At 45.8% G+C, this 67,197-nt stretch overlaps 1 long non-coding RNA gene across 1 annotated transcript; it reads right to left on the bottom strand.

Annotated features, from left to right (window-relative positions):
* Positions 1–22,539: 22,539 nt before the first annotated feature.
* LOC140494373 (uncharacterized) lies at positions 22,540–44,456 on the bottom strand. The gene is made up of 5 exons (XR_011963938.1): positions 44,388–44,456; positions 43,644–43,750; positions 33,796–33,902; positions 27,681–27,870; positions 22,540–23,989 (listed from the first exon to the last, which is right to left on the bottom strand). It is a non-coding gene; the product is annotated as an uncharacterized lncRNA (long non-coding RNA).
* Between the last annotated feature and the right edge of the window lie 22,741 nt (positions 44,457–67,197).

Below are 67,197 nucleotides of genomic sequence, written 5' to 3'. Positions count from 1 at the left end.
AGAATTGTTTTTGGGTCAAACATGCAGGATTACAAGAATGACATGTTACCATCCATTGGTTTGCTTCATGAGACGTACTTTTAATTTATATACTTTTGATCATGACCAATGTTTCAACATTCCTGTCAGAAGTAGGAAGTTAATAAGTAGATAGTGAAAGTGCGTATGACAGTGAACGTAAGATACAGGGAACTTCCATAATTTTGTGATGATTGTACATTGATAAATAACTTTGGAGTAAAAAAAGCAAATCAACATGTCCAAAGCAGTTTTTTTGCTCATAACAAATTGAAAATTAAAAAATCCTTCTGCAGTGCACATGATTTGAAAACGCATCAGTCACCAGTCACAAAAAACACCAGCGCAAGACAATAAGACCCTTATGAAGGGTATTCTACTCAACAGGAATTCGAGGACCTTGAACATCTTCATGTCGTTCTTGCAAAGATTTTTAAGGTGCAAGCTCAAAATGTTTTCACCTACAGTTGTACTAAGCCAAAATACATCATTTTATTTTGCGATACTTCAACTGGATTGGAAATCTGCTATGTATGCTGACGTTAGCATCCTCGCTTATTTGTAATAAAGCATTGTTATTGGTTTTAGCGAAATATTTTGTGTGCAATTACTGAGGTGAAATGTAAGAAATCAAGTGCATTTATTGGATGGAACTGCTCACCAAATGTTTATTGTGGTTCTTGTTCTCAGAAACAATAAAATACTTACTCAGGTTTTTCTCTTGAGCAGTAATTAGATGACCAGGAAGATATTTGTGTAGCTCTGTGTCCTGTGTTCAGTGAGCATTTCTTTTCAATTATAACTATATTTTAAGAATATAGGAAGGGATTAATAATCGTGTGTTAAAGATCTTAATTAAATTCATATTTTCTTTGAAAAATTACGAGAATTCCTTTGTGCAACAATAATTTGGAGATCTCGGTATTTGACTAGGGTGGACAAAGTTAAAAATCACATGACACCAGGTTATAGTCCAACAGGTTTATTTATAAGCACTAGCTTTCAAGGCTATGGCTCTGCATCAGGTGATCTGGTCTCTTAGGAGAGACACTACTTGAGATACACAAGTGCCTTTCATTATCGTCCCAACAAGGAAGGGTGGGATTATAATAAATTGGGATTACTCAAATGAAAACTAACCAGTGTTCATTCCAATAATTGGGCTGGGAATTAATTCGACTGTTTCTGTGTAATGGACTGAGAATGAAATAGTAATTCACTATAATAATGGTACTAAGCACATATGTTCTTACTTACAAATTAATATCAGAATAATTGGAAGAAAGATAAATCGACATATCATGAGTTTATTGTAAATTCATAAAAATACAACTGCTATATACGTTTAAAGCAGTTTTTCTTATAAAGAAAAAGATAATGAGAATGTTTAGCAGTCGGACCGAATCAGAAGAAAAGGTCATTCACTGTAACTATTCAGCTGCAGACATCTTCTCTTCCTTCCACAAATATATAACTTGCAACAATTCCAAACGTATTCTGATTGATAAAGGAAAGAGCTAACACCTGTAAATTCTATTTTTTTGTTTACAAAAAGTCACAAATTTAAATAATCTTACTGTGATCAGAATTACAATAAATCTTTGTGTTGAAGAAAAATATAATCAAATCAAATCAAAATATACATCGATATTCACAATAATTGGCAGAGTGAACACTGCAATATCTTTCCATCAGTTGATGTACTGAGCCATATTTCCACTTTTCTATCCCTGACTGGAGTGATCAATGGTTAGTTATTAGCAATAACTAAATTATTAATATGCTGTCAGTGAACTGAATATTAATGAGAAACTTCACATTGCCGTTTGAACGAGCAATGTGTCGAAATAAACAGTAATTATTGGTGAAATGTCATTAGATATCTCTTAATAGATGAGGCTGTGATTACTTTGATTGTTGAAATGAGTAGTATTCCAATATTTCCAATGAGCATTGGATGGAAAATTGATGCTTTTTGGTGTAGAAATGAAATTTGTTTTAATTGTAGTATTGGCAGTAATAATCAATGGATTAAATTATGATGTGCATCACACCTTACTGAATATTTTCAAGTTTTCTAACAGGTTTCTAGTCCAATCTTCAATTTAAAAAGGGTAATTTTGGCTCAGCACATCAGTAACTGCAAACATTTTCAACACATCTCCAAAGTTATTAATCTTTTCATTTAAAAAAAATCCAAAAATTACCTCTGTAAATGTCATTGACTCTATCTTTAGATTATAGTCAAGTTTGTTCTCTACTTATTTTCTTCCTATTTCTGACACCAGTGGCTAAATATTGATTAGATTAAATGTCATATGAGTGAGGTATTAGATTTCTCTGAAAGATCTGTGCAGCACAGGAATGGGTCCTTTGGCCCGTAACGTTGTGCTGAATATAATGCAAATGAAACTCATCCCTTCTGCCTATCCTTCGTCCATATCCGTCCAAATTATCTAACTGAACATTGAATTGCCTTAATGTATCTGCCTCCACCACCAACCCTTGAAGTTCATTCCAGACACCTACCACTCCCTGTGTAAAAAGTAATTGCCCCTCACATGCCCCTTGAACTTCCCCCCACAACCTTAAATGCATGCCTCACAGTTTTGACGTTTCAACTCTGGGAAGAAACTTCCTGACTGACAACCCTACCTATGTATCTCATGATTGTATAGACGTCAATCAATTATTCCCCTCAGCCACCGCCACACCACAAAAAAGCATCCTCTCCAAATCCAGGCAGCATCCTGGTAAATGCCCTCCAAAGCCTCCATACCCTTCCTGAAATGTGGCGAACAGAAGTGAATACAATACTTTAAGTATGCCTTAACCAAAGTCTTACAAAGTTGCAAAATGATATCCTGACTCTTGTAACCAGTTCCCTGACCAATAAAGGCAAGCATGCCATTTGCCTTCCATAGAACATAGAACATAGAACAATACAGCTCAGAACAGGCCCTTCGGCCCACGATGTTGTGCCGAACTTCTAACCTAGATAAAGCACCCATCCATGTACCCATCCAAATGCCGCTTAAAGGTCGCCAATGATTCTGACTCTACCACTCCCACGGGCAGCGCATTCCATGCCCCCACCACGCTCTGGGTAAAGAACCCACCCCTGACATCTCCCCTATACCTTCCACCCTACACCTTAAATTTATGTCCCCTTGTCACACTCTGTTGTACCCGGGGAAAAAGTACTCCAGTACTCCAAATGTGGCCTATCCAATGTCCTGTACAGCTGCAACATCACTTCACGACTCTTGAATTCAATCCCTCTGCTAATGAACGATAATACTCCATAGGCCTTCTTACAAACTCTATCCACCTGAGTGGCAACTTTCAAAGATCTATGTACATAGACCCCAAGATCCCTCTGTTCCTCCACCTGACTAAGAACCCTACCATTAACCCTGTATTCCGCATTCTTATTTGTTCTTCCAAAATGGACAACCTCACACTTGGCAGGGTTGAACTCCATCTGCCACTCCTCAGCCCAGCTCTGCAACATATCTAAGTCCCTTTGCAAACGACAACAGCCCTCCTCACTGTCCACAACTCCACCTATCTTCGTATCATCTGCAAATTTACTGACCCACCCTTCGACTCCCTCATCTAAGTCATTAATAAAAATTACAAACAGCAGAGGACCCAGAACTGATCCCTGCGGAACTCCACTTGTAACTGGGCTCCAGGCTGAATATTTACCATCTACCACCACACTCTGACTTCGACCGGTTAGCCAGTTTTCTATCCAATTGGCCAAATTTCCCTCTATCCCATGCCTCCTGACTTTCTGCATAAGCCTACTATGGGGAACCTTATCAAATGCCTTACTAAAATCCATGTACACTACATCCACTGCTCTACCCTCATCCACATGCTTGGTCACCTCCTCAAAGAATTCAATAAGACTTGTAAGGCAAGACCGACCCTTCACAAATCCATGCTGGCTGTCCCTAATCAAGCAGTGTCTTTCCAGATACTCATAAATCCTATCCCTCAGTACCCTTTCCATTACTTTGCCGACCACAGAAATTAGACTAACTGGCCTGTAATTCCCGGGGTTATCCCTATTCCCTTTTTTGAACAGGGGCACAACATTCGCTACTCTCCAGTCCCCTGGTACCACCCCCGTTGCCAGTGAAGACGAGAAGATCATTGCCAACGGTACTGCAATTTCCTCTCTTGCTTCCCACATAATCCTAGGATATATCCCGTCAGGCCCGGGGGACTTGTCTATCCTCAAGTTGTTCAAAATGTCCAACACATCTTCCTTCCTAACAGATATCTCTTCTAGCTTATCAGTCCGTTTCACACTCTCCTCTTCAACAATACAGTCCCTCTCGTTCGTAAATACTGAAGAGAAGTACTTGTTCAAGACCTCTCCTATCTCTTCCGACTCAATACACAGTCTCCCACCACTGTCCTTGATCGGACCTACCCTCGTTCTCGTCATTATCAGGTTTCTCACATACGCATAGAATGCCTTGGGGTTATCCTTGATCCTATCCGCCAGGGATTTTTCATGCCCTCTCTTAGCTCTCCTAATCCCTTTCTTCAGGTCCCTTCTGGCTATCCTGTATCCCTCCACTGCTCTGTCTGAACCTTGTTTCCTCAACCTTATGTAAGCCTCCTTCTTCCTCTTTACTAGACATTCAACCTCCCTCATCAACCAAGGCTCCCTCACACGACCATTTCTTTCCTGCCTGATCGGTACATACATATCAAGGACACGTCGTATCTGCTCCTTGAAAAAGTCCCACATTTCCACCACATCCTTCCCTGACAGCCTATGCTCCCAACGTATGCTCCTCAAATCCTGTCTTACAGCATCGTAATTGTGATTACGATGTGATTATCGTCCTGCCCTTCCTGCATGGGCACATTATGGAGGGCTCTGGTAATGTCTGTACTAATAGACCATGAGGCAGGCATTCAATTCCTACCTTAAACAGAGATGTGTCAAAGCACCTCAGAGTTGATTCGAAAATATCTAAGTGTCAATTGAATTACTTTTCAATCCAACATTTTCTCAACATGTCTCTGTTGTTGATTATAATGATCACAATATCTTGAATTTATTTGTTTCAGGTCACTGATTAAAGTGTGAATGTTATTAAGGTGAGGGAGAAAGTTTTAAAAGGGATCTGAGGGGCAACTCTTTTCACAACGCGTGTTTGGCATATTGAGATGAGATGTGAGAGGAAAGGCAGTGGCTGGTACAATTACAACATCTAAAAGACTTTCGGACAGTTACATGGATAGAAAACATCCAGAGGGATATGGGACAAACACAGGAAAATGGGACTAGTTTAGTTTCGGAAACCTGGCCGGAATGCCAAATTGGGCTGAATGGCCTGTTTCCGTGCTGTATCAGTCTAACTTTCTACAATTCAAACTTGACTGTGATAGGTAAAGGAAAGCAAAAACGGGTATTAATTCTAGTTTGTGTCCATAAAAAAGTGACATGAATTTTAAATAATTGTGTCACATGAAATAGTTCACTCTTATTGTGATTAGAAATACAATGAATGCGAGCACTAAAGTGAAATATAATTGAATTAATTCAACTGTGTTTCCATGGTTAAAATAAAAATTGATTTTCACAATGATTGTGAGTTTGTACACTGCAATATATTCACATCAGTTCACGTACTGAACTATTATTGCACATTTATACCCCTTACAGAACTGAACAATAGTTACATATTAGCAACACATAGATTTTTGAAAATATATCAGTGCACTTCAAAGAAGGAGATATTTAATGTTGCTATGTGACTGTGCAATGTGTAGACATGAACAGAAATCATTGCAGTGAAAAGTAATTACAGTTCTCTGAACTTATAAGGCTGAGATTACTGTGATTATTCAAAGAGCAAAAGTCAGTTTTTGAAGCATGTTGGATGCAAAATCATTGATTCCATTGTGGGATACTTGACCTGAAAACAATAGTATTGTTACAATGGATTAAATGAAACAATGGATTAAATTAAAATATGGATCTGACTATACATGTTAGAAAGACAAACAAATTATTCTGTAATTATTATAAGGATAATGAATTCATAATAAATGTTGTAATCAGAACAAATAAGTTGACTCAACATTTTAAAAGCCCTTTGCTCTGATGTTGATTCGACATCATTAAGATCGGTAAACTGAAGACTAAAATCTAACAGCTGGATTGATGGATTGAGGACAATAAATGAGCCATTCAGTAATGATTGAAAAGAAATGACTTTTGCTCAAAATGCAGACAATACAGAAGGAATGGATTTCATTCAATTAGTTTACATGTAGAAATGTATGTTTTTAAATTATTTAATTTTATTCTGATCAATGTTCAAACATTTGTGTCTGAATTAGGAAGAAAATAAGGAGATAACGAAAGTGAATATCAAAGTGACCACAAGATACAGTCCATGACATTTGATAGAAAAAGGAATTTGCATAACTTTGTAATTATTGAACGTTGATAAACAATTAACTCCTCAGGTACTGAAGCAGTCCAACCTCAAGAACAACAGGATCTGGACAATATCCAGGTTTGGGCTGACAAGGGGCAAGTAACATGCATGCCACACAAATGCAGGCTGTGACCATCACGTATAAGAAATGACCTAACTACCATCACTTGACATTCAATGCTGTTACCATCACTGAACACCCACTATCAACATTATCCTGGGGATAATCATTGTTCAGAAACTGAATTGGTCTCACCAAACAAACACAGTGGCTACAAGAGTAATTCAACTCCTGGCTCCTGAAAGCCTGCCCAACAGCTACCAGGCACAAGTCCGGAGTGTGATGGAATACTCCCCACTTGCCTGGATTGGTGCCGCCCTAACAACACTCAAGGAACTGATGGCCACTTCCATCTCGAAGGACAAAGGCAGCAGCTAGATGGAAATACAACTACCTTCAAGTTTCCATCCAAGGTACTAACCCACCCTGACTTTGGAATATATTGCCATTCCTTCACTGTCGGTAGGTGAATGTCCAGGAAATCCCCACCCCAATGGTATTGTGGGTCAACCCACAGCAGGTTGACTGCAGCGGTTCAAGAAGACAGCTCAGTACCAATTTCTGAAGGGTAACTAGGGACGGGCAATAAATGCTGGGCCCAGACAGTGACAACCAAATCACATCAAATAAATATAAAAATAATGTCTGCAAGATCAAAACAGCTTCAACGCTGTCCTAGCTGCAATCTCTGCCTCTTCTTATTGACAATGATAAAAGGTTACCTTGCTCAACTTTCTCCTCAGTACAGTATTCCCCCCAGCCCTCTCTTATACCAACCAGCAGCATTTCCATCACCAGCAGCAACTCCGCTTCAAATATTTTGTCAGTAACTTTTCATTAACTGGTTACTTCAATTACAATGCAATCTCTACAAACAGAACAAGTACCTTTTCGGCAACAACAAATTTTCTAACAACTTTTCTTGATCTCTCTCTGCCATTCTCTTTGGTTATATGAGGTAGGGAGGGATGGGATCACCACAGTAATGTAAGATATTTGTAACACAGTGAGACAGGAAAGCTAGTATGGCTCACGTTGACTCTTAGACCCCACACAGTGGAACAACACATTCACTGCGTAATAAACACAGCACAACATTTCAACCCGGTGTGACAGGAATAAAATGTGGATCGGTTGGACAGGCTGGATTTGTAACAGCTGGAGTTTGGGAGAGTGAGGGGTGACATGACTGAAGTGTCTAAGATCTTGAATGGTTTGTTAAGGAGGATGTGGAAAGGAAGTTTCCTCTTGTGGGTCATACGTGAACTCGAGAGAACTGCTTTAAAATTAGATTCACCCTTTCAGGGCAGAGATGAGGAGATTTAATTCCTCTCAGAGGGCTGTGCAACTTTGGAACTCTCTGCCCCAGAAGGTGGGATCACTGAGTATTTTAAGATACAGGTTGATAGGTTCTTGTCAAGGGACGTTGGGGGATGATGGAACACAAATCACTAACAGATCAGGCCTGGCCTTATTGAATGATGGATGGACTTGAGGGGCTGAAACTTCACCTTCTGCTTCTTTCTCACATGACACAGGACTAAGAGCTTTGTTGAAAATTCATTCACTGGATGTGGGTGCCACTGGATATGGGCAGCATTTATTACCCAGAGGGCAGGTAAGAGTCAACCACATTGTCTGTGGGTCAGGGGTCACATGTAGACTAGATCAGTTAAGGATGGCAGCTTCATTCCCTAAAGGACATCAGTGAGCGAGTTGGATGTTTCCTGACAATCGAGAATTATTTCATCAATAGACTCATAATTCTAGATGATTATTGAATTCAAACTGCTGAAACTGACTGACCATGTGGCTGGCAGTGAATCCAACACAAGTGAATGGAAACATTGCTCAGAGTCTGGTTCTGGAACATTCAATACAACCAGGAAATGGAAAGTGAATACTTAGCTGAAAACAAGGCCACTGCTTTGTTAGAGACAAAATCAATCAATGTTCAGTTCCTGAACATTATTGACTCACAGAATATGCGAACCTGCAGAATCACAGTAAAAGGGAAGAGTAAACAACATTCTTGGCAAAGCCAGAATGAACCAACTGCTTGTATAAAAACAGCTCAGAACAAAGGGGCTGAATCCTCCACAAACTGACAAATCAGATTTGTAGATAGAGATTGGAAATCTTTAGAAAGAACCCTTCTCTGCTGATGGTGTGTGCTAGAAACCATTCTCAGAGTGAACTGCCACTTATTTCCCCTCACAAAAGGAGGTGTGTTGCTCACTTACAGACTGACTTACAGACAAAGGAAACCTGATTAGGAACTCGCAGGTTAATTAAGCTATTAGTGACAGACCATTGCACACAACAAGAGCTTAGACACAACAGATTCTAGTGAAACCAACACTGCAATGAAAATGGCAAATTAGTCTTTATAATCATGTAGCCTTTCTCAATTAAAATAATCCCAGTCAACTTCTCAACATTTTAAAACTATTAATATCAATGAATATATATTTATTTCCATTCCTAATTTCCTCCAAAAAATGTATCTGATTATTCTCTTCAAAATATATTTTAAATGGTGTATTCCAAATCACAATTCATTTCCAATTATTCTTAGAGCAAAACAACTTTCAAACTAAAATAGTTTTCATGTCAATTATGACACTGGAAACTTTGTTATGTAGTTCAACCATATTTCCAAATATTGTTTTGGTTCATTATTGCAGTGAAGCTAAAATTAAAGTCTATTTATTTTCTCTGATATCCTTCTATTACTTTATTCCCTAATAAGAATGCCTTTGGTGTAATGGGTGACAAACATTAAATAAAATTGAATTTTCATTGCAAGAACTTGTACAAAATATCACATATTATTCAGGTCATTCATTGTCGTTGATTATCTGTTATTTTCATTGTATGATCACGTTAAATTCACTTAAATAACCAAAGTAGAATTTTCACCTCTATAGATATGTAAAGTGAATGTCAAATTATTAATATTTCAAGTAAAACCAAATTTACATTTTGCTCTGTTTTATTCCAGGAATGACAGGATGTGTTACATTATTATGGGAAACAGGAACAAGTGAAGGTGGTGGCTCTCAGACGTGAGGCCTTAAAGCCAAAGGGGCAGGTGGTAGTTACAGTGGGGGAGGTACCTAATGACTCGCTCTCCTCAGAAGGCAGTGAGGATGGTGACACTGACTGGAACGGGTTAGATGACAAAGCGCCCACGTATGGACAGAGGGACGACAATGGGTGAGATGACCCAACGCCCTATAAGGCCGTGTCTATGGCATCGCTGGGCATTCAAGCTCAACTTAGACAGTAGGGAGCAACAAAGGGAACTGAAAGAAACCAAACCTGAACCGTTTACCCGCTGAATAACAGATGTTGGTGAATGAACACCCAGCCTGATAGAGAAATGGTAATAATAGGCCTTATTGTGACAATATGGATGAATTAGTAGAGGTACACAGTCTCACCGAAGGTGACGTACGGACCCTCCCTCGGCCCAAGATGCCCTGAAATGTACAGCAGAAACTGTACGTGCAATGAGAGGATGGGGTGCGAGCCGGTTCCCCCGAGAGTACAGCTGATCCATGGCACCAGGCATTTACAGATATTGCAGGGACACACTGGGGAGGGGACAGACTGAATGGGCTAAAATAACCTTGGTGACTCAGGGAACCAAGGGTAATATCGAGGATCACACAGAGAGGAAGCCTGAGGTGTGTAAGGACCATGGGGGATTACCAAACCCCAACCTGTGATGATGAAACCGGTTTGATGTATTTAAAAGATGACATGGGACACTATTTAACTGTAATTATAAACATGGGACTCTCAGTGGGAGATAATTCTAACCACATTCTGAATTGGGCCATGAGAGCTGAGGCAAACACAGAAACACAGGGGAATAGCTGCAGTACAGGGAGGGTAATCAGACCCACATGTTACAAGGGAAGCAGGAAAGGGCACATAGACAAGGAATGTAGGCACAGAGTGGGAGATAGGTGTTCATATTGTGAGTGGCCTGTGTTCATGTAGGTATATGCATAGCCCATGAATATTCATTGACGTGCTGTTAAGGGGCCAACACTTGCATGATTCTAACACCGGAGCATCTTTGTCAGTTACCGATAAGGATTTACCCCTCACCCCCTCAATTACTAAAATGAGAGCAGTCGGAGAGGGAACCTAGGAAGCTGGATGAAGCAAACCTGCCCCGATGTAGACCGGGAGTACAACAAAACGTATTCAGATATGGAGGTGTGACACTCAAGAGGGACCATTCTGGGAGTTGCTCCTATTTATTCTAAAATGGCAACTATTGACATCAACACCCGAATTTAAACATGGGGATGCTCCGGCCAGGACTGGGACAGAAAGAAAAGGAGAGGCAACCTCATCGGAGTAACTACATTGTAGGGAGAATGGGACAGTCAGAGAATCTGGTTGGTTATAGCTCAGACCATCTCAGCGGTGTGCGTAACTCAAACAGGAAAGTGGGTTGTTATCTATCGACCCTGTAGAGATCGAGGGCCCTCTCACTCCCCACACAAACGGGATCTCATCAAAGCTGGGGCTGAGGAGGCAGTACTTGTGACAGTGATAGATTGACAGAAGCTGGAAATAGTCCGGGTCCATACCTGTGGACATTGAATGGCAGAAGAGAGTGGTGTTTACTGACCGAGAAGAACAGTCCACCAGGGTACTATTACCTCAGGGATCCCACAATATTCCAGTATTACACACCGATGTGTGTTTGATGGATTTCGTCACACTGATCTTACCAACACCTCATCACCTCAAGCAGTGAGAAAGACCATATCCAGATATTATACAGATTGGATCAGGTTAGCCAGGCCAGGCTGAAAATTAACACACAGAGTGCAACTGGAAAGGTAGGGAGAGACGGAACTGGGACATCATATTGGGGAGATCAAATCAGGAAGGGAGAGGGAACAGTCCCAGCAGGAACAAAAACTATGATTATAAAATTATCTACCCACACACCATAAAGGGATCAGGCAAACTTTAGGATTGTTTAATTATTGTGGGAATTTTGTGAGGAATTATCCATAAATAGAGAACCATCACGAGCCCTGGCAGAAGCGCGGACATTAACCAGGGGTGAGGGAGGCAAAATGCACACAGTCAGCATGCCTTTGGTATAGTTCATGACTGGGCTGGGTGAAGGTATATCACCCCATCTGGGGGCCACATTGAGTATGAAGAACAGGTCAGAGAGTTAGTGGAAGCAGCTAACTTTCCCATTGAAGCAGCAATAATGAAGATTAGAGCTCACAGGAAAGTAGAAACCCCATACCAACGGGGTAGTTGGTGAGCATGGGTGAGCATACTTATTGAAACAGTGCAGACATTTGAGGAGGATGCAGTGGCAGGAGCTACAGAAGCGAGAAAGGAAAGTTTAAAGACATTTCCAGAAACAGTCCCATAGCAGGAGAAACAAGAATGGGAAAAGTATGGGGCAGTAATAGGACATAGGATGATCCAGCAGTGCCACTGTATAAGACAAACATTATGAAAAACATATCATGGGCTGGCCAATAGTGAGCAGGATAAAATGCAATATCGAATGATCAACTACAGGGGTGTTCTGGAACAAGAAGGTTTTGCCGAAGGGGTGTAGTCTGTACACGATGTGAGCCAGGGAAAACAATCAGGATAGAATGGAGGCAGCAGCAGGGACCCTGGGACTCACGGGAACAATTACAGATGGATTTTACATACATCCCATCCCAATCCCAGGGAAGGAAATCCTGCTGGGTCTTAATAAACAGGTTTACTCAGTGGGTGGAAGCATTCCCCTGCAGATTCTGACCAAGGGACACATGTTCCAGGAAATGAAGTTAAGCAGCTCTGTGGCCTGTTTGGTACTGAGCAGAAATCCCATCTCACATCCCACCCCCAGAGCTCAGGGACAGGAGAAGGAATGAAGCAGACACTGAAAGCTAGTCTGACTAAGGCCCTGACACAGACAGGCCGGGATGGGTTAGGGTACTCCCCACAATCCTAATGAAACTGACGTCAACCCCAGCAAAGGGAACTGAGCAATCCCCCTTTGAATTTGGACTATGCAGCTGCCAGAGGGTATGGTAGTGGGAGGGCAGGAGATGTACAATGGCAAGGATAGGGTGAAACAATTTGTGAAAGAACTGACAAAGCAACTGCATGAGCTGAGAGAGGAAGTTGCAGACGGACAGAGAATCAGAGACTGGGAAAGGGAGCTCATAAACATCCGAGCTGACATCCCGAACCCAGGAGATCGGGTCAGGGGGAAATATTAGTGGAACGTATGAAAGAAACACATTAAAATGCTGGACTTGGCTGGGGGAGTCACAGAATTCCAGAGAGGGAACTCTTTCATCAGGCATTAGTAAGGAGCTCTGAATAAACATTGGTCGTGCTGCTCAACACAGAACTCAAGGCTCCTCTTTGATATTTCTCCCAGTAACAGTTGTGCAGGGGTATGTTGGTGGCTGGAGGTCTGTGACCAGTGCCTCTGTTCCACAAGGGTCAGAGCTGGGACATCTGTTGTTTGTAATAAATATAAATGATTAGCCTGAAAATGTAAAAGATTTAATTAGCAAGTTTGTAGATGGCACAAAGTGAAGAAGTTGTGAATCGTGAAGAATGTTATCAAAGGAAACATCAAGGACGAGATCAGTTGGAAGGTTATGCGGAGAAATTGCAGATAGATTTTAATTCAGACAAGTGTGACGTGATGCGTTTTGGGCGGCTCATTGTAAGAGGAATGTATACACTAAAAGGAAGTGCCCTGAGTAGCATTGATATACAGAGGGATCTTCAGGTGCAAGTTCACAGCTCCCTGAATGTGGTGAAGGAGGTGGATGGCAGGCTTGCCTTCTTCTGTCAGGGGAGTGAATATAAAACTGTCATTAGGCCACCTTTGGGGGATTGTGGGCTGTGTTGGGCACCGCATTATAAGGAGGATGTGGAGGCTTTGGAGAGGGTGGGAATGGGTTTACCAGGATGTTGCCTGGATTGGGAGAGGTTGGAAAATCTTGGATTGTTGTCTTTGGAAAGTCAGTGGCTGTGGAGTGATCCGAGAGGCACAGAGTGAATAATCTGAATCGTTTTCCAAGTGGAAAGTATCAGTTCCACAGGCCATAGATTTAAGGAGAGAGGGGGCAAGTTTAAAGGAAATGAAAACCGAAAGAACAGCAGATGCTGTAAACCAGAAAGAAAAACAGAAGTTTCTGAAAAAGCTCAGCAGTTCTCGCAGCATCTGTGAAGAGAAATTAGTTAACATTTCTGAGGAAGGGGGACTGGACCCGAAACATGAACTGATTTTTCTTCACAGATGCTGCATGACCTGCTGAGCATTTCCAACAACATCTGTGCAAGTTAAAAGGGAGTTGTGTCAGACAAGTTTCTTATGCAGAAGGTGGTCAGTGACTAGAATGTACTTGCCTGAGAGATGGGAAAAGCAGAAACAATCACAATGTTTAAGAGGTTTTGGACAGACAGATAAGCAGGTATGGGTTGGCAGGGATATGGATCATATACAGGCAGATGGAATCAGTTTGGAATGGCATCATGATCCACACAGACATGGTGGGCCGATTATTCCAGTGGTAAAAACAATGACTGCAGATGCTGGAAACACAGATTCTGGATTAGTGGTGCTGGAAGAGCACAGCAGTTCAGGCAGAATCCAAGGAGCTTCGAAATCGACGTTTCGGGCAAAAGCCCTTCATCAGGAATAAAAGCTTTCAGGGCAGAGGAAACGACTTGGGAGTTGCCGTGGGAGAGGGACTCCCTGAGATTCCTGTAGAGAGAGGAGGAAAACTTCTTCAAGGCACTAATTTCCAAATGGAAAAGGATTCAGGTTATTCACTTTGTCTGTGCCTCTCAGATCACTCAGGAATAAAAGAAGTGCTTTTGCCCGAAACGTCGATTTCGAAGCTCCTTGGATGCTGCCTGAACTGCTGTGCTCTTCCAGCACCACTAATCCAGAATCTGGTTTCCAGCATCTACAGTCATTGTTTTAACCTCATTGATTTTAACCCTACTGTGAATCCTCTTGCAAGGATGCCTACCTTGAAGAAGTTTTCCTCCTCTCTCTACAAGAATCTCAGGGAGTCCCATTCCCACTGCAACTCCCAAGTCGTTTCCTCTGCGCTGAAAGCTTTTATTCCTGATGAAGGGCTTTTGCCCGAAACGTCGATTATTCCAGTGCTGTACTGTTCTGTTTTCCAGGGGGGAGAATGTGTGGAGCGAGAGATAATATTCTGAGTATAATGTGTCTCTTCTTTAGAACACACAGTAAGTTGATGCATTTTGAGAGAAGCAATGTCGAAAGGCAATATATATTTGAATGGCACAGACATAGAGAGCAGGACAGCAGGAATGCGGGACAATGTGTACAAATCCTTAAAGGAGAGAGAACATAAAGTGTATTGAGTAAACGTATAGGATGCTGGGCTTCATTAATAGAGGGAATGATAACATACTCATGGAAAAGATGCTGACCATTGACAAAGTTCTAGTTAGGTCACAGTCAATCATTGCATCCAATTGTGGTCAACAGATTCCTGGTCAGGATGAGGAAGTTAAAATACCACAGAGGGGCCAGTTCCATACTTTGCTTCTCTTTCAGGATGCATTGGCGACTGAAGGGTTAAACATTCTCCTGCCAAAGGTCTTACTGCCGTATTGTAAGAGTACAAGGCCTGTACTCTTCCAATACAGACTGAACACCTCAGTAGGGGTGAGGCAGACCGAATCTTCAAAACAGAACCTCTTGGAGCCACACATGTGGATTCCACCATAACCCCAGATGGAGCAATTTGCCCTTTCGAGACAAGACGGAGAGCCCTGGGCACAACCCTGTTAAACTGCCTCCCGCTCCCATTGTCTTACCTCCCCTCCATATGAGCATAGGTAAGTGAATCCCCCATTTAATGAAAGAAGAACCCTTCTGTCTTAATCTCTTCCCATCAACACATAATCATGAACAATACGATAATCAGTTTCTGTAATCCATCACACATTATCACAGGACATTGGCATTCATCAAGCTTTGTAAATTCATAATTACCAGCTTTAAACTATGTAATGACAATCGTCCATGTGACTGATATGCCTTTGTCTAATTCTTATTAAATATACTATCTCTGTGGGTAAGGCAGAGATTCGTGAAGATGAGTCTGTACAAGTAGACACTCGGCTACTGTAGAGATGCTTTGAAATTCTTGCCAGCTGTCCGATAAGCTACTGCTGTTGTGCAGAAAACTTGTGTCGCCTGGATTTGTGGAACAAAACAGACATTAACAAGGAAGGATATGAGTGATATTCAGGGTGTGGAGTACAGACTTACTGGAGTGGTTCACTGATGAAGAAAAAACAGTCACTAGATTGATTTGAAGAGATTGCTATTTTCTTTGAAATTTTGATAAAGCTGAATAGATTATAACAGACCTAGATATAGCAGACAAAAATATCTGTATTTGATAGGTGATGGCACAAGAATTAAGATCAGATGTGAGGGTCTGAGACAGTGGGAGATGAGTAAGTGTTTCTGTTGACTGTATTGGATGGAAAAATGCAGAACATGCTGCCTATTATGGTGGTGCAAGTAGAGAAGGTCAATGATTGATAAAAACAATTAGATCAGTTCTGAGGGAAATAAACTTGCAGAGTTTGGGGTACGTATGGGGAATGAGAATATGGGATTCTGCTACAGAGAGACAGCTTGGATTTGATGGGCCTCTTTCTGTGCTATAATGCATTTTATTTGGACTTGCTTAACTTGTTCTGGTCACTGATTAAGTTGTCATTTAGGTAAATCTGCTCAGTGTTCCTACTCAGACCAAGACAGGCTGTCCCTCCACAGCAGGAGATAATGGTTACTGCTTTATACTGGGTTCTTTGGGGTGGGGGTGGGGGGGGTGTAACGGTGTGTGTAACAGTCTGCTAGCATTTATCTGAAATGGCAAAACCCCAGTGCAGCCAGACTAGGGACAGACCCTGGAAATGTGGGGAATACCAGAAGGGAATTCTTTCCCCATCCCACCTGGAAACTGGCCAAACCAGTCAGACTGGGGAGTTGTTCACTTGCAATGTGTGTGGGGGGGGGATTCACTCAGGCATCCATCCTGCTGAGACAAAAGTCAATTTACTGATAGCCACAGTTGAAGGATCTTTTTTCTCTTTTTTTCACGCCAAATAATGAACAATGGTTTTGGCAGCTCATAACGCTGTGCACATAGAGATCTTAGCTTTGGAAATGTTCACAACATTGCTGACCATGTACAGATTCACACTGGGTACAGATTTTTATTTTCCTTTATTCATTCACAGGATGAGGGTGTCGCTGGCCCGGCAGCATTTACTGCCCATCCCTAATTGCCCAGAGGGCAGGTAAGAGTCGACCACATTACTGTGGTCTGAGGTCACAATGTAGGCCAGACCAGGGAAGGATGGCAGCTTCTTTCCTGAAAGGGCATTAGTGATCCAGATGGGTTTTTCTGACAATTGATTAATGGTCATCATTAGATTCTAAATTCACAAGTTTTTTTTATTGAATTCAAATCCCCCCCCCCCAATCTGCTGCAGCAGGAGGCTTTGAACCCAGGTCTCCAGAACACTATCTGGGGTTTTAGATTAACTGTCTCGCGACAATACCGCTCGGCCAATCCTTCCCCACATCGCTGTCCATCTGTACAGAGTGAACAGTGATTTTCTGGTTCATCAGAACTGGGTAATCACACATACGTTTGCTCAATGATTGCAGAAGTTGGATGTTGATTGGCAATTGAAATCCATCTCTGAACCATGTATTCGGGGGTTTGTTTCTGCTGATGATTGGAAGCACCATCAGTCTTGTTATCTTTTGGGGATAAAAACAGTTTCAATTAGCTTTCTGTTAAATGCATGGCAATCAATTCTATCTCACAACTCTCAGGCAGATTAGTTTCTTTTGAAGGGTTCTCCATCTCCCCAACCTCCTCCATCCTCACCCCCAACAGCACAATAATCTCATAGAGTCTCTTTATGATTATGAATGAGACAATCTGATCAGCTGCTTCTTTCCCTACTCCTATGTCAAGTTGGATCTTAATCTCCCCTTACTGCAGTTGTGATCCTGCATCATTGTACAGTGTTACTCGTATTTCATGTCTTGGCCTATCAGTGTTCATGAAACTGCATGTAGTATATGGGGCCAACAGTGTAAGAGTTTAGCTCTTTCCTTCCAACAACAGCAGTAGAATTGTACTACAACAAAACTTACAGAATCACGGCCAAGCATATCCCCCAACTTACCTCTTACCATCAAACCAGTGTTTCAATCCTCTTTCAACTGAGAGAATTCAGGAGGGCATGTCAGTGACAGCAGCATGAATACCTAAAAATGAGGTGATAACCTGATGAAGTTCCCAAAGAGGATGACTTGTGTGCCTAACAGCATAAGCAGCAAGTGATCGACAGAGTGAAGCAATCCAGGAAACAACAGAACAGATCTAAGATCTGCAGTCCAACTAAATCCAGTTGTGAATGAAGTCAGAGCACAACTGGAGTTCTGAGGACAGTTCTCTTCAAGATATTAACCAACAAGAATGTCAGACTGGATTAATTATCATAAACCTCAAGTCCTTTTGATATTCATATATTTACAATCAGTGTTCAATTCACCAAATGTAGCTGAAGGTAAAGATAATCTTCAAGTGATTGTAACAGTGGAGACATCTTAAGACTTGATCAGCAAATTAAAGCCTGTTGTGTTTAGATAGTAATATTTTTAAAGAGATTTTAAAAAGTAAGGTGACTTGAGTATAAAGGAAGAAGTTGATTGTTGGGTAGCTGATAATGTTGTTTTAATCTGAAGTTAATTTAGGATTAGTTAACAAATAAACACATGGGAGGGAATCCCAGGGCCATTGAGTGCACATCCAGTTCCATGTGGGAAAACCAGGACACTTTTTGTGTGAGGGACAACCACAGGAACACGGAGGTGACATGGGAAATGACAGGAACACTTGTTTGACTGCGGTTAAAGTACTGCACACATTTCTGATCCCCTTATTCCAGGGTTAATGTGATCACACCAGAGAGGGTACACAGGAGATTGATCAGAATATTTCTACAATTGGAAAATTTCTGCTCTGAGGAAAGGTTGGATAGGCTGGGGATGATTTCCGAGGAGGATGACCTGAGATTTAATTGAAGTGATAAAATGCTGAGGAATCCAGGTCGAATGGATAGGAAGGAGCTATTCATTAACTGAGAGGTCAGAAACTGGAGGATTTAGATTGAAACTAATTCCCAGAAAGAAGTGGGGGGGGGGGGAGAATTCATTTCACTCAGAGATGGTGGGGAGCAGGAACTCATTGATGGGGTGACAGAGGCAGTAACCAGCATCACATTAGAATAAAAGGACATGGATGTAACTGAGATGCTGGAACCTGCAGGGCTGCGGACTAAAGTCTGCAGAATGGGATCATTGTGATTTATTTAACATTTCTCCAGAATATTAAACTCAAGTCCAATTTGAGAATTTATAAACATCACCCGACCTGAATTCCAAATGTCAGAATAAATTTATCAGAAAGTTACAGCACAGATCGAGGCCACTTGGCCTATCCTGCATGTGTTGGCTGTAATAGAATGACCCAGGCTTTACAGCATTCTGTACTCACCAATGAGAGCAACAATTTCAGACTGTGTACTCTGCCCTCTATGTTGTTATAATCTGTTTTTTCAATGTATTTCTTAGACAGCTGCTCACCTTGTTTCCTGGTTTCTTTCCCAGCCCTAACTCCATTCCCCATGGCCTTGAGGGACTACCATTTCTGCAATTTAATCTCTCCTGCCTTCCCCCGTGTGACAGACTGTCTTTTTATCCTTGTCTCCCTTCGACCTTGCTCACAACTTGTTACAGTTCTGATGGTTCCCAGACCTCTGACTTCACTGCGCTCCCTGGGTCAGTGGCACGAGTTTTGAATTCTCTTCCTCATGAAATAATCAGAAATCTTTCTGGCTGCAGTTTTCCACAGATTTTATTTTGAAAGAAAAAGGGGATTTGCGTCAGAGTCAAGTATTTCTGAGCCTTCATCCACAATCCTGAGCACTTAGACATAATATGTGACCCTCCCACAGATGTGCTAACATGGCCTGTAGTGTGTAGGTTAGGTGCATTGTGTTAGCCATGCTAACTGTGGGATTATGGAGGTAGGGTGGGAGAGCAGGTCATTGCAGACTCGATGGACCGAATAGTCTCTTTGTGCGCCTAAGGGATTCTGTAATTCTAACTAGTTGTGATTATTGTCACATTTTCCTAAGTCCAGGTTCATTCAACTCAGGTACACATGCTGCCTTTGTGTTTCTGTGGGTGCTCACGCAATCCTTTCCTTCTGTTTTACATCAATTTGACACTGTATGTGAGGGTGGGATTGAATGTGTAAATATAAATACTCCAACCGAAACCCCTCACAAGTCAGCAACTGTTTCTGCTACAAGCATCACTCACAACAGGAAAATAAAGGTTCAGTCACAAATCTGACAGAAACACTGGTTATAATCACCAGGAAAGGCTTAACAGCTTAAAACTCTTTTCTAACGAAAAGAGGAGGCTGAGAGACAACCTGGTACAAGTAGGAAGCTTTGTGTCTGTGTTTTCAGAGATTTGAGGTTGAAATCATTGAGCTGGAAGCATGTTTCATTGCCCCAGGTCATCAAAGGTGCTATCTAAATGTGCATCTTTCTTTCTGCCTATCTGTCTGAGTCAACGATCAGATGGATATGTCATTGTCTGAGTGTTTTCCCAAATCCCTGATTGAATCTGCCTCCCCCCACAATCTCAGGTGCCAGCTGCCTCCAGCCCACCCACATGGGCACGTTGAAGAGCATGACAGGAGAATGGATTGAAACCGAGAGTTCAATGCCAGAATGAAATAGGAAGAAGGAAATAAATGTGATTTTTGGATCCCACGGGAAACAGACTCCAGGATTAGTCCTTGTGGGCATTCCTGCAGTAATATGAGACAGCATTCCATGATGAGAGTTAAATCCGGGTGGCAGTGGAGGGAGCCACTGAACATGAGCAGGTTTAGTTCAAACACAGGAGGTTTGTTCAGTCAGTAACAGTGTGTTAGACATGGAGGTGAAGTGAGCAGTGAAGGGAAATGTAACAACAAGCTGCAGATGGATAACTTTCATTGGAACAGGAGGAGGCCATTTAGCTCTGCCATTCAATATTTCATGGCTGATTTGTGCCCTAAGTTGCAATGTTCAAAACTCTCCAAACTCATCAATAAACTCCTCTGCAACAGACAAGATCAATATTCAAAAACAAAACATCTGCAAATGCTGGGAAATCAGGAATAAAAACAGAAATTGCTGGAAAAAAAAATCAGCAGATCTGGCAGCATCTGTGGAGAGTGAACCTTGGGGTCCAGTGACCAGTCAGGTGACCAGCTGCAGCTGACCATTCTGCCTTTTCTGTAACACTCTTTGGAACAGGTTCTGGTGCGATGGGAATGAGACTGTCAATAACAACTGAGACAACAGGAGGATGTGCTCAATCAGAATAAAACCCAGTTTGGTCTTTCACCTTTAAGTCAACTGTAAACATTATTCATTATCATTTCAGAAATAAGATAATAGGCCAGAAATCAACTCTTCATGTCATTGGGTCTGACCTGGTCCAGCCTACAAGTGAATCCAGAGATTGAATAACGTAGTTGAGTCTGAACCACCTCTTGGGCAATTAGAATGGATGACAAATGCTGCCCCAGCAAGTGATGCCATGATCCCATGAACAAACAAAACCAATCCAATCGCTGTGGTTAGTTGTAAACTCGCTGGTGTTATTGGAAGAGGATGAATGGGAAGGTTTATGGGGTAAAAGGAGAAGAATGGCATTCAGTGAGGTGATCCTTTGGAGAGCCTCCTTTTGTGCAGTAACAATTCTGTGAATATTTCATTCTGAGCCCTCTACGAAATATCAGGGCAGGGTTTGTAAAGAGGTCAGATTGAATGAGTGTCTCGGTGAACACAAGTGAGACACAGGTACAGAGAGGTTTTGGGATGGATTAAATTATATTTTATACATTTGCATAGTTAGCAACATTTCGGCAGTTAAAAATGGGAGTGTAATTAAAGCAGCAAATAAATCTTAAACATTTTTGAAGCTAAAGGGGATTCTGGGTAAAGATACTGTAGTTAGTGTTTATTTTATTCCAGGCACACCAGCCAGGGAGCACATCCTTCCTGTATCTATCCTCTCGAGCTCTTGTAGATTTTTGTTCCTTTGAAGTGTTTCATGTTTAGATACTCCAGAGAAGACAGCTTCAGGCTCCTCAATCTCTCCTGCCAGGGCAATGCTGCTGTTAGAATTCAATTCACTGGTGCATGTTACTGGCTGCTTCATGGACTGGAACTGGAAATTGAGACTGAAAGGTTCCTGTTTAAAATATCTTCAATGGTATTACCAGACGTGAGTGGTTTTAGGAAAATGACCTTGACTTACAGGCATTGAGTGTCAGAGCACTTCCTGTTGTGGGGCATCCTGTTTAGATTCAATCTATTGATAACTATTAGAACTGACTTGCACTGGCTCCGTCAAAGTGGTCAGAGCATTATGGCTGTCATCGAAGGTGGTAACAAACTTCCCATGGGTTAAAAATCGTAAATGATAGAGTAGGTACGAGGTCTGATGGCACTGTTGGAGTATTGATGTGGTTGTTAATCACATTAACTCGGCTGGAGTTGACTGAATTTATATTGTCTCTTTCTGAATCTCAGGATGTCTCTCTGGGCAGTAAGTCTCCACAAACAGCAACGTGACAATGAGCAGGGATCGTTTGTTTTGATTTAAATTGGGATTAGAGCACTGCTGCTTCACAGCACCAGGTACACGGTTGGAGTTCAGCCTTGGTCAACAGCCTGTGTGGAGTTTGCACATTCCCCTATGATTGTTTGGACCCCCTCCAGGTGCTCTGATTTCCTCCCACTGTTCAAATATTTGTGGGTTAGGTGGATCAGTTGTGCGAAATTGTCCACAGTGCCCAGGATTATGCAGACTCGGTGGATCAGCCATGGGAAATGCAGTGTTACAGGGATGGAGTGCTCCAGGTGGGATCCTCTTTGGATGGTTGGTGGGGTTTGATGGGCCAATGCTCTCCTGCCACACTGTTGGGATTCTATTCTATGATTGAGGATAAAGCAGGGTGTCCTTGGAGAAGGAGCATGTGGTATGTATCAATGTTCTCGATGTCTTTAGGTAGAGGTGGGCATCGCAGGGGATACACCCCTAACTCTACTTTGATTTGGTCCCTTCCCACTCTGTCATTTGTAATGGTTTGCTTTGCCCATAATGGGCTTTGTTTGTAAATATTCAATTGGTTACACGGGTGGTTTATTGCTGGTGATTATATATTAACAAAAACCCAAAATGGTGTAATGATGAACGTGGGAAGGTTGCTCAGCTGTGTGTGATAACATGTCTGGGTCGGAGAAATGGGGGGAAAAAGAACACTTCACAGCTCATAGAAGGAGAACTGAAAAGCAGTTAAATCAAACCAAAGGTTCAGACAGGGAGGGAATATTTCCCTGGAGTTTGAGTAACTGGAAAGTGATGGTGTCCGGGAATAGACAGGATTTTGTTTTACAAGGCATTTGAAATTTTTCAAAACTGTCATATTCAGATAGTTTCATTTCTTTTCTTTTAGTTTTATTTATTGTGGAATAAATAGCTACAATATTTTAAAACCAAATTCACAAACCTTGTGTTAAAGACAAATGTGAAATAAAATCCATCAAACCATACCTCACTGAAAACTGATGTGGAAGTGCAATCTCCTGGAGAATCCCTGCCCACTTCTTCCTACCCGGGCTCCATGGCTATATACATACCTGGGAGATAGCAGGAGGCCATTCGGCCTTTCAATCCTGCTCCACCATTCAAGGGGAAACAGCTAACAATGCAACTCAATCTCCTGTTCCTGCTGTGTTCCAATCCCCTTTGATGACTTTATTTCAAAGAACTATATATAAATCCTCCTTTGGCTTCACTGCCTTTTGTTCCAGTTGCTTTGGTGTGTTATTGTGTGGGTGTAGGCAGGGGTAATGTGATGATGCTGCCTCCTGGAGGATGCACTCAGCCTCCCTCATCATCCTGCAGTAACATCAACCGGGTTTCACCAACTAGAGATAGAACCCATTTCCAGGATATGGGCATCACTGGCTCAGCCAGCATTTATTCCCCATCTCTCGTTACCCTTGAGAAGATGGTAGGGAGCTGCTGTCTTGAACCATTCACAGTCCATTTGGTGCAGAGAGACCGACAATGCTGGGAGAGAGAGTGTTGTAGGATTCTGGCCGAGTGAATCTCCATCTTTGGTTCTTCAAATGCTGGTTAACTTTATCACGATCGGCAATTGATGTTGAGATTTCAATCTGCAAATCTTCACCATCTAGCACCCTGCATAAAGGAATATGTACAGATTAGAAATTCAGAACAGACAATTCTAGATTCTCTGGAATATCTTTTTCCCCTTTCTTCCCCCAAAGCTGTAACCCTCCAGCCCACTTACACTCTCCCACCATTCTGACTCTACTACCCCAAATGTACACCCTCCCCATTCTCATAGAGTTGTTGATAAATAGATCCATGGCACCACTTCCCATCCCTGGTTAGACTCTGCACCCTTTCTGGGTTCACTTCCTTTCCCTTCAGTTGCTGCAAGTCAACAATGTAACAGCAGAATGAAACAAAAGGAAACAGAAAGGGAGGTGGCAGATCCTGGACAGAACAGGAATCTTCAGTCTGGGAAAATGGGTCACATCCTTTTTTGTTTCTCATTGGTCAATTCCCAGTGTATGACAAGTTGGGAATGGAACTTGGTCCCATGTGGGTGTGGTGACACTTTGACCCTCCAACAGATCAATACTACAAACAAATACGTTCCTCGTCCAGACAATCAGTGTGAAATACTTTCCACTAGTTACCCCAAAGCACATGCTCCCAAACCCACCCACATTCTGTACTTGTGCCAGGTTTCCCCACAGACGCGTGGTCCCTGCCTTGGAATTTGGGATTTGCAGTTCTCATGCAGCCACTGGAGCCCTGATTCTGGAATGTGAATGAAAAGTGTGGGATGGAGGATGTTGTGTATCGGATCCCCATTCAGACACACGGGACATTTGGGCTGTCACTGGGATTTACTGAGACATCTGCTTAGACAACCTGATTTCTGACGTAAGGAACATAGATTCAGCCAAATGGGGGATAGGGAGGTTAATAAGGGGCAGTAGGTGTAAAGCAGAGGTGGCTCAGTGGCGAGCACTGCTGCCTCACAGCGTCAGGGACCTTAGGCGACTGTGTGGAGTTTACACATTCTCCCCATATCTGCATGGTTTTGTGCAGTTCTCCAGTTTCCTCACACAGTCCAAAGATGTGCAGGTTAGGTGGATTGCCCATGTTAAATTGCTGATAGTGTCCATGCCCGTGCCGGTTAGACAATTAGCCACGGGAAATGCAATGTTACAGGGAATGGGTGGGTCTGAATGGGATGCTTATCATAGGGTTGGTGTGGACTCGATGGATGAATATCCTGTTTCTGCACTATAGGGACTCTATTATATTCTCATGTGGAAGAATGTACTTATCTCGATGTGTTGTGAATCTGTGGAATTCCCTTTTCAAAATGCGGTGGATGCCAGGACAATGTGCCAACTTAATGAAGAGATACAGATGTTGAATTTGCAATGGGTTGAAGGGTGAGAGAGAGCTGGCAGGAAAATCCAGCTGAGACTGATGTGAGCTCAATCATCACCGTATTAAATGGTGGGGCTGGTTCTCCAGTGCCCAGTGCTTATCTTCTTACGGTAATAACTGGAAAGCTGAATCCAAAAATCACCGCCTTCACCAAAGGAGATTTTCGGAAAATGACAGATAGTCAGGTGGATTAGCATTCCAATCTTAGAGAGTGAGGAAGTGTGTAGGGGGTAATGATTTTGCAATTTTAAACTGAGGGGAGACAGTGATTTATGGTTTTAGATTGTGTCGTACATTCGCAGCGTCCAGCATACTCTGTTGTGAATATCCATCCTGTACTTTATTACAAAGCCAAGGTCACTGACAATGAAAACCAAAACTCCCAGGAAACATCGTCTCACCTTGTAATCTGATAAAAGGCTTCTGATAAATCTGGTTGAACTCAGAACAACGATGGAAAGTTGGAAGATTAAATCCAATCCCAAGATCCAGTGCTTAAACAAAAGAAGACTAAATAGGATGAGGCAGGAGTTGGCTAATGTAGACTGGAAACAAAGACTTTATGGTGGGAAAGTTGACGGACAGTGCAGGAATATCAAAGCAATTTTTCGAAGTGCTCAGCAAAAGTATATATCAGTGAAAAGGAAGGACTGTAGGAAAAGGAATAATCTGCCGCGGGTGGCTCAGGAAATAAGGGAGTCTATCAAACTGAAATAGAAGGCATACAGATTGGCAATGACCAAGGAGATCAGAAAAACTTTAAAGATCAACAGAAAGCGAGATGGGATTGGGGGAGAAAAGTGATGAGTAACTATCCCCAGGGCTGGAATAACAGTTTATACTGCTGGAGGGGAACCTATTGTTCGGGGAACATATGGCCTCTAATTGTTGAAGCACTTATCTGTTACCATAGAGATAATCCTGATCAAGTTAAAAATCACAGCACACTCCAAAAGCTTGTACTTCCAAATAAACCTGTTGGACTATAACCTGGTGTTGTGTGGTTTTTAAACTTTATCGACCCCACCACCGGCTCCCCCACATCAGAATCCTGAGAGATACCCCACTGAAACTGAAGTGCCTGTCAGATACTTGAGGGAGCCACGGGGGTGTGAGGGAGGGGTGTGTGGTTTAACCACAAAGTGCTGAACTGAACTAGACTTTCTAACTGCCGTTGCCATGGAGATAATACTGAGAAACAGTCTCTATTCAAAGTCCTAAACCACAAAGGTATAAGAATGGGAGCTTTACATCGGACAGGTGGGGAGTTACCTGATGCTGCCTGGAGGTGTTTTGCATGTACACTATCCAGGTAACTGCTGTGTCTCATCAATAAAGACTCAAAGAAGATCTCTCAGAGTTCTGTGCCTAGTTATTCCTATCCAGCAGGGTTCAGGAATATGAGTACACAGCAGTCAGTCTTCACAGTGGAGGATACGAAGAACATGCCAGTAATTGATAAGGAGACTGAGGACCTAGATAATAACCATGATCGTGAAAGAGTTAGAGCTGGATATGCTAATGGAGCTAAAGGTAGACAAGTCTCCTTGCCCTGATGGAATACATCCCAGGATACCAACAGAGTTAGGGGGAGAAATAGCAAATGCACTGAGAGTCATAGAATCCTAGAGCAGAGACAGGCCCTTTGGCCCAAACTGGCCCATGCCGACCAGAATGTCCATCCACGCTAACCCCATTTCCCTGCACTTGGCCTATTTGCTTCTGACCCTTTCCTGTCCATGTATTTGTCCAAATGTCTTTTACCTGTTGTGTGTTCCTGCCTGAACCACTTCCACTGGCAGCTCATTCCATATACATACCACCCTCTGTGTAAAACAGTTGCCCCTCAGCTTCCCTTTTATTCTTTCTCCTCTAACCCTAAACTGATCCAATCAATCCGTCCAATCCTTGAGTTCCTGGGAAAAAGACTGAGTGCATTCACCTTATCCATGCCTCTCATGGTCTTATACACTTCTAGAAAAGAACCCCCTCAGTTTCCTCTGCTCTAAACATAAAATCCTCACTTGTTCAACCTCTCCATTGTAACTCAGACCCCTGAGCCCTGGCAACATCCTTGTAAATTGTTCTGCACTTTTTACAGTTTAATAACTGAAACCTACATTACATTCATCATATTTCCAGTATTTCCCCACAGCGCTGGAACCGATGTGACAATGTCAATGGATTACAATCCATGATCGAGAATGAACTCCTTTACAACAATCCCGTTTTCATAGTCTTTCCCATGGTGCAGGTATCCTTGTGTCTTGCTGGTTGCATGGTTAATTAAAGACTTGTCCTTCTACAAAGCAAAGTTGTGGCCTAATTGTTCCTGGGAAATGTGCCATGACTTTTCAGACTTTCAAAAACAAATAAAACCTCTCTCCATACTCACCATGCTGACATGGACTTGGCTGTGTCTCAGGGCTTTTGCAGTCACACAGATTTGAAATATTCGCCCACGGACAGAATGCACACCTTTCCTTCCAGATGAAAAGTCCAATAATATTCAGATCGGCACGGATCAAGTAACCATCAGATCGGAACATGAAGTTCCATTTGTATTTCTCATCCGCAAATCCACCCTTTCAGTACCATACAACAGAGCACACAAGTTAGCACTGTTAATACAGGATGGAAATTCATAAGACAATTGTTCCCCCAAAGCTTTAAACCTCAGTCTCACAATTTCTCTCTTCTGTGAACTGAAATCCAAACCAATCCCCCCACTCCTTTCCTCCACACCCAGTTCTCACACACACTCTCTCTTCGAATTCAGTTTCCTAGCTCCTGATGAGAACCATCCTGCATACACTGCTTCCTGCACACTCTGGCCAAGACCCATCTTACTAAAATGAGCCAAATTAGAATTCTAACTGCAGGCCCATCCTTGTCCCTTTCCATAACAACCCTGAATCTTCACAAAAGTGTTCTGATAACTTTCTGCAAAACGCTGCACCACTGACAGTCTGATCACATGTCAGGGTAGCAAGAGAAGGGCCATTCCCCAGGGTCCTGCTCCCAGAGGGATGAAGCTGCTAATGATAGATTAATCCCTCACACCCACAGCCTCCTTCCCAGGCACTGACCGATACTGCGCATACTCCCACAATTGGCCAGCACTGCGCCCGTGCACTGGTCTCCCCTCCTACAGCACGTGCTCCCGATCATACAGGAGTCCAGGTGATTGACAGCAGCTGCTGCCCAATATATCAGAATCCCTCCAGTATGGAAACAGGCCCTTCGGCCAAACAAGTCCTTACTGACCCTCCAAACAGTAACTTACACAGACCCATTCCCCCTAACTAATGTAACTAATACTATGGGCAATTTAGCATGGCCAATTCACTTGCCCTGCACATCTTTGGATTGTGGGAGGAAACCAGAGCACACGTAGGAAACCCCCTCAGACACTGGGAGAATGCGCAAACCCCACACAGTCGCCCGTGGCCGGAGTCGAACCTGGGTACCTGGTGCTGTGAGGCAGCAGTGCCAACCACTCAGCCGTCTCTATAGAGTGGAGGGGGCGGGGCTGGAGGACTGGGACAATGGGATTGTAAACAATGAATGAATGTCGAGGACACTGGGGGATGGACAGGTCAGTGAGGGACAGGAGCAGTGCAGCAGCAGGAGGGGATCCTGGACAAACTGAGCAATGGGAGAGTCTGACAGGAGAGAAACTACAGGATGGTTCTGTTTGGAGAATCAGGCAGGGACAGCTGGGAGACAGTATGGACTGGTGGCTTGGGCAGGTTTACTAATCAGCCTCTTCAAAGATGCTGTTACTCAACTCTGAGCCTGATCCTCCTCATCCAGAGGTAAGGACATTTACACTATTTCCTGGTGGGCAAGGGATACAGGGACTACCTTTCAAAAGGAACTCACCTGTGTTGGTTACATAAACAAGACTCAATACAGAGTCACTGACAAAATGCTGGGGTACTTGAACTTCATCCAGAATATTAACATCTATAACTGGGCAACGCAGACCCCAATGTACAGAGTTAAATCCTGGATACTAATAACAGCTTTGTGCATGGGAAATCATATCTCATGAATTTGACTCAGTTTTTCTGAAGAAGTAACAAAGAGGATTGCTGAGGTCAGAGCATGGACATGATATACATGGACTTCAGTAACGTGTTTGACAAGGTTCCTCATGGGAGACTGCTCAGCAAGGTTAGATCGCATGGAGTACAGAACTGGCCCGAAGGTAGAAGGCAGAGGGTGCTTTTCAGGCTGGAGGCCTGTGACCAGTGGAGTCTCACAAGGATCGGTGCTGGATCCACTACTTTTCGTCATTTATATCCATGATTTGGATGTGAACATAAGAGGTATTGTAAGTAAGTTTGCAGATGACACCAAAATGGGAGGTGTAGTAGACAGTGAAAAAGATTACCTCAGAGTACAAGAGGATCTGGATCAGATGGGTGAATGAGCTGAGGAGTTCAGTTTAGAAAAATGCAAGCAGCTGCATTTTGGAAAAGCAAACTTTAGCAGGACTTATACAGTTAATAGTAAGTTCCTGGGGAGTGCTGCTAAACAAAGAGTCCTTGAAGTGCAGGTTCATAGTTCCTTGAAAGTAGAGTAGCAAGTAGATAGGATAGTGAAGGCGGCAGTTGGCCTGCTTGTCTTTACTGGTCAGAGTATTGAGTATAGGGGTTGGGAGGTCATAGTGCGGCTGTACAGGACATTGCAAAAGTTGCCGAATCAATATTCCATAGAATTCTGTTCTCCTTCCGATCAGATGGATGTTCTTAAACTTTAAATAGATCAGAAAAGAATTATAGCATGTTGCCAGGGCTGGATAGGCTGTTTTCCCTGGAGCGTCAGAGGCTGAATGGTGACCTGAAACAGATTTTTAAATTCAGGCTGGGCATGGATAGGATAAATAGACAAGATATTTGCCCTGCAGTGGGGGAGTACAGAACTGGGGGACTGGGAGGGAGGGTAGGCAGACAGGGCGTGGGTAGATCGAGGGGGGTGGGACAGAAATGGGTGGGGAAAGAGAGGGGGGATAGCGAGGGGTGTCACAGAGACGGGTGGGGACAAAAAGTTGGATTAGAGAGGAGGGGAACAGTGGGGTGCTACTGACAGAAAGGGGGAAAAGACCTGGGGGGGGGGCAGGCAACCAACAAATGGGGGGAAGAGACGGGAGACGGGGGGAGTGGGGGAAACAGGCTGGCGGAGGGGGGAGGGGAACAGGCCGATGGGGGTGGGGGTGGGGAAGAGGTGGAACAGACCGACGGGGGGAAAACAGGCTGACAGAGGGAGGGGGGACAGACAGAGTAGGGGGAGACTGGGGGGAGCAGACAGTGTGGGGGAGACGGACAGTTATTTTATAGATTTACAACTCCATCCTGTTCCTGTTTTCTCCTCCTCACCTTTATCCCCTCTGAAGGGCTCAGAACAACTGCATAGTTCTTGGAAAGTAGAGTTTCAGGGAGATCAGCTGCTGAACGTGGCATTTCGGACACTAACATTGAATAGAATGCGCTGATTCGATTCGATTCCACTGTCCGTGTGGTATTTGCACATTCTCCCTGTGTGTCTGCGGGGGCTACCTCTGGGTGCTCTCAATTTCCTCCCACAAATCCAAAGCCATGCAGGTTAGCTGGATGAGCTTTGGGTAATGGCAGGTTACAGAGTTAGGGTGGAATACTGTTCCGATGGTTGGTATGGTCTCATGAGCCGAAAGGCTTGCTTCCACACTGTAGGGATTCTGTCACTGAGTATAGGGATTAGGAGGGCACGTTGTGGTTGAGTAGGGCATTGGGGAGGACAGTTTTAGAATACTGTATTCAATTGTGGTCTCCCTGATTTCAGAAAGATGTTACCAGAATAGGACTCAACCTCTTAATGACAAGTTCCTGGGAAGTGTTGACAGACAAACAGACCGTGCAGTGTGGGTTGATAGGTCATTGAAAGTGTGGTTGAAGGTAGACAGGTCGGTGAAGGTGGTGTGCGGTATGCTGGCTTATTGGGCAGTGCATTGATGATAAGAGTTGGGGGATCATGTGTACAGTTTATTGGCTCGGCCACTTTTGGAATCCCCAGACTGCTTTCAATTCCAGTCTCCCTGCTATTGGAAAGATGTTGGGAAACTTGCAAGAGTTCAGAAAAGTTTTAGTAGGGTGTTGCCAGTATTGGAACATTTGAACTATAGGGAGGGGCTGAATAGGCTGCGGCTGTTTCCTTGCTGCACTGGACACTTTAGGTGGCTTTATTGCTTCTCGCAATTTTATAAAGTTCAATGATAGTGTGACTAGTCATGGTTTCTTTTTTCCCCAGGGTTGGGGAGTCCAAACAAATGTGAATCTTTTTTCCAAGGTGGAAATGACAAATTCTAGAAGAGAGATGGCAAGTTTAAAGGATATGAAAACCAAACCAACTGAAGATGCTGTAAACCAGGAAGAGAAACAGAAGTTTCTAGTAAAGCTCAGCAGGTCTAGCAGCATCTGTGAAAAGAAATTAGAGTTAACGTATCTGAGGAAGGGTGACCAGACCTGAAACTTTAACTGATTTTTCTTCACAGATGCTGCATGACCTGCTGAGCATTTCCAACAACATCTGTGCAAGTTAAAAGGGAGTTGTTTGGAGTATATACCTGAGAGTAACTTTATAAAATGCGAGTGAGACCACATCTGGAGTAATGACAGAAGGTTTGGTCCCTTTATTTAAGGAAATACGTCATTTCATCAGAGGCATTTCACAGAAGATTGACTGGGATGAACCCTGGTTTGCAGGGATTATCTTTTAAAAGACTGAAGAAGTTGGGACTCTACTCACTGGATTTGGGAAGAATGAGAGGGGATCTCATTGTAACATGTAGGATTCTTAAGGAGTTTGGCAGGGTAAATACTGAGAGGATGTTTCCCATCATGAGGGAGTCTGGAACCAGATTCTGGGTCAGTCACGGAATCACGGGTTCTGTTTTTGATTCGTCAAGTTTAAGGCAACACCGACACGGGTCAGGGGTTTCAGTAGCAATGGAGCTGGGGTGAGGTGGAGACAAGCAACATTTTAAGAGATTGCAATTCCTGGTGTTTGTGATTGTGTAGATGTCTGATCAGAAGGTCACCTTGGGGTCAGATATGAGAGCAATATTGTCAAGAGTGTGGTTCCTGTCTCAGACAGTTCCCAGGGAGAGGGAAGGGCTCAGCAGTAAGGGAAAGTGATTTGTAATAGCAACTGAAGGCAATGGGTTTAACCATTGCAATGTTCCATTGCAGGAAATTGCAGCCAATCGCGTAGTGGGAGTGTGATGAGCAGTTTGATAACTGAGTAATGGAGAGGGATGATGGGCATTGTCAGTGTACATGTGAAACCTAACACGGTGCTTTTGGACGATGTCACCTCCTGGCAGTATGTAGGTGAGAAACAGGAGGGACCAAGGATAGATCCTTAAGGGACACCAAATACAAGGAATTCAGAAAGGAAAGGGAGAGTCAGGATGGAGTAGGTTTTTCCAACAACAGTGGGGTCAAATATTAGTTTGTAGCAGAATGGGAGAGAAGGACATAACCAGAAAAGACAGACAGGTAGAACAAGGAACAATATCTGTGAATTGGGGAGGGGGAGTGAGGAGGAGGAGGAGCAGCCCAACTCCAAAAGCACTATTCCTACAATAGTGACATCACCCAACTCCACCCTAGTCTCAGCTCATTTACTGAAATACTCGTCCATCCCTGTTTTATCTCCAGACTTCATTATCCAAACACACTCCGGGCCAGCCTCCCACATTCAATTTCCATGTAATCTCAAGAGTATCTAAAACCCTACTGCCTAAATGCTCACTTGTACCAAAACTTGTTGATCCATCAAAAGGCTCCCATTAACAAGCAACAATTTAAAATTCTTACCCTTGATGTAATTCCTGGCTCTGAACATCCCTGTCTCCCTGCACCACACAACCTGTGAGACCCCGACAACTCATTTTCTTTCAGACTCCCAACGATGTGTTTATTCATTGCTTCGGGGTAAAAAACAATGACTGCAGATGCTGAAAACCAAATACTGGATTAGTGGTGCTGGAAGCGCACAGCAGTTCAGGCAGCATCCAACGAGCAGCGAAATCGACGTTTCGGGCAAAAGCCTTTCATTAGGAATAAAGCTTTATTCCTGATGAAGGGCTTTTGCCCGAAACGTCGATTTCGCTGCTCGTTGGGATGCTGCCTGAACTGCTGTGCTCTTCCAGCACCACTAATCCAGTATTATTCATTGCTTCACCTGTCTAGCTGTTTCTACTGTTGCCAAGGCAACACGGTCTGGAATTCCCACCCTAACGCCCTCAGACCTGCTTTCCTCCTTTAAGGTACTCCTGAAAACCTGCTTATTTGGCAATTCTTTTGATCACCTGACCTAATATCCCCATCTGTAGCCTTATGTCAGAAGGTCTCAATAGTATTTCTATGGAATTATAAACATGATAAAAAAAAACTGTTGTTGATTTGCACATACATTGTCAACTCTTCAATGTTGCTGAGTGAATAAGCTATAACAGCTCTTACCCAACCACATTGTGGGAACACCTTCACCACACAAATTGCAGCTGCACAAGGAAGTCAAACATCACCCTCTCCACAGGCAATCGGGCTTTGGCACTGATCACTGGTATCTGTGGAGAGAGAACCACACAGTTGATATTTCAGGGAGTGCAAAATGCATGATAGGGAGGGAAAATGGTGAAGAATTTGGATTTTCAATTTTGTGTTTTACAATGTGCACTAAGTTCTGTAAAATCTCTCATCCCATACCATGAAAATTTCCTCCTCTTCCTGGTCAATATGTCTTTCCTTTCCCCTGCCCTTCACCTTCACACATTTCCAATGCCTTGGTCACAACAACACTGTGCTGTCAGTGAATTTTATCACGTGGTTGAGTATTGTCCCGCCCCTCATTCACTCCGATTGGTTGAAGGACCAACTAGCACCTCTAAGCCCCCGTTCCCCCACTCTTATTGGTCCTGCGCTGACATCAATAATCCGAGACCCATTGTGGGCTGGAGCATGCTCAGTGCTTCCTGATTTTGCTGCTGTTCATCAGGTGTAAGAGAGAGGGGGCTCATTCCTGTTTCTCCTGATGTCAGACAATAACAACAACTACCTGCATTGTATGGAGCCTTTCACATTGAAAAATCTCCTAAAATGCTTCAGGAATGATGGAAACGATGATTAAAGAGAACGATTTTTAGAAACATCTTTAAGGCAGACAGAGGGGGTTCAGGAGGATATTCCAAAGGTTTGTGTCCTCGGCAGCTCCAATCATGGAGTGATATAGGTGGGCAACAGCTTACAATGGAGACAGTTAGTGGCTAACCATAAGTTAACAACCTCATGTCCTAGCCCCACTACCCCACACACCAGGCCTCGTTCTCATAGCCTGCCCTTACACACTACCTATGGTTAGCCACTAACAGTCTCCATTAACAGCGGATCACCCTCCCCCAGCCAGGTCATTATGCTTTATCCAACTGTTCTTCTCACTCTATCCCCACCTGTCCTTTACTCCCCTCTTTTCTCACTATCTCTTTCGGTTTACCCTGAATCCCTCACAGGTTTAATGCCTCCCGAGTGGCACGAGAAAATCTCCCTGCTCGTCAGGACCCCATGCTTTCCCCTTCCTATGCCATTGGTACCAATGTATAATGTCCTCCCACTAGTTATTTTCCCTTTTGAGAATATTATTCTCCTTCTGTGAGACATCCTTGACACTGGCACCAGGGCAGCACCACCCCATTCTGATCTCTCACTGTCGGCTGCAGAAACGGCAGACTGTGCCTCTGACTAGAGAGTCCCCTCTCACCATCGATCGTGTGGAACTGGATATATCTCACATTATGTTCGAAGCCAGTCTCAGTCACAGTAACTTGGCAGTCAGTGCTACATTCCCCTGAAAGTCTATTACCACCTACATTTTCCAAAACAGAATACTTGTCCGAGATGGGGATAGCCACAGGAGACTCCTGCAGTACTGACCTACCCCTCCTACCTTTCCTGGAGGTAACCCATCTGTATTTGCAGTATCCTGCAATCCTGAGACTGCGACCTATCACACCCCCCAGCTCCTCTCAATTCCTCACTGCCTTTCATCACTGCTCCACCAATCCATGCGTTCCAATAGGACTTGCAAACACACTTGCTGCAGACATAATCATCAGGGTCATCGAAACTCTCCCTAATCTCCCACATCCGACAGGAACAGCACGCCACTCTACAACAGGCCATCTCTCCGCCTTAACAATCTACAGACCAAGACAAAGGCACAGTCTTACTGCTCGGAAAATACTGCCCGAGAATAACTTAATGCTTACGTTTTATACCTTAAACATTTCATCAAGAGACCCTAAGACATTAAAAAGAAATCCTCACCTTACTCACTATTGTAGATTTAATAAAATAAAACCGACTAAGATTGATATTTGAAGAGACTGAACCTCACTGAGCTGATCCCCGGCTCTGAGGACTTCCAAGGGTGAGGTCTCTCTGAGGCCAGCTGTGAAATATCAGTGTTTCTCTTCTCTGCCCACTCCATTTCCAGAGAGGTTTGTAACTTCACAGCCAGTCAGCTCAGAGAGGTCACTGCTTGGTTTTATTCCCTGGGGGTTGCCTTTGCTGCCCAGACCAGTATTTATTGGCCACCTTTACTTGTCTTGGAGAAAGTGGTGGTTAACCGCCTCCCTGAAATGCTGCAGTCCATGTACACCACAGTGATGTTTGGACAACAATCCCCCTCTGGCCCCACAACCCTCCCTGTCTCTGTAATCCCCCTCCAGCTTCAGAAATTACATGGCCGTGGCATAAGATTTTTATTTAGATTCATTTTTGTTTCATAAACTGGCCCAAAAAAAGAGAAATATTTCACCCCCAAACAAATTTCTGTTGATTGACCTTTTGGAGAGGCTGACCTGACACATGGACATTGCAGTGTTTTATCTCAAATTGTACACGTAGAATGATGGAACTTTCTTTTAAACATTGTTAAAGAGGGAGGCAATGGCTTAATGGCATTCCTGCCAGATGAGTGACATGTACAGTGTTCCGAGGATTAGGGTTAGAGTCCCAACATGGCTGATGGCAGCATCGGAATTCAATACAATCTAGAATGGAAAGGAGAATGATGACCATGAAACTATTGTTGATTGTTAGAAAACCCATCTGGTTCACTAATGTCCTGTAGAGAAGGAAACGGTCATCCTCACCTGGTCTGGCCTACATGCGACTCCAGACCCACAGCAATATGGTTAACTCTCAAGTGCCCTCAGGAAAAATAATTTAAAAACTGTTAACAAATATTCCACAGGTATCACTTAAAAACTGACTGTTCCCATTGGGACCATGTGAATTTCTGAACGGCCTGAACTAAAACGGAGTTTCAGCTTCACCTTCTCCCTGTCTCACCTCCCTCTGTTTACACCCAACTCCAAAACACTCTCATTGAGCCAAGCAGCCCTCACAGTGCAGCCATCATTTTCATTGTCTGCTCACACCTACACTGCCCTCAGCCTCCTGTACTGTTCCAATGCATCTCAATGGGAGCTCAGGGACAGCACCTCACCTTTCAGCTCAGCCCTTTGTAACCCCAGAGTCAACATGGACCTCAGCAGTTTCTGAATGAACAGACCGTTGTCAGAAGCTGGAACATTCCACCTGGAAAGGTGCTGGAATTTGAGTCCAAAAGGACTTTTAATGGGAAGTTTGCAGGTAACTGAAAATATGAAGTTTACAGGTTAACATCATGAAGTGGGTGATTGGGTCTAAATCTGACAGTTCTTACAAAGAGACGAGGTGTAATCTGGATAAATCTGTGCTCCCTCTCAGGCCAATATCTCCTTCCTCTGCTGCAGGGCCCAGAATTTGTACATCTTTCTGCTTAACAAAAATATTGGAGATATTTTACCACAAACAGATCAGACAATACTTTCTCCTTCCACAGTTAAAAGCCAATGATATTCAGATCCTGATGACTCCATTGACTGTAAAAACTTGCTTTTGAGATCCCAGCCTCAATTATTCTGATTTAATATCCTATGAAATGAATTCACAAAACAAAACTCACAGTCAGTGCAGGAAGAATATAAAGACACACTTTTCGCTTGGTATGTGCTTGATGTGTAAATGCCTCTCTTCAAATCGCACCCCCAATCCTAGGAAGAGGACATGCACATGTGCCTCACCTGGACCTTGCCCCTAATAAAGATGGCGACCATATCCCAGGACCTATCACCTCCTAAGGGCCGCAGCCATTTTCCCATCTGCTGCAAACGCGGGACCGAGAGTTTCTAATTCAGACTAACGACCCGCACAGAGGGTAATTGAAACTTCCCAGTCTAAAGTGATTCATTTGGCCCCAAGGTCCCATACTTCCCGCGGGAGCCTGTGCCCCACAACCTGAGCCGCCTCCGGAATTTTAATTTTGTTTCTTTCAAAGATGTGAAAAGAAGGGCCCTGTATAGACTGCTGCTGCACACCGTCCACCTCTTCTCCCTCATCCACCGTCCGGACACACCTTGGCATGCCCACTTGCCACCGGCCGGTGGGGATCCCCAGTGGAGGGCTCTCTACGCGGGAGTCCTCCCCCTTTCTCTCGGGGATCTGGGGTGGAGGGTGTTGCACGCAGCAGTCTCCTGCAACCGCAGATTGCGGTGGTTCACGGACTCCCAGCCCAACTGCTTGTTCTGTGGCGCTGTGGAGTCCGTGGACCATGTATATATTGGGTGTGGGCATTTGCCCTCCATTTTTGATTTTCTTAAAAACCTCCTCCTCTGCTATTGGTTGCACTTCAGTCCCACGCTCCTGATCTTTGGGCACCCGGTACAGAGGAGGGAGGCCAGATCTGAAGACCTCCTCGTGGGTCTGCTCCTGGGCCTGGCCAAACTGGCCATCAACAGGTCCAGGCAGCGGGCCGTGGAGGGGGTCGTTAGGGCCGACTGCCTGCCCCTCTTCCAGGGTTACGTTAGAGCCCGGGTGTCCTTGAAGAAGCAGCACGCGGTGTCCACCAACACCCTGGAGTTGTTCAGGGAGAGGTGGGCGCCACAGGGAGTGGAGTGCATTATTTCCCCGTCCAACTCTATTTTGATTTAGTCCCTACCCTCCCCTTCACTGTTTTGATCACACAGCATTGCCCTTTGATGTGAAGGGCAGTGCTTGTCACTGGCCACTGGGGCGTTTTCCTATCTTCCTGGTGGTGGAAATTGAATAAAGATTCGTGCACTTTGTGTCTCTCACTGTGTCTCACACCTGCAGACACACACCATGGGTGCTGGGGAAAAAATAAGTACTACCGCAGTTTAAAAAAAAATAACAGGAGATTGGGTGATAATAAAAAAAAAGAAAAAAAGATATAAACATGAGATTGCATATGGCCATACTAGAAAAAAAAAGTGATTCATCATCTCCGTCTCCGAGGCCACTCTCCCCTTCCCTGTTTGCGTCTCCCACATTCACCGACGGCCGTGTCACGTGGCGCTGCACAGGCAGAGTTACTGGTGATGTGTCATCCCACTGGCCACGCCCCTCATTCACTCCCATTGTTTGGATGATCAGCTGGTTCCACTTGGTCCACCACTCCCACCACCTTTTCCTATTGGTCTGAAGCTGCCATCAATCAGCTGGACCCCATTGTGAGGTCAGTGGTGGGATCCTCCCCCTGTCTGAATTAAACCCAGAAGGTGTATGGATGGTGTCAATCAGGAACAACAAGCAGAAGGTGCTGGGAAAGCTCAGCAGGTCTGGCAGCATCTGGGAACCGAAATCTGTCCAGTGGCCCTTCCTCAGAACCGATGGGAGCTGGGAAAATTAGAATTCTGACACTGTGGAAACAAGCCATTCGGCCCAAAGGTTCCACAGCGTTCCTCCGAAGAGTATCCCACCCAGACCCATTCCCCTACCCTATTACTCTACATTTCTCCTGACTAATACACCTAACCTACACATCCCAGAACATTATGGGAAATTTAGCTTGGCCAATTCAACTAACCTGCAGATCTTTGTATTGCAGGAGATAGGGGTTAAAGAGTAAATAATAGGCAGGGACAGAACCCAAAGAGAGACTGGAACATTTGGAAAGACAAAGGAGTGGATTATGATCTGGCTGGGAGGGTGCATATCTGTTAATGGAGGGGACAGGAACCTGTGTCTGGCAGCATCTCAGTGGAGGTGGCGGAAATGGCGACTGATGATCTACGTTCTGCTGCAAAAACAGACCCCGAGCTTCCAGCTGCCTGCCACTTTAACACACGAGCCTGTTCCCTGGCCAACATCTCTGTCTCACGCTTACTGCAGTGTTCCAGTAAAGCCAGTTTTTCCAAGGACTGCAATTTCCCATCCCACATAGTCAATACCATCGAATGTGTCTCCTCCACTTCCCGCACCTCTGTCTTTGAAATCCAAACCTCCAACTGCAAGGATAGAACCCTCCCCAAGTCCTTACCATCCATCCAGATACAACACATCATCCTCTGCCATTTCCACCACCTACAATCATACCCCACCACCAGATTCCTAAGGCGTTTGACAGGATAAATAGTGAGAGGATGTTTCCCATCACGGGGGAGTCCGAAACCAGATTCTGTGTCAGTCACGCAATAAAGGGTTCCATTTCAGATTCATCAAGTTTAAGGCGACACAGACGCGCGTAAGGGGTTTCAGTAGCAATGGAGCTGGGGTGAGGAGGAGACAAACAACGTTTAAGAGATTGGAATTCCTGGTGTTGTGATTGTGTAGGTGTCTGATCAGAAGGTCAGCTTGGGGTCAGATATGACAGCAATACTGTGAAGAGTGTAGTTCTGCCTCAGACAGTTCCCAGGGAGAGGGAGGGGCTCAGCAATAAGGGAAAGGAATTGGTAAGGCAATGGGTTTAACCATTACAATGTTTCATAAGAGGAAACTGCACCTAATCGAGTAGTGGGAGTGTGGTTAGCAGTTTGATAACTGAGTAACATTGGAGTAATGGAGAGGGATGATGGGGAGGAAGAGTTGGGCATCGTCAGTGCACATGTGAAACCCAACATGGTGCTTTTGCACGATGTCACCTCCTGGCATTGTACGTGAGATACAGGAGGGACCAAGGACACCAAATGCAAGAAATTCAGAAAGGAAAGGGAGAGTGGAGATGGAGCAGGATTTTGGGAGAGAAGGACCATAACCAGAAAAGACAGAACAAGGAACAATATCTGTGAATCGGTGAGGGGGACTGATGAAGAGGAGGAGGAAAGAGAGTTGGAAAGTCTGTAGTTTAGTGAGATTAGGGTAAAGGGTCAAGATGAGCTCTGATAAGGCTTGACATGAGATTGGAGAAAGATGTCAGTTAAGGACAAAAACCAGGAACACTACGTGACGCAGTTTGGCTCCGTGGGCTAGTGGGAGGGAGGGAAACAGCAGATCGGATTATCTCAGTCTGAGTGACAGAGAAACTCCATGTGCTCCAAACTCTTGTTGTTGGAGAGAATGTTGGAGGAGACAGGATGATGAACAGTGTTTCACAAAGAAACAAAACCTGGGTAAGTGATATTTAAAGTGAGTGAACAAACCTAATGTATTTAACGTTTATCCAAAATATTAAAACAAACGACTGAAGTCCTGGTTCGAATCCCATCTTGACAGATGGTGGAGTCTGAATTCAAGAAAAAAAAAACTGGAATTAGGAATCTCCTGATCTCCATGGAATCATTGTCAATGGCGGAAAACATCCTGCCAACCTGACAGTGACCCAGCCAGCTACTCTCTGTATTAATCACTGCAAAGTCTCAACAAAGGAATGAAACTGGATAGACCGCTTGGTATCTATCAAGGCACCAGAAAATACAACCACAGAATCAGCCCTCTCGATGGTGCAACGTCCTCCAGACTAACATCTGGATTTTGGGACCAAAATGTGCAGAGCTGTCTCACCGACCAATCAAGGAAGAGCCTGACATAGTCATACTCACAAAATCAACCCTTACAGACAATGACCAGACACCATCATCACCATCCCTAGATAGAGAGTGTGGTGCAGGAAAAGCACAACAGGTCAGGCAGCGTCCGAGGAGCAGGAGAATCAACGTTTCCAGCCTAAGCCCTTCATCACCCTGACCTGCTGTGCTTTTCCAGCACCACACTCTCGACTCTGATCTCCAGCATCTGCAGTCTTCACTTTCTCCTAAAATCTCTGGATATGTCCTGTCCCACCGGCAGGACAGACCAGGCAGAGGTGGTGGCCCAGTGGTGTACAGACAGGGAGGATTTGCCCTGGGAGTACTCAGCATTGACTCCGGACACCAGGAAGTCTCACGGCTCCTGCTGGTAACCACGTACCATCCTCCCTCGGCTGATGAATCAGTTCTCCTTCATGTTGAACAATATATGGAGGAAGCACTGAGGAAGTAAAATGGTATCAAACATACTCTGGGTACAGGATTTCGATATCCACAATCGAGACGAGCTCTGCAACAGAATTACTGACTGAGCTGGTCAGGTCCTAAAGGACCCAACTGAGTCTGCAGTGGGTGGTGAGGGAACGAACAAGAGGGAAAAACATACTTGATCTCATTGTTATGAATTGACTAGCTGCAGATATATCTCTCCATGACAGTATCGGTAAGAGCGACCATCACAAATTCCTTTTGGAGACAAAGTCTTGCCTTAAAGTTGAGAAAAACCGCCATTGTGTTGAGTGACACTATCACCGTTCTAAATGGGATAGACTTTGAAGAGATGTAGGATCTCAAACTGGGTATCTCTGAGGCACTGTGGGACATCAACAGCAGCAGAACTGTACTCCAGCGCAATCTATAATCTCATGGGATTGTAAATTGCACTCTCAACCATCACAATGTACAGTAAAGGAGGGCATGCCAAGAGCAGCACCAGGCATAACTAAAAATGAAGTGCCAACCTGGTGAAGCTACCAAACAGGACTATCTGCATTTCAAACAGCATCAGCAGCAAGCAACAGAGTTAAGTGATCCCATATCCAGTGGAACAGATCAGAGCTCTGCAGTTCTGCCACACCAAGTTGTGAATGGTGATGGACAGTTAAACAACTCACTGCAGGAAGCATCACAGATATCCCCACCCTTACTGATGGAGGGGTCTCACACATCCATGCACCAGATAAGATGACAGCATTTGCAGCAATCTGCAGCCACACGTGTCAAGTGGATGATCCATCTCAGCCTTCTCCAGTGGTTTCCAACATCACAGATGTGAGTTTTTAGCCAGTTCGATTCAGTTTGAATAACATCAAGAAATGGTTAAGTAGTGCAAAGGCTACGGGCCCGGCAAATATTCTGGCAATAACACTGATAGCTTGTGCTCCAGAACTTGCCACCCACCAAGCCAAGTACCGCTCCAGCACTGGCATCTACCGACAATGTGGAACATTGCCCAGCGATGTTCAACACAAAAACACAGGATAATCCAACCCAGGCAAGTTCCATCTATCAGTCCACATTCGATCCGCAGTAAAGTGATGGAAGATGTCATCAACAGGGCTACCAAGCAGCAGCTGCTCAGCAACAGTCAGCTCAGTGACACTAATTTTAGGCTCCACCAGGGCCACTCAGCTCCCGATTGTGTTACCGCCCTGATTCACAACCTGACACCTAACTGAATCCCAGAGGTGAGGTGAGGGTGACAGCCCAGTCCCACTACAAGATCACTATTTCTAGCTGATTCCACCCTTGTCTCAGCTCATGTCATCTTATCCACTTTATGTTATCTCCAGACTTCATTTTCTAAACACACTCAGGGCCAGCTTCCCACATTCAACCTCCCTGTAATCTCATGAAAGTCTAAATCTCTGCTTGTTGATTCATCAAAAGGCTCCTAATTATAATCAACAGCATACAGCCATAGAGATGTACAGCAAGGAAATAGACCCTTCGGTCCAACCCGTCCATGCCGACCACATACCCCAACCCAATCTAGTCTCACCTGCCAGCACCTGGCCAATATCCCTCAATTTAAAATTCTCACACTTGATTTAATTCCTGGCTGTGATAATCCCTAGCTCCCTGCACCACACACACTTTGAGACCTCGAAAACCCATTTTCATCGAGACTCCCAACCATTTGTTAATTCATTACTTCACCTGTGTGGCTGTTTCTACAGTTGCTGAAGCAGCTTGGTCTGAACTTTGCAGCCAAAACCTCACAGGTCTGCTTTCCACCTTTAAGACATTCCTCAAAACCTGCTTTTTGGCAATGCTTTTGGTCACCTGACCTAATATCTCCATCTCTGGCCTTATGTCTAAAGTTCTCAACATTATTTTTGTGAAATTATAAGCATGACAATAAAAATACAAAGTGTTGTTGATTTAGACATTATTTTCAAATCATCACTGTTGCTGTAATGAATAATCTGTAATGTCTCTTACCCAACCACATTGTGGGAGCACCTTCACCACACAAACTGCAGCTGTACAAGAAAGTCAAACATCATCCTCTCCACAAGCAACAGGGCTTTGGCATTAATCACTGGTATCTGTGGAAGGAGAAACACAGTTGATGTTTCAGGGAGTGCAAAACGGATTACAGGGAATGAAAATGGTGCAGAATTTGATAAACAGAAATGGAAGGAAAATACACTTGCTTGTTGGAAAAAAAGAATTCTTGACTGTCAAAAATATTCAAGAAAAAAGTAATCTGATAATAGAGCAGTACATGGTCAGGGGCTGGGCCGCAGTGAAAAACTCATTTACAAAGGGTCTATAAAAGTAATAATACAGTAGTAAACAGACCAAAAATACACCCATGGTTCGAGACTGAGGAAGCTTGATATTGACAAAGTGGTCATGAGGGAGCCCAGAGGTCAATCAGAGCAGTATTGACTGATATGATCACAATGACTCTACGAGAGAAAGGCTGCACATGCGCCTGGCTGCACCTTGCCCCCTACAAAGATGGCGGCTCCGAACGTGTCCAGTGAATCGTTGTCCTGAATAAAGATGGCGGCGCTCACTCAGACCTGCAGCCGCACTGAGGCTATTCCCCATTTACTGCAAACACGGGACTGGGACGTTCAAATTTGTGTTTTCCAACGTGCACAATTTGTTTGTAAAACCTCTCCGCTCATAGCAACACAGTTTTTCTCCCGTTTCCCAGTTTATTTCTTTCCTTACCGTATCCTTTCTCTCCATAACTTCCCGAGCATTCATTACAGCGACTCTGCTCCGCGCGCGAGGGTGATCGCATGGTTTAGTTTGATTTTGATTGGTTGGAGGATCAACCTCCCGCTCGGTCCTCCAGTTCCGCCCACCGACCTTTCATTGGTCCGGTGCTGACATCAATCACCCAGGGTCGCCTTTGATGACTAAAGCATGCGCAGTGTGTTCTGCTTGAGCTGCTATGTTGGGTAATGTGATAGGAGAGTTTGCTGAGGGGAAGAATTCCCTTTGTGTGAGCTCTGCAGTAGATTTCCTTTATTCATGGAGGGAATTGCCTTCCTACTCATGACTGTATAGCTGTGATTGATGAATCAATGCCATCTGAATCAGTACATAAACACCCCATTTTCATTCCTTTTCACAACATCTGAGATCTTTAGCACATTGTATCACGGTCTTCTTTGGAAACAAAAAAAACATGAAACGGAGCCTCAAGGAATCGGAGCAGGAGTAGGTCATTCATCGCCTTCAGCTTGTCCCCCCATTCTATCAGAGCATGGCTGGGCCAACCCAGACCTCAACAACTCTTTTATGCTTCATCCGCATAGCCCTCAACTGCTCAATATTTCAAAAATCTATCTGCCCTCTTTTAAAATAATTTGAGATGGAATTATAGATTCCCTACTATGTGGAAACAGGCCCGAACAACCCTCCGAAGAGTAACCCAGGCATTACACTCCCACATTTAACTTTCACAATTGTTTGTGTGAGAAAATTCTAGCCATTCACTGAGAGAAAAAAATCTTTACTTTTTCTAAAATGAATGTTCCCTTATGTCATGTCCCCTGGTTTGAGACTTCACTGGTGCTAGAAGATCTAGTCAACATCTACTCTGTCAAGTTCCTCAGAATCTTGTTTCCATAAAATCACCCCTGCTTATCTATTCTTGATAGGTCAACCTTTTCGGCCTCAAAGCACCTAAGTGAATCTTTTTTAAATGGTCTCCGATGTTGGTTTATCCTTTATTAAATATGGGAGCTAACATTGTATACAGCACTGCAAGTGAGGACTCAGCAACAGCCAGTGTGGTTAACCACTCCTCAGTGCAATCTAATACATTTCGCCGATACCAGGAGCTCCTAAATTGTGCAATTAACTTTTATGTAGCACCTTATCATTTGCATTTTAAAAATCCAAATACAGAACATCATTGGATTGCCCTTTCTCACCCCTGCTTGTTATCTCCTTAATGAACTGTCGCAAATTTGTCAAATATAGTTTCTCTTTCACAAAACCCAGTCTACCATGTTTAATGATAAGCTTTTCTAAATGTCCTGCAATTTCTTACTTTAACATTCGACTCTGTAGATTCTTTCAGTAGATTTGCTAAGTATGATCCCCCTCTCTTAAATCCATGCGGAGTCTGTCCAATCCTGTCACTGTTCGGTAAGAAACTTGACTGTACTCCAATGTAGTTAGTAAATGTATCTGTATTTATTTTTAAAAATTGATTACTTATCAATGATGGACCCATGCAATATCAAAAAATTAGTGACTCTGCATTTGGGTTATAATGTTTCTTTCTGTTAATTCCTTTTCATACTGTTATGCAGACAGCACCAAGTGCTCACTCTTAATTGTGAGTAACTTTGAAAATAATATATTTTAAAAATAACATCCCAAAATGCTGCCTCATTATTGTGCAAGGAGGATTTTTTATTCAATAGTTTGCAGATAAAATTGCTGCAATTTGGCCAGACTGCAGGTTACACCAAAGTGGCAACGCTGGTCTCAAATTCTTACTTGACACTGCCCAAGGCGATACTGATGGGACTTCACTTTGCCCTTCTTGTTCACCAGCTTTATTTCCAGATTTAATTCTATAATCATTCTAGAGATTGTAATTTTTGACAACTTCTCTTTTAGGTACATATGTAAATATCATACTGAAATGTTGCACTGAATGGTACCAAATCTGAAATTAGTCTCTGATCTGATAGTAACGTGCTTTGACCCTTCTCCGCATGTATTGGCATAAGTCTATGCCAGTTATTTTTCTGAAGCCTGTGATTGCTGATGAAGGGCTTATGCCCGAACCATCAACTCCCCTGCTTCTCGGATGCTGCCTGACATGCTGTGCTTTTCCAGCATGACACTTTTCGACTCTGATGTCCAGCTTCTTTGGTCGTCACTTCCTCCTTTGACTAGATTTAACCAAGAATAATTGTTGTTGATCAAAGTGCAATAGGAACCAATTCATGAAATTCAGATATCTCACATTTACCTTAACTATGCGAAGGCTAAGACATTACTAAATTATTGTCAGTAATTGAAACCATGCTGACAAACTTGTGCAGTATTAGTGCCTCACCTTCAGAGTGTTCCCAGATATCGCGCAGCTGCGGTATTTTGTTTTGCACTCAGCTATATGTTGTTCTCACTTGTTTCTTTGTGCAAGATTACAAAATTAACTTAGATGAATGAACTTATGATTTCTTTAACCAGTGTTGGGAGAAAAAAAAAGTCAGTATTTCAAGTGCTGAGAAAGTAAAATAAACTGATAATCAGCAGAAAAGGTTTAAGATTGATATGGAACAAATGCTGGCAAATGGGATTAGATTAACTTTTGATATCTGGTCAGCATGGGCAAGTTGGACTGAAGGGTCTGATTTTGTGTTGTACAATTGTGACTTAATTCTCTCAATTATTCAAGAAGTTGAATACTTCGAGATAGAAAAGGAGAATTTATGCAGAGAATGCACTTGAAATGATGATTGAGGTATATCAAACTCACATTATTTCATGGCCTTTTCCTCTGGGTTCTTCAATGAACAAACTTGTTTTATTATCTGAATAACTATGTATCATGTGATTTGTTTCGCACAAAATATTTCGTTAGGATCTAGTGAACTATTAAGATGTGTTCATTTTTTAAAATTTAGACAGCTTGATTGTTAAGCAAGAAAAGGTTAGCAGTTTACTGCCACTGAATCATTGCTCTATAAAAGATAACAAGCTTTTTATCTTTTCTGGACACTGAATATATGGAAGTCAATTCTGAAGGAAAGAATCCTCGTCGGTAATGGAGTAATTGCTTCTGATCTCTCTTCAGGCTATAGAGGCTCGGAAAGAAATGAGTTGGCCAAAGTTAGCAACATCATTTGGATGGACTATGCTCATTGGGGAAACTTGCAAGATCTGTAGAAGAAACACGTGTTTCAGAGTGTATGCAATAAACCTGAACATTGTTATTTTTTCACAGAGCTTGGGACCCAACTGGAGTAGCAATGAAGTATGTATTGTTTCTTAAATTTCTGAGCTTACCAAATTATTGTTGGTAAATGCAGGTGACTTGATCAAAGCACATTTCACATGCCCCAGCTAGGAATTTGGTCCCAATTCTGTCCGTCCATCCATTCCTATGGATAAGAGGTATTTTAAATGTGAGCACTCCATTTAACTATTTGAATTGAATACTTCAGTGGTTACGTCTTCTTGGATTCTTAATTTCAAATTACTCAATGTGATTTTTTGTCACCCCTGAATTTGCCAAGCACTGGGCAGTTCTGGAATATTCCAAATATTTACAATAGATGCATTTACACTATTGAAGGCAACCTGGCAGATTTGAATACCATTCAGGTAGTCAACAATAATACATAAGTAACTTTATGAATTGCTTACTGTACACCAACAACACAAGCCAAGCACTATTGAAACCACAGATTGTCTCCCATGGATTCCCAAATCTAAACAGTGCATTCCAGATATGCTCACTATCACCATCTGGGAGCAATCTCCCAAAGTGCTCCCAGAATTTAGAAAGTGCACGCACTGCCCTCCAATGCTAAATCTGCTGTCACGGACTTCACTCTTATTGCATACAATGACATTTATTGTCCAGTTCTTTAACGTGACAAATGATTTTACAAACAATTTATAAAATTCTTTAAATCCTGAAGAAATGTGATGTCAGCCCTTTGTAGAAGTGAATGGAAAGTGTGATGTTTGCTTGACCTTTAGCTCTATGTATCCGACCGAACTGAACCTTTAGCAAGATGTGGGATGTTTCCCACACACTTTGTTTAAAAAAGCGAAGATTATGCTCTGAGATTTCAACGTTCAATCAGGTTAAATAAAAATCCTCCCAAAAATTGAGTTTGACTTCAGTTCCTTGAAAAAGACATGCTCTCGGCGTTCAATTTTGTGACGTGTGATCATTCTTTGGTAAAGTTGGCTGTGTGCAACACTGCAGGATGTTGTACTGAAGTGCCTGATTGGGTGGATGAGCTTTATTACTGGTGTAACTTGGCTAATTTTGAGATGGAATGTTACTTTGAGTTAAATCTTGTTTTAAAACTGAGACGTGCTGTGTAACTCAAGTGTGGAAACTATGCTCATGTTTGCAATGAACCTTCACTTTTGGAGATTATTTACAAAACAGATCGGAAAAATGCTACAGCTCACTTTCGAAAGCACAGTGCTGGAGAACCGCAGGTCCAGCAGCATCTCTGAGGGGAATAAAACATTGTAAGTTCCAAGTCTTATGACCTTTTGTCCGTACAGACAAAGAGTCAGTGAACTTGAAATTTAACATTTTTTTCTCCAGCACCTGCGGTTTATTGTTTTGTTATCGATCCTATGATTTGACTTGGGGAGTGAGAGGCAGCAACTGTGATCAACGAGGATAAAACTCCCCACCCACGGAAAACAAACTGGTTCTTTATTCTTTGCAAAACACGACTGTCAATAAGAAATGCAATTAAGCTAAGTGCAAGGCTGCATACCACCTGCCTTGTCTCAAACTTGCTACTCACCTTTGAGGAGTAATCTGTCAGAATTGTGTTTGCTCCCTTCTTTTGAGATCACAGTCCACCAATGTCCCAGTTCCAATTCCTGGGCTGGGTCCGGTTAGCACACTGCACTGGGGTGGGGAGATTTGTGTCAGCCTGAAGTTTTTGTTTAGAGCAACATTGCGAGTTGAAGTTGACGGTTTTGACTAATATTATGTCATCAAACTTCTTCCGAATATGTTGATTAACTGGACTGAGCCGGTTTACATGCAGCCCTGTTAGTAGTGCTGTAATATTCTAAGTTAAGAATCACACAATACCAGGTTATAGTCCATCAGGTTTATTTGGAAGCACACTAGCTTTCGGAGCGCTGCGCTGCTGCTTCATCAGGTGATTGTGGAGGGCACAAATCTAAGACACAGAATTTATAGCAAAAATTTATAGTGTGATGTAACTGAAATTATCCATTGAAAAATACCTTGATTGTCTGTTGAGTCTTTCATTTGTTCGAATACCATGATCGTTTCACTTCTTTCATGTGAAAATCACACAGCCTTTTTTTTTGAAGTTGCATTCCTGACAGTGGCCCACCAAATCACTCATTGTATTAATCACTGCACAGTCTCAACAAAGGAATGAAACTGGATGGCCCACATTACATCTACCAATGCACTGGAAAATACAACAACACAATCGGCCCTCTTGACCCTGCAACTTCTGTCTCACTGTGGGCCAACAGCAGCAACAGAACTGTACTCCAGCCCAATCTGAAATCTCATGGCCTGGTGTATCCCCCACTCAACCATTAACATCAAGCCAGGGGAATCAACCCTAGTTCAATGAAGAATTCCGCAGGGCATGCCAGGAGCAATACCAGGCATACAGTGCAAGCAACACCAATAGAACTATGTGATCCAACAGCCAATGGATCAGATCTGAGCTCTGCAGTTCTGCCACACCTAGTCACGAATGTTGATGGGCAATTAAACAACTCACTGGAGGAAGCATCACAGATATCCCCACCCTTACTGATGGAGGGGCCTCACACATTCATGCAACAGATAAGACGACAACATTTACAGCAATCTTCAGCCACCAGTGCCATGTGGATGAGCCTTTACATTTGTCAATGACATCACAGATAGGAATCGAATTGGTTGAAAACTCATTTCAAATCAGATCAAGAAATGGACAAGTAGTGTAAAGGCTATGGGCCCTACCAGCATTGTGGCAATAGTACTAATGGCTGTGCTCCAGAACCTGCTGCCCACCAAGACAAGTACTGCTCCAGCACGGGCACCTACCGACATTGGGAAATGTTTTCCAGTGTTGTTGAATACAAAAACGCAGGACACATCCAACCCAGCCAATTTCCCTCCATCAGTCCCCACTCGCTCTGCAGTGAAGTGATAGAAGTTGTCATCAACTGTGCTGTCAAGCACATGCTCATAATATCCTGCTCAGTGACGCCCAGTTTGGGTTCTGCCAGGGCCAATCAGCTCCTGAGCTTGTAACAGACTTAATTCACAAACTGACAAACAGCTGAATCCCACAGCTGAGGGTGACAGCGCAGTCCCACTCCATGACCACTATTTTGACTTCAGTGATATCACCTGACCTCACCACAGTCTCAGCTCATTTACTGAAACACTCATTCATTCCTTTTGTTAACTCTAGATTTCATTCTCTAAACCCACTACTGGCCAGCATCCCACAATCACCCTCCCTATAATATCCAGAATATTAAAATCTCTACCGCCCAAGTGCTCACTTGTACCAGAACTTGCTGATCCATCAAAAGGCTCCCATTTATAAGCAACAGCAATTTACTTTCACACCCTTGGTTTAATTCCTGGCTGTAATCATTCCTTTCTTCCTGCACCACACACCCTTTCATATTTCAATAACTCATTTTAGTTTAGACTCCCAATGATGTGTTTATTTTTGAGTTCAGCTGTTTGACTGTTTCTACAGATTCCAAGGCAACACAGTCTGGAATTCTGTGCGAGATAAGTGGCTATCCAGCCCCATCTACGGCACTTTTCATTTCCCTTCCCAGGAACAAAGACACGGAGGAGTCTGTCCAAAACTTTTTCATTCAACTTTGCAAAGTCGGGTGCTGTTCCCAAAGGTACACACACACAAGCATAGTAATCTCCACGCATTATATACATGTATATGTGGGCTGGGTCTACTACTGCTGCCTTGACCAACGAGTGCTAGGATTCCCCACTGTTTTCCTTATTTGGGTTCTGGTGCCTGCGATTATTTTGTTATTCACTTGGCCAATCAGTGTTTGAGCTTCCCGTTCTTCTCTTATATGGATGATGTTGTACAACTGTGGTTAAGGGCGGTCTCTCAACTATCGAGGAAAGCTGTTACAACTGTTTCATTCATATAAACGTGGGGGAGGTCCGGCAACAGTTTCGAGTGTCTGCTTGTGTTTACTATGAGGGAGAAAAGACTAAAAGGCAGCTAACCGTCTACCCCCTACATGCTTGTGTTCACTATGAGGTAGAAAAGACTAAAAGGCAGCTAACCGTTTAAAAATTACACTACCCCCTACAAATTCCCCGTGTCTTTTCTTACGGCCTGTAATTTTTTAACCGTAAGTTTCTTCTCCAGGGCATTTAATAACTCCCGAGCTTGTTCATCAAACTGCCCTTCTCTAATACTACCCCCGCCCAAGAGGGATTCACGTTGTTCCATCTCGAGATTTATTCGTTCAACCTGCCCATAGGGAACATCCTTCTTAGTAAGGGCGGTTTCGATCAGTCGTTGAGTTAATCCCTGGACACAGGGAATAACGCAACACCCAAGGGCAGTGAGTACTCCTGCCACCACTATACATGAGACAAGAAAGGGAACGACCACCCCCGTCCATTTACCAAACCAAGCTTCCAACCAGTCCGTGAGGCCAGAGTCGATGCCCGAGTTTTCGGCCAGTTCGTCCGCCAATGTGGTGAGTCCATCCAGGGCGCGGGTGATGGACCCATCAGGGGCGGTGTTGTTGGGGATGAAAGTGCAGCACTGAGTGCCTATCATGACACAAACACCCCCCTTCTCTGCCAACATCATGTCTAAGGCCAACCTATTTTCCCACGCCATCCTACTAGTGGCGTCCAGTTGTTCTGCTATTCCTTTCACTGCATCCCGGGTATAATTAATGAACCTCTGCTGATTGTAGTAAATATAATTAATCCAATCCACGTTCTTATTGATGGTCACCCACCAGAACAGTGACGACTCAAAACCCGCCGCTATCTGGTTCCTTGCCTTGTATTCGTCAGGAACACCCCTGGGGACCCCTATGGCATCTAAATATATGTTATCATCGAAAGAGGTCTCCAAAGCTCGCTCAGTTCTTCCACTAGAACGGGGTTGCTCTTGTTTTTCGAATACCAGGGTGAATGGGATGGCCAATTGAACGATCGCACAAGTGCCCGTCCATTTTTGGGGCAGGGTCGGTCGCAGAACCCTCCCACCACAGTACCACCAGAGGTCTGCCCTAGGCACATGAATGTGAGAGTAATTCCTGCCCCCGGTAGTTTCATTGACCAGCCGAATTGATCCGCTGCACTTGTCAAATGTCCCCACATCGTCGTCCCACTGTAGTCCCGTCCGAGAGACGCAGGCCTGGTGCGTACCCGTTACCCCTGAGAATGATGGCGGGCGGGGCGCCCCCTCAGACCTGACGGGGGGAAACTTCAAACTCAAGGGTCGACAAGTGGGGTCGTTCCAGGCCTCTCGGTCCTGGTACAGCCTTATCATGCAGTCCATGGCTCGTGGGTGTTTCTCCCATCCCAGCGGGAATGGGACCACCTGAGGGTTAGGGCGGGCACTCGTGCATGCGTAGCAATCACTCTTTTTCATGCTCCTCACAGTATATTTGACCCATTCCATCCAGGCATTCGCCTCCCCGTATCCCGTTTCTATTTCAAAGGTCTTTTCCAAATCCGTCGTCTCAATTATTCTAATCTTTTCCTGCTTATCAGTGGTGGATGAGCCCCCAGACTCAGCTTCAATGACCGTGATATACGTGCAGCACAGCTGCATCCCCCCCCCATCCTGACTGGCCCCCAACTCTAATACCCAGTATTGTTCTATTAAGTCTCGCCTCGTTTTTTTCCAAGTTCTTTATGGTCAGATAAAGCGGATTGCACTGATTCTGCCCACAATCCCGTCCAGGGGTGATGGGATCACGGACAACTGACACCATAGCCTGGACCCCGGGGGCTGGAAGCCTACTTAGGCCTTCCCTACCATACAATTGTAATACTAACGCCTGACCCTGGAATCCCCTTTCTCTCTCTAGATTCTGCTTAGTTTGATTCAGTTCACTTTTAGTCCTACAGGGCACCAACTCACATAGGTCTAAGCTAAGTGTCTGTGTTGATTGGTTGGCAAGCACGGAGATGGTGAACCACTGACGGTCCTCTGCTTGTTTTATCCGGAGGCCAAATTGGGTAACACGCACACTATGACCCAGCCCAAGGATAATGTCATAGCAAGTTAAAAATACGATTGACCGCATTTTGTCGCGACACCCGTAGCCCGAGGGCACAGTTCCTTTAGACTCGCCAAAGTCCGATTAGTTCGTTCTCAGGGTCCCTGTTCCTTAGATGCCTTTGTCAGAGAGGTTCGTTCGTCCTCCGTCGGTTGTGGCACTGGTCCCTTGACTCGAGTGTAATGTGTCCAGCCCTTTTCGGCCGTACGGACAGCCGTTTCAGTCGTCAAAAGTACCAGGAAGGGACTGTCCCAAGTTGGTTCGAGGGTACGTTGCTTCCAGCTTTTAATCAGGACCCACTGACCCGGCTTGACAGTGTGCACCGCAAACTCGAGGGGCGGCGTCTGTGCCAAAAGTCCCTGTTGGCGTAAACGAGATAGAGCAGACCCCAGAGCCACCACATATTTTTGCACAAACATATCCCGAGACTCAAATACAGGAGGTTCCCCCTTCGGCCCATGGAACGGGAGGCCAAATAACATTTCGAAAGGGGAGACGCCCAAATCCCGCCTTGGCTGGGTGCGAATTTGCAACAGGGCAAGGGGTAGGCATTTGGTCCAAGGCAGGCCGATTTCACTAGTGAGCTTGGTTAGCTGCTTTTTGATGGTCTGGTTCATTCTTTCGACCTTGCCCGAGGAGGAGGGATGCCAGGGGGTGTGCAAATCCCAGTCAATCCCCATTGCTTGCACTACATTTTGGAGGACGGTCGAGGTGAAGTGGCTCCCCTGGTCAGAGTCAATAGCGCGGGGTAGCCCAAATCGTGGGATGATTTGCTCAAGTAGAATCTTGCTAACCTGAGTTGCCGTTGCTGTGGTAGTGGGGAAAGCTTCCACCCATCCTGTCAGGTGATCTACCACTACTAATAGATACTTCAGGCGACCTATGGGGGGGAGCTCAGTGTAATCTACCTGGATATACTCAAACGGCCTATAGGCCGGACTCCTACCCCCTTGTCTTGCATGCTGCCGCAGCCCCCTTTTGTTAATCGTTCGACATGTTATGCAATCTCCTGTGACCTGCTTGGCTACCGTGTACAGACCAGGGTGAGCATATCGGCGCAGGAAGGCATCACACAGTGCCTGGGCGCCCCAGTGACCCCCTTGGTGTAAACGGGCAATAATGTCCCGCGTCAACGGTCGATTTAGTAGCTGGCGGCCATCGGGTAAGGTCCACTTGCCTTCCCTATCCTTTGTACCCCCCCAGAGACGCGAGAAGAGTTTCTTCTTTGTCAGTAAACGTGGGCACTTCGGTAATTTCGGATATCTGTGGAATCCTTACCAGGCAGTTTAATACTTCCTTCCCCATCCCAGCCAATTTTGCCTGTTCATCTGCCAATTGATTCCCCAGGGTCTCTATTTTATCGTCTTTCTGGTGTCCTTTCACATGTACTACAGCAATCTCTTGTGGCAGCAACAAATCCTCCAAGATCATGGCTACTAGTTCCTCGTGGACCAACTCCTTTGCTCTACTATTTATCATTCCCCTTTCTTTCCAGATCTTCCCAAAGGTGTGTACTACCCCAAAGGCATACTTAGAGTCAGTGTAGATTGTCCCAGCTATTCCCTTTAAATTCCTCAGAGCCCGGTGCAAGGCGTACAATTCGCACGTTTGTGCCGACCAGGCATTCGGTAGCCGTCCACTTTCCACTAATTCCCAACCAGTCTCACTAATGACTGCATAACCGTTGTGTCTCTTCCCATCTATCACTCGAGAGGACCCATCAATGTACCACCGCCTACCTGCATGTAAGGGGGTATCCCTCAGATCTTCCCTCACTTTACTCTGGTACTCTATTATGTCTGAACAGCAGTGTTCCAGTTCCTCCTCCCCTTCCCCTTTCCAAAGAAAGTCCGCCGGGTTCTGGCAGCCCCCGACTTCTATTCGGAGGTCTTCTCGGTCTAACAATATGGCTTCATATTTCAGAATTCTCGAGTCAGTCAGCCACCTCCCGGCCTTCTGATTCAGGATAGGTCTAACCTGGTGGGGAGTAGTGACTGTCAAGGGGGCCCCGAAAGTCAACTTCCTGCTTTCCTCTACCAGCTTTGCCTGTGGCTGCCACCGCTTGGACACACTCCGGCCACCCTCGGGAGACTGGATCCAGAATTTTTGACAGGAAAGCCACGGGCTTCCTTTTTCCCCCCCAGTCCTGGGTCAATACTCCAAGAGCGGTTCCCTTTCTGGAGTTCACAAAGAGGTGAAATGTCTTACTAAAATCCGGCAAGCTTAAAACAGGTGCGGCCATCAATTTTCCTTTTAGGATTTCAATTAACTTTTTCTCCTCCTCCTCCCATTTTATTCTGTTGGGTGCCTCCTCAATGAGTTTTAGGTACAAGTCTTTAGTAAGGGGGGCATAGTCGTCTATCCATAACCGACAATAGCCTAAGAGTCCCAAGAACTTCCGCAACTCCCTCTTGGTCGTTGGGAGGCCTAGTTCGATTATTGCCCGCACTCTTTCCGGACTTATTCGTTTCTGTCCCTGGCTTATCAAGTGTCCTAGGTACTTAACCTCTTTCTCGACATATTGGAGCTTCTTCTGACTCACTCTTAACCCCTTCTCAGCTAGGTAATTTAACAGGGCATTAGTCCCAAGTAGGACGTCCTCCTCCGCCGGTCCAGATAAAAGGAGATCGTCCACGTATTGTATAAGCTTAAGGGCCGGGGACAAGGTTAGTCCCTCCAATAATTGTTCCAGAATCTGCCCGAACAGAGTCGGGGACTCAGTGAATCCTTGAGGGAGTACGGTCCACCTGTACTGTTGTTTTCTGCCAGTATCAGGATCCTCCCATTCAAAAGCAAAAAGATCCCTACTGTCCTTGTCCAGGGGACACGCCCAGAAGGCATCCTTTAAGTCTATAACACTAAACCAGCCGTGGTCCGGGGGAATTCGCCCCAGAATAGTGTATGGGTTCGGTACCACAGGGTGCCGTACTTGGACAATTTTATTTACTTCCCTTAGGTCTTGGACCATTCGGTAGCTCCCATCCGACTTCCGGACCGGCAGGATGGGGGAATTGTATCGTGACATACAGGACTCTACCAATCCATCTTTTATTAGGTCTTCCATAACTGTCTTCAGGCCCTGCCTCCCTTCCCAAGAGATGGGGTATTGGCGCACTCTGACGTCGGGGCTCTGGGGCTTTAATTTTACCTCCACAGGTCGAATTGCGAGTCCCCCCCGGTTCCCTTTGGCGACCCAAACCCTAGGGTCTATCTCTGTCAATCGGGACTCACTAAGGTATGACATGGTAACGGCTAATTCTTCCTCTTCTCCCACTTCTATTCGCAATCCGAAACGGACTATCAAATCCCGTCCCAACAACCCATAGGGAAGATGGGGGAGGTGAAGGAGTTCCACCTGGAGTTCCTCCTCCTCCAGCCGCAAGGGTTGTGGTTCGAATATTTTCGCATTAAAAACCCCACCCTTAACTCCTGAAATGTTTAATGTTTTAGCTTGGAAGCCAACCCCCCTCGGATGGAGGGGAATTGAGGACCTGCCAGCGCCTGTGTCAACTAAGAAGGTAACATCTTGTCTAAATGGGCCCACCCGTAAATTTACCAGGGGTTCTTGGTAGGCCCGTGTTCCGATCCTCCCCTGACTTCCCTAATCCATTTGTTCACACTTCATTTCATACATCCCTTCTCTTTCCCTTTTAAACTCGGGACAATCCCTTTTGAAGTGTCCCAGTTTCCCGCAATGGTAACATCCGGCCTTCTGAGGGCGCTCAATTCCATAAGATCCTCCTCTCTCACTTCTGCCCCGTCTCGCTTCTCTCCCTCTCCAACTTTTCTTCGACGTCCTCTTTCCACCCCATAATCTCCCTCCCCCATTCCGGTGGACTTACAAGCTTCCCGTACGGCTGCCACCATCATTTTTGTCTTATGTTTCTCCCTTATTACATCCCTCTGAACGTACACCTTCTGTGCTTCCCGTAATAATTCTGCAACATCCTTTTCAGCCCAATCCTCCACTTTCTGTAATTTCTTCTGAATGTCAGGCCATGACTTAGTCACAAAGTGCACCTTAAGCATGCTCTTGCCTATTTCCCCATCGGGGTCTAAACCTGAATACTTTCGCATGGACTCCCGCAAACGGTCTAAAAACTCACTCGGGATTCATCCTTTTTCTGTCCAACTTCAGATGCTTTTGCTAAATTCCGCTGTTTGGGCACGCAGGTTTGGATCCCCCTGATTATAAGGCTTCTGAGGTCTGTCATATTTGCCCGTCCCCCTGCGTCGTTATGATCCCACCGGGGGTCCTCTAAGGGGTACTTCTGCTCTCCACGCTGAGGGCCGTCCTGATGCTCCCTATCCCAAATGGCCATTGCACTATTCCGGATCATAACAATTTCATCGTAATTAAATAGTATTCTCATCATGGCCTGCAGTTCAGCCCATGTGTATATACTGGGCCCCAGAAATTGGTCCAGTTGTATTCCCACACTGACGGGGTCGTCCAGTAGACGGGGTAGTTCATTACGGAGTTGCCGGATATCCCCAGAATTTAAAGGTTGTACTACGAACCCGGTCCGTTCATTCCCAAATGGCACCTCTCATAAGGGGTTCAGCTGTTCAATATTGCCACTCCTCCCAGCTCTCAATCCCTCTTCTCGACCTCTCCGCATCTCGAGTCGGACTGATTTCCTAGTGCCTGGGGTGAGGTCTGTGCCCCCTCCTGTGCCCCCCCCAGCAGTCCCTTCCTCACTGGTCATAGCCTGCTGGGACTCGGAATTATCCGTTGCAGGAGGGAGGTCCGCGCTGGACGCCTGGTCGTGCGCGGGTGGTATATACGGGGGCGGGGAAGACGGTGGCAAACCGTCGGTGAGGATGTCCCAAGACTTCTGGGTCTTCCTCGGGTCTGTTTGGGGAATCAGAGGATAGAGACGCGTGGGACTCTCGCCGTCGCCCGCCAACCAGGCGGCGGCATATTTGCTCTCCTCTGGGTCAAACGGTTGTTTTCTGTTAACATATACATTTAGGATTTGACGCACCCAGTCTTCATCAGACCCATACTCGGGCCAAACTACCGAGGGGGCGCGGATAGGTTCTTTGGTCCACATAAAACAACAATATTTTATCATGGTCTCTTTCTTTAAGTCCTTCGTTCTACTACTGTCCGTCCATAGACTTAACTTCCGACCTAATGGACTATCGGGGGGTATTTCTTTCCCATTTGCAGTCTTCCCTGACTTTTCCTTAGAAGTCTGATTTCCCATGGTTTATCTTCCGTCCTGGTCTTAAACGCCCAAAGCGTTTTCACAGATGACCGTCAAAACCACAATTTCCCGTGGTCTATCTTCAGTCCTGGCCTTAAACGCCCAAAGCGTTTTCACAGATGACCGTCAAAACCACAATTTCCCGTGGTTTATCTTCGGTCCTGGTCTTAAACGCCCAAAGCGTTTTCACAGATGACCGTCAAAACCACGCGGCCAACAAAGAAGAACAAAAGAATCTCTTACCTTGATCCGTGCACGGAGTTGTCTGGCCTTTTTAAATGTGTGTACCCCCGTGTATAGTCACTAACCGGTCGTCCCAGCACTCGTCCGTGTGTTCCTTTTCCAGGATTCAAAATTATTTTTAAATGAGCCGGGTCACGTCCTCTCTTGGCCGACGGCTGACGGACCAAGCTGATCAGTGAGAAGTATAAATATATACTAGACGCGTCTTTGTTGTAATCAGGCTTGATCCGTGAGCCGAAGAGACTGCCCCCCCCCGGCAATAATTATTTCATCCCGGACGAGCCCCCAATTGTGCGAGATAAGTGGCTATCCAGCCCCATCTACGGCACTTTTTATTTCCCTTCCCAGGAACAAAGACACAGAGGAGTCTGTCCAAAACTTTTTCATTCAACTTTGCAAAGTCGGGTGCTGTTCCCAAAGGTACACACACACAAGCATAGTAATCTCCACACATTATATACATGTATATGTGGGCTGGGTCTACTACTGCTGGCTTGACCAACGAGTGCTAGGATTCCCCACTGATTTCCTTATTTGGGTTCTGGTGCCTGCGACTATTTTGTTATTCACTTGGCCAATCAGTGTTTGAGCTTCCCGTTCTTCCCTTATATGGATGATGTTGTACAACTGTGGTTAAGGGCGGCCTCTCAACTATCGAGGAAAGCTGTTACAACTGTTTCATTCATATAAACGTGGGGGAGGTCCGGCAACAGTTTCGAGTGTCTGCTTGTGTTTACTATGAGGTAGAAAAGACTAAAAGGCAGCTAACCGTTTAAAAATTACACTACCCCCTACATCTCTTCCGCCCACTCTCTCTCTCGCCCATTCTCTCACTCTCGCCCACTCTCTCTCGCCCACACTCTCTCTTGCCCACACTCTCTCTCGACCATTCTCTCTCTCTCGCCCACACTCTCACTCTCTCCCACTCTCTCACTCGCCCACACTCGCACTCTCACCCAGTCACACTCTCACATACTCTCTCTCACCCACTCTCTCTTTGGCCCAGTCTCACTCTGACCCACTCTCTGTCTCACCCACACTCTATCTCGCCCACACTCTCTCTCACCCACTCTCTGTCTCGCCCACACTCTCTCTTGCCCACTCTCTCTCGCCCACTCTCTCACTCTCTCCCACTCTCTCTCTCGCCCACTATGTCCCTCTTCCCCCCCCCACTCTCACCCACACTCTCTCTCTCGCCCACTCATTCTCACTTTCACCCACTCTCTGTCTCGCCCACACTCTCTCTTGCCCACTCACTCTCGCCCACTCTCACTCTCACCCACTCTCTGTCTTGCCCACACTCTCTCTCGCCCACACTCTCTCGCCGACTCTCTCGCGACCACTCTCTCACTCTCTCCCACTCTCTCTCGCCCACTCTCTCACTCTCTCCCACTCTCTCTCGCCCACTCTCTCCCACTCTCTCTCTCGCCCACTCTCTCACTCTCTCCCACTCTCTCACTCGCCCACTCACTCACTCTCGGCCAGCCTCACTCTCACCCACTCTCTGTCTTGCCCACACTCTCACTCGCCCACACTCTCTCGCCCACTCTCTCTCGACCACTCTCTCCCACTCTCTCTCGCCCACTCTCTCACTCTCTCTCACTCTCTCTCTCGCCCACTCTCTCACTCTCTCCCACTCTCTCACTCGCCCACTCACTCACTCTCGGCCAGCCTCACTCTCACCCACTCTCTGTCTTGCCCACACTCTCTCTCGCCCACACTCTCTCGCCCACTCTCTCTCGACCACTCTCTCACTCTCTCCCACTCTTTCTCTCGCCCACTCTCTCACTCTCGCTCAGTCTCACTCTCATCCACTCTCTGTCTCGCCCACATTCTCTCTTGCCCACTCTCTCTCTCGCCCAATCTATCACTCTTGCCCACTCTCTCTCGCCAACACTCTCTCTCGCCGACTCTCTTTTTCCCACTCTCTCACTCTCGCCCACTCTCTCTCTCGCCCACTAGGTCCCTCTTCCCCCTCTCAATCTCACCCACACTCTCACTCTCGCCCACTCTCTTTCACCCACTCTTTCTCTCTCTCACCCACTCTCTCTCACACAATATCTCTTTCACCCAGTCTCTCTCTCACCCTCACTCCCTCTGGCCCACTCTCTTTCTCGCCAACCCTCCCTCTGTCCCCTCACTCACTCTCGCCCACACTCTCTCACTCCCACTCTCTCTCTCGCCCTCTCACTCTCTCACCCACTCTCTGTCGCCCACTCTCTATCTCTCGCCTACTCTTTCTCTATCGCCCACTCTCTCTCTCGCCTTCACTCTCTCTCTCACCCACTCTCTGTCGCCCACTCTCACTCTCTCCCACTCTCTCTCTCGCCCACTCTCTCACTCTCGCCCAGTCTCACTCTCACCCACTCTCTGTCTCGCCCACACTCTCTCTTGCCCACTCTCTCTCGCCCACTCTCTCACTCTCTCCCACTCTCTCTCTCGCCCACTATGTCCCTCTTCCCCCTCACTCTCACCCACACTCTCTCTCGCCCACTCACTCTCACTTTCACCCACTCTCTGTCTCGCCCACACTCTCTCTTGCCCACTCACTCTCGCCCACTCTCTCTCTCTCGCCCACTATGTCCCTCTTCCCCCCTCACTCTCACCCACACTCTCTCTCTCGCCCATTCACTCTCTCTCTCGCCCACTCTCTCTCGCCCACTCTTTCTCTCTCTCGCCCACTCTCTCTCACCCAATCTTTCGCCCAGTCTCTCTCTCGCCCACACTCTCTCCAACCCACTCCCTCTTGCCCACACTCTCTCTCGCGCCCACACTCTTTCACACCTACTCTCTCACTCTCTCACTCTCTCTCTCCCACTCTTTCGCTCGCCCACTCTCTCTCTCGCCCACTCTCTATCTTTTGTCCAGTCTCACTCTTGCCCACACTCTCTCTCGCACATTCTCTCTCTCGTCCACTCTCTCTCGCCCACACACAATCTCGTCCACTCTCTCTCACCCACTCTTTCTTTGGCCCAGTTTCACTCTCACCCACTCTTTCTCTCGCCCACTCTCTCTCTCGCCCATTCTCTCACTCTCTCCCACTCTCTCTCGCCCGCTCTAACACTCTCGCCCAGTCTCACTCTCACACACTCTCTCTCGCCCACACTCTCTCTCGCCCACACTCTCTCTCGCCCATTCTCTCACTCTCACACACTCTCTCTCACCCACACTCTCTCTCGCCCACTCTCTCTCTCGCCCATTCTCTCTCTCTCGCCCACACTCTCTCACTCTCGCCCAGTCACACTCTCGCACACTCTCTCTCACCCACTCTCTCTTTGGCCCAGTCTCACTCTGACCCACTCTCTGTCTCACCCACACTCTCTCTCTCGCCCACTCTCTCACTCTCTCCCACTCTCTGTCTTGCCCAGTCTCTCATTCTCGCCCAGTCACACTCTCGCACACTCTCTCTCACCACTCTCTCTTTAGCCCAGTCTCACTCTGACCCACTCTCTGTCTCACCCACACTCTATCTCGCCCACACTCTCTCTCGGCTATTCACTCTCTCGCCCGCTTTCTCTCTCTCACCCACTCTATCACTCTCGCCCACTCTCTCTCTGGCCAACACTCTCTCTCACCCACACTCTCTCTCGCCCACTCTCTTACCTTCTCCTACTCTCTCTCTCGCACACTCTCTCATTCTCGCCCTCTCTCTCGCTCGCCCACGCTCTCTCTCGCCCACTCTCTCACTCTCACCCACTCTCTCTCTCACCCACTCTCTCCTGCCCACACTCTCTCACGCCCACTCTCTCTCTCACCCATTCTCCCACTCGCCCACTCTCTCTCGCCCACACTCTCTCTCTACCACTCTCTCTCGCCGACTCTCTCACTCTCACCCACTCTCTCACTCTCACCCAGTCTCACTCTGACCCACTCTCTCTCACCCACACTCTCTCTCACCCACACTCTTACTCTATCCCACTCTCTCTCTCGCCCACACTCTCACTCTATCCCACTCTCTCTCTCGCCCACACTCTCTCTCTCGCACATTCTCTCACTCTCGCCCACTCTCTCTCGCCCAAACTCTCTCTCGTCCACACTCTTACTCAATCCCACTCTCTCTCTCGCCCACACTCTCACTCTATCCCACTCTCTCTCTCCCCAAACTCTCACTCTCGCCCAGTCACACTCTCGCACACTCTCTCTCACCCACTCTCTCTTTGGCCCAGTCTCACTCTGACCCACTCTCTGTCTCTCCCACACTCTCTCTCACCCACTCTGTCACTCTTGCCCACTCTCTCTCTCGCCCACTCTCTCTCTCGCCCTCTCTCTCACTCTCGCCCACTCTCTCTCTCGCCCACTCTCTCACTCTCGCCCTCTCTCTCGCCCACTCTCTCTCTCCCACTATGTCCCTCTTCCCCCATCTCACTCTCACCCACAATCTCTCTCTCGCCCACTCTCTCTCCCCCACTCTCCCTCTGCCCCCTCACTCACTCTCGCCCACACTCTCTCTCACCCACACTCTCTCTCGCCCACTCCCTCTGCCCCCTCTCTCTCACCCACTCTCTCTCGCCCATTCTCCCTCAGTCCCCTCACTCACTCTTGCCCACACTCTCTCTCGCCCACTTTGTCTCACCCCCACTCTCTCACTTCCACTCTTTCTCTCGCCCACTGTCTCTCGCCCACTCTCTGACGCACACTCTCTCACCCACACTCTCTCTCGCCCACTCTCTCTCTCGCCTTCACTGTCTCTCACCAACTCTCTGTCGCCCACTCTTTCTCTCGCCTACTCTTTCTCTATCGCCCACCCTCTCTCTCGCCCACACTCTCTCGCCCTCTCTCTCTCGCCCACTCTTTCTCTCACCACTCTCTCTCACCGACTCTCGCCCACTCTGTCTCTATCACCCACTCTGTCTCTCTCCCACTCTCTCTCTCACCAACTCCTAACACGCCCAGTTTCTCTCTCACCCACTCTCTCTCTTCCACTCTCTCTCTCACCCACTCTCTCACTCTTGTCCACTCTCTCTTGCCCACTCTTTCTCTCGCCCAGACTCTCTCTCTCGCCCACTCACACTCTCTCTCGACAATCTCTCTCTCGCCCACTCTATTTCGCCCACTCTCTCTCTCTTGCACACTCTCTCTCACCCAATCTTTCTTTTGCGCAGTCTCTCTCTCACCCAAACTCTCTCTCGCCCACTCCCTCTTGCCCACTCTCTCACTCTCGCCCACGATCTCCCTCTGCCCCCTCTCTCTCACCCACTCTCTCTCGCCCATTCTCCCTCTGCCCCGTCACTCACTCTTGCCCACACTCTCTCTCGCCCACTTTGTCTCACCCCCACTCTCTCACTTCCACTCTTTCTCTTGCCCACTGTCTCTCGCCCACTCTGTCTCTATCACCCACTCTGTCTCTCTCCCACTCTCTCTCTCACCAACTCCTCACACGCCCAGTTTCTCTCTCACCCACTCTCTCTCTCTCTCTTCCACTCTCTCTCTCACCCACTCTCTCACTCTTGCCCACTCTCTCTTGCCCACTCTCTCTCTCGCCCACTCTATCTCTCGCCCACTCCCTTTCGCACACTCTTTCTCTCTCTCACCCACTCTCTCACTCTCGCCCACACTCCCCCCCTCTCTCTCTCGCCCACACTCTCTCTCGCCCACTCTCTCACTCTCGCCCACACTCTCTCTCGCCCACTCTCTCACTCTCACCCACTCTCTCTCTCATCCACTCTATTTTTCGCCCACTCTTTCTCTCTCTCGCCCACACTCTCTCTCTCTCGCCCATACTCCCTCTTGCCCACTCTCTCACTCTCGCCCACTCTCCCTCTGCCCCCTCACTCTCTCTCGCTCACACTCTCTCTCGCCCACTCTGTCTCACCCCCCCCACTCTCTCTCCCACTCTATCGCCCACTCTTTCTCACCCACTCTCTCTCTCACCCACTGTCTCTCGCCCACTCTCTCTCTCGCCTTCACTCTCTCTGAACCACTGTCTGTCGCCCACTCTTTCTCTCGCCTACTCTTTCTCTATCACCCACTCTCTCTCTCGCCCACACTCTCTCGCCCTTTCTCTCTTGCCCACTCTCTCTGTCGCCCACTCTTTCTCTCACCACTCTCTCTCACCGACTCTCGCCCACTCTGTCTCTATCGCCCACTCTTTCTCTCTCCCACTCTCTCTCTCTCACCAACTCCTAACTCTCCCAGTTTCTCTCTCACCCACTCTCTCTCTGTTCCACTATCTCTCTATCCCCCACCCTCACTCTCGCCCACTCTCTCTCTTGCCCACCCTCTCTCTCCCCCACACTCTCTCTCACCCTCACTCTCTCTCTCACCCATTTTCTCTTTCGCCCAGTCTTTCTCTCGTCTATTCTCTCTCTCCCTCTCTCTCGCCCACTCTCTTTCTCGTGCACTATCTCTCTCTGCCCCCTTTCTCACTCTCACGCGCACACTCTCTCGCCCACACCTGCTCTCGCCCACTCTCTCTCTCTCTCTCGCCCACTATCTCCCTTGCCCACACTCTCTCACCCCCAATCTCTCTCTCGCCCACTCCCTCACTCTCACCCACTCTCTCTCACCCCACTCTCTCACTTCCACTCTTTCTCTCACCCACTCTCTCACTCCCACTTTCTCACTCACACGCTTTCTCTCGCCCACTCTCTCTCTCATCCCCTCTCTCTCTCTCGCCCACTCTCTGTCACCCCCACTCTCTTTCTTGCCCACTCTCTCCCTCTGCCCCCTCTCTCACTCTCGCACAATGTCTCTATCGCCCACTCTTTCACTGTCGCCCACTCTCTCCCTCTGCCCCTCTCTCATTCTCTCCCACTCTCGCTCGCCCACTCTCTCCCTCTGCCCCTCTCTCATTCTCTCCCACTCTCGCTCGCCCACTCTCTCACTCTCTCCCACTCTCTCTCTTGCCCACTCTCTCTCTCTCGCCCACTCTCCCTCTCGCCCACTGTGTCTCGCCCAGTCTCCCTCTCGTCCTCTCTCTCTCCAAATGTCTCTCTCTCACCCACTCTCACTCTCGCCCACTCTCTCTCGCCCACTCTCTCTGTCGCCCACTCTCTCTCTCTCGCCCGCTCTCTCCCCCACTCTCTGTCTCGCCCACTCTCTCTCTTGCCCACTCTCTCTCGCCCACTCTCTCACTCTTGACCACTCACTCTGTCTTGCCCACTCTCTCTCGTCCGCACACTCTCACCCGCCCATTCTCTCTCCCTCACCCACTCACTCTCTCTCTCTCGCCCACTCTCTCTCGCCCCCACTCTCTCTCGCTCACAGCCTCTCATGCCCACTCTCTCTCACCCTTTCTCTCACTCTCGCCCACTCTCTATCTCTCACGCATTCTCCCTCTCTCGCCCACTCTCTCTCACCCACTCTCTCACTCTCTACCACTGTCTCTCGCCCACACTCTATCTCACCCAATCTCTCTCTCACCCACTCTCTCACTCTCTCCCACTCTCTCTCGCCCACTCTCTCTCTCTCGCCCAATCTTTCTCTTGTCCACTCTCTCTTGCCCACTCTCACCCCCACTCTCTCTTGCTCACACTCTCACGCCCACTCTCTCTCTCGCCCACTCTCTCTCTCTCGCCCACTCTCTCTCTCGCCCACTCTCTCTCTCCTGCCCACTCTCACTCGCCCATTCTCTCTCCCTCGCCCACTCTCTCTCTTTCGCCCACTCTCTCACACCCCCACTCTCTCTCACTGACACCCTCTGTCGACCACTCTCTCTCACCCATTCTCCCTCTCTCGCCCAAACTCCCTCGCCCACTCTCTCGCCCACTCAAGCTCTCGCACACTCTCTCTCTCATGCCCACCCTCTCTCGCTCACCCCCACTCTCTCTCGCTGACACCCTCTGTCGCCCACTCTCTCTCTCACCCATTCTCTCTCTCTCACCCACTCTCTCTCTCGCCCACTCTCTCTCTCACCCACTCTCTCTCTCGCCCACTCTCTCTCACACCCACTCTCTCTCTCTCATGCCCACCCTCTCTCTCTCACCCACTCTCTCACTCTCTCCCACTCTCTCTCACCAACTCTCTCTCTCTCGCCCACTCTCTCTCTCCCGCCCACTCTCACTCGCCCATTCTCTCTCTCCCTCGCCCACTCGCTCTCTCTTTCGCCCACTCTCTCTCACCCCCACTCT

This window comes from Chiloscyllium punctatum, chromosome 24 (genome assembly GCF_047496795.1).
Source record: "Chiloscyllium punctatum isolate Juve2018m chromosome 24, sChiPun1.3, whole genome shotgun sequence".
Classification (NCBI taxonomy): Eukaryota; Metazoa; Chordata; class Chondrichthyes; order Orectolobiformes; family Hemiscylliidae; genus Chiloscyllium; species Chiloscyllium punctatum.
The sequence above is the reverse complement of the archived record's forward strand: the minus strand, read 5'-3'. Positions and strand labels throughout refer to the sequence as shown.